The 60,921-nt window shown below is 36.6% G+C and overlaps 4 protein-coding genes and 1 long non-coding RNA gene across 7 annotated transcripts; 4 read left to right on the forward strand and 1 right to left on the reverse strand.

The window, feature by feature from the left end:
* The first annotated feature begins 11,532 nt into the window (after positions 1-11,532).
* On the forward strand, positions 11,533-12,516 carry LOC139198139 (uncharacterized mitochondrial protein AtMg00810-like). Its single transcript, XM_070826403.1, has one exon. It carries the CDS (start codon positions 11,533-11,535, stop codon positions 12,514-12,516), a length of 984 nt encoding a protein of 327 aa, XP_070682504.1.
* A 2,419-nt stretch (positions 12,517-14,935) lies between these two features.
* LOC103421315 (MADS-box transcription factor 23-like) lies at positions 14,936-34,299 on the forward strand. 3 transcript variants are annotated; one of them, XM_070825995.1, is made up of 9 exons: positions 14,936-15,071; positions 15,357-15,554; positions 26,275-26,353; positions 30,894-30,955; positions 33,293-33,392; positions 33,477-33,518; positions 33,601-33,684; positions 33,809-33,963; positions 34,059-34,299. In XM_070825995.1, the coding sequence occupies exons 2-9, from the start codon at positions 15,373-15,375 to the stop codon at positions 34,072-34,074; spliced, it is 720 nt and encodes a 239-aa protein (XP_070682096.1). In that variant the 5' UTR covers positions 14,936-15,071; positions 15,357-15,372; the 3' UTR covers positions 34,075-34,299. The 3 variants fall into 3 exon arrangements, with proteins under 3 accessions (XP_070682096.1, XP_008357560.3, XP_070682097.1); XM_008359338.4 differs by having other exon boundaries at positions 14,945-15,071; positions 15,366-15,554; XM_070825996.1 differs by lacking the exons at positions 14,936-15,071; positions 15,357-15,554 and adding an exon at positions 24,378-24,677.
* Positions 25,804-44,456, reverse strand: LOC114826619 (uncharacterized). The gene is made up of 5 exons (XR_011583331.1): positions 43,945-44,456; positions 43,687-43,753; positions 34,551-34,610; positions 26,147-28,571; positions 25,804-26,053 (listed from the first exon to the last, which is right to left on the reverse strand). It is a non-coding gene; the product is annotated as an uncharacterized lncRNA (long non-coding RNA).
* A 3,467-nt stretch (positions 44,457-47,923) lies between these two features.
* LOC139198140 (uncharacterized) lies at positions 47,924-48,678 on the forward strand. The gene is made up of 2 exons (XM_070826404.1): positions 47,924-47,962; positions 48,316-48,678. Exons 1-2 carry the CDS (start codon positions 47,924-47,926, stop codon positions 48,676-48,678), a joined length of 402 nt encoding a protein of 133 aa, XP_070682505.1.
* A 5,008-nt stretch (positions 48,679-53,686) lies between these two features.
* On the forward strand, positions 53,687-56,287 carry LOC103441698 (pentatricopeptide repeat-containing protein At1g09900-like). The gene is made up of 2 exons (XM_029107261.2): positions 53,687-53,962; positions 54,193-56,287. The coding sequence occupies exon 2, from the start codon at positions 54,461-54,463 to the stop codon at positions 55,976-55,978; it is 1,518 nt and encodes a 505-aa protein (XP_028963094.2). The 5' UTR covers positions 53,687-53,962; positions 54,193-54,460; the 3' UTR covers positions 55,979-56,287.
* The last annotated feature ends 4,634 nt before the right edge of the window (positions 56,288-60,921 follow it).

Below are 60,921 nucleotides of genomic sequence, written 5' to 3' on the forward strand. Positions count from 1 at the left end.
GCAAACTTTTCAAAAAATTTAAACCTAAAATGAATGGGTATGATCCTACTAGTGAAACAAATGTTAATGGTAAATTAAATTGTTGTAATTCTACTTTAATAGATTCATTATTAATGCAATGTGTTAAATAAACTGGTCTCTCATCAAACTGTGTTATTCTTACTAGTTTTGCTAATTTTTTTCTATATTTTTCTAGAACTAACTCTTCTCTTATTACACTCTTTGTACTTCATGTATCAATCATAGGTGTTGTTTGTATTTTGTGTTCTTTTGCTATTTGTATTTCACAATTTATGGTAATTAAAGAACTATTTTTTGGCTCTTCCTTACTATAAACAATATTTCCTAATATTTCAGTACTTTCTTGTAATTCGGCTGAATTAATTTCTAATAACCTATTACTACAACACTTTTCACACAATATTGAATATGTATTATAACATTTATTTGCAACTAACTTACTACACTTACGACATTTTTCTAGCCAACCTAAATTTATATATTTATACTCTTTTTCATGTTGTTCTTCTATGAATGCATACATATTCTCTTCTAAATGACTATTTGAACTACTTGAATCTTCTGAGTCTGAATTTATTATATTTATACTTTCTATACTATAAATACTCTCATTATCACTTAAATCATCTAAACTATATATTGACTGAATATCTTCATCTTCTTCTAACTTAAACAACTCCATCAAATGTACTTTTTTCTTTCGGTTGTTCTCTTAATTTTCGACATTTAGGTCTAATGTGTTCAACTTCTTCACATAAATAGCATTTACAATTACTCTTATCTTTTGGTGCTTTATATTTTCTAATCCAATGTCTACCACTTCTTTTCCTAAATTGTTTTGGAATATATTTTCTCTTCAAATATGTTCTTGAATTTCTTATGCTGAAATTCTTATGTTATTTGTAGGGTTTATATGACTTATATTTCTTTTTATATATTTTCTTATGCTTATTTTTCTTATGAAAACCATATTGTTGTGGTAAATCTATATTTTACAACTTATGTAAAATTGTTTCCTAATATGTCTCTTAACTTTTATTTGGCTACACTCTTATCTAAGTATATCATATACATGTTGAATTCTAGGTCATATTACAATATCGTTTTTTTTATGCTTTAGCCATTCATTCCAAATCTTTTCTCTAATTTGTCCTTTTATTTTTGTCATATAAGTATCTATTAAATTAATATCACAAATTCTACATGTTCTTCCTAAATATTTAAAGAAATATGTTGTATACTCAGCTTTATATTGTAAATCACAAATTTATAATTGTTCTAAATTTCTAATTGCTCTTATTTGTTCTTGTTCACTTCTTCCATCTAGCCTATTATGTTCTAAAAATTCTTATTTAATCAAAGTAACAAAACCATCAATATTAAAATATGTTTTAGCTACCTGATGCTGTTTTGGATTTTGAACTTTCCATAACTAAAAATAACATATTTTGTGAGTTACTAAAATCTAACATTAATGCTGCATGTACGCAACTTTTTTCCCATTTCTCAATTGTTCTCTCTCAATCTTGTGGATCTACATTATCTAAGTTTAATAATGAGACTTTTAAAGAAAAGCTCCTGGTACTGTTCACTTTAACGAAAAACCATATTTTTAAATTAAAAAGTCAATCCTGGTACTATTCACTTTACCCTTTATTTTGTCCTTATCATTAAAACTCAAAAATTTTAAGCCGTTTTCATTAGTTTTCCTTTTAATATATTACCTGCTATATTAATTTGTTCTAACCCTCTCAAATATAGAATCCTATTTTTTCTAGGTGGTTTCATCATACTTTCTTCTATGTAATCTACTACTGCTTGTTCATTATATTATTCATTTGTTGGTCTAAAAAATTGTTGATCAGTTCTACCTGTGCATCTTGGATTTTCTACTCCTGATGTACTATTTTGTTTTGCTGAATTACATTCTACTTTCAATTCTAATAAATTATTATATTCTTTTGATCCTAAAATATTCTCTACTCCTATTTTTAAGATTAATATTTTTTTCATCTCTTCACCTGAAATTCTATATAGTCCTAAATCATGTCTTATATTTTTCTAAATATTGTTCTTCATCTAAATGATCAATATCTTCTATAAGCTTATCTACAATATGATCAAAATTTTGCTCAACTAAATTAATATCTAAATTATCAAGAGTCATATGAATACTCTCATTTTCAATCTCACTCTCATCCTCTTCTATATTTTCTAGTTGCTTGTAATCACTAAACATAATTGTTGCTTTACCTATACTAGTTTCATATATTTGTACTATATCTAGTTATCTATTTCTTATTACTTGTAAATTAGGTAATATCCACTAAGTTCCTTCTAAAAAGTTATTATCTACGAGTGTTGCTTCTATCATATTTACATGTTTACTACCAAATATTTGAACTAAATTTTGAAAGTATAAATTAAACTTATGATTATATTTATCAGACACGATATACATTAAGCTAATACACAAATTATTATACTCTCCTTTCATATTATAATTTTTTGTTCTTATGCTTACTTTAATATATTTACTAAATTCGTTTATTGTTATAACATAATTTGGAATACATCATATGACTGCTAAGTTTGAACTTAAGTCTACTTCGGCTGTTGCTATTACTGCTTGTTGGTGATTATCCCATCTTTCATCATACATGTATACTAAAACTTTTGTGCCTACTTATGCTATGGTTAATCTTGCTATTCCAATTAATATTGTTCCTATGTGAATCTGACTGAAATGTGATTTTCTCAAATGGATAACTGTTTATTTACTTTTATTTTCAAATAAACCTAATTGGTACAAATCATATTTATTTTTCTGTGTTTTCTCAAATCTTTTTCTAATAAATTCTTGTGCTTCCTCTTCATTTGGGTAAATATCTTCAACTCTAACTATTTCTTTTCCTTTTCTCCTAAAGATTTTCATTTTTTGTTATCAAAAGGATTTATTTTAGGTCTTCTAATATGATTATTTGTACTTAAAGTCAAATTTTCTAATTTTTCTAACAAAGATGGTGGAAGTAATGAAGATGTGCTATGTAAAACTTGGTTTATTTCTGCTACTTGTTCTTCAACTTGATCTAATTTTTTAGCTAAATTTAAAACTAATTGGATAATTAAATTATTTTGTCTAATGAGAATATTACTACTACCTACTGGTGTTGAAAAATTTATTAAATCGACTGGCTCTTTATCTAACTTACTAATTTTTTTAATGCTTGAATATATTTTCTATTAGTTCTAGAATCGGTCATTAAACTAATAATCTATCTATTTTCTGATGCAACTTATCTACTTGTTCACTCAAATCTTTTTCCACTAATTGAACTTTTCAAATTTCCAATTTTAACTGCTCAAATATTTCTAATTATCTAAGTTCTACTTGCTTGGGCTTACTATCTATGAGAGCAATAAGCTATTTTATCTCTCTTTTGCTAGGAAACCTCTGAATATTTTTATTATTATCTTCTAATTGAGATGTAATATAATCCAAATTTTGTCTAATTGTTTTTATTAAATTTTTCTGAAAATGCTCTAACAACTGGTTTAACAAATGATTATGCTTATTATTTTCTAATTTTATATTTTCTACTTGACTAATAATAAGATCTACAATAATATTGGCTTGTGGATTTTCTTCGCTACGCAAAATATGATTATGCTTTCTCAATGGAAAATAACAAACTAAACTATTTTGGTCTAAGGTTATTTTCTTTATGTGGTTCGCTAATTTCTAAATTAAGATAATCTATCATAAACTATAGTCTACCTTTATCTAAGGTTACAGCTAAATGGTTTCTTAGAAACTCTCTTTCTTCTCTCAAGGTCTCTAAAGTTTGAGTTGTTGCTCTTTTTGCTTCTAAAACTCTATACTGCAATTTTGTGTTATTATATTTACAAATAAATGAAGGGTGTTCAAGATAACCAAGATAAAACTTCTGCTTCTTCAAAGTCCTGCTAATTTTTTTGGATATATATGCTAATCTTTTTTTTATACTAGTTATAGTTGGGTGTCTAGGACAATAAATACTTGGTGGTTGTGGTTGACAAGGTCTACAAGGACAATAATATCTGTTATTCATACAAAATAAAAGAGTATGATATCAGTTGTGCTAATGACTTCCGTTCTCAAGGTATTTTACTATTATAATTATACTATTAAAATGCTAAACTTAGCTCTGATACCAAATTCGGTAAGTAAGCCCAGTTAAATAGTCGGATGGCCATTATAACTAGACATAAAACCTTGCACATGGAACTCGACATGTTTCAGCATGACGACCACTGACAATGCAGGTATAAGGCATTAACGGCAAAACTCAGAGGTACCCTGGTCAATGTCCAGTTATTTGTATGGCAAGCATTCAACTATAACAAAGTGCTCAAACAAAGTATGATCGTTAGTTTAGCATGTTAATAATATAATTACAATAGTATTTCCCTATTTTGGACTAGAAGTCTAATTAAACAAACACACTAAAGAAAGAAAGAAAACTTACTTAAGACTTGGGGATTTCTTGAATCTGTACACTTGAACTTTATTGATATATAAAATGTTTACAAAGAGAAGTGTTTACAAGGAAGTGTTTACAAAGGATGCTAGGAAGGCTTCGGATGCTTGAGTGTATGAAGATTGAAGTATGGTGTGAGTATGGTGTGAGTATGATGTCTCTTTACAATGAATGGAACTCCTCTTATATAGACTGAATGAGGATACTATGGTAAAAATAAATAAAAATCTTTACAAATGAATGGTGTGAACATCTCATTGGTATTTGTCGTTTGTCACTTTGCTTCTACTTTTGCTGAAATTGTCAGCACTGTTTCTAAAACATAGTCTTGACTTATTTGTCTTCTTTTGCTTTGTTTTGATAAATGCATGTGAACTTGCTTGTCTTCTTTTGCTTTGTCTTGATAAATGCATGTGAACTCTACTAGATGTTGGAGGTTGGAACATCTTTTGCATTTTTCTGTTTGAAGGCTTTCAAGGGCAACCTTGGCATTTTTGAAATTATTTGTCCTTATGGTTAAATGAAAGTTTTCTAGGGTGTTTTGGATAGTTTTCCATTAGTTGTGTGGAGTCATTATGTACCATGTCAGCAAACTAACAAAAAATTTGACAAATTTGGACGGCATAGACCACATTGATGTCCGGTAGTTAAATTCAAGAATGACGACAATGATTTGGGTCAATCGTAAGGACTAATCAATCATATATTGCATACATTTATACCATTCATTTCTAGTCTCTTTGAGATGTTTTTTAGTTAAACTGGTTGTGTTTTACTCTACTTTATGTTAGTTTGTAGTTGCATGTATTCTATGATCCATTTGAAGGCAAAAGAAGCAAAATATGACACTTTTGGAGTTTTCCCTACTGAGCATGGAAAGATGAAACTTGTTACTGTTTTGAAGTCCAAATAAGGTTTATAAAGGATCCAACATGAATCTGCCCTGTTAGAAGATCAGAGTAGGATGTAAGAGGAATTAGGATTTCTAGCCTAATTCGGAGATGTCAAATAAGTAAAACATGTTCAAAATCTTAGCTTAATTGATGAGATCTATTTACAATCTGCATGTTGTAGCCACTTCTAGCACATAAATACTTAACTTTTAGCCCACTTTATACACCCATTTTATTTGGATGAAATTCATACCTGTAGGCCATTCATCTCTCACCTTTCATTCATCTAAAATAAATAAATAAATAAAATATCCGTAGCCATTCCATACACTTCCACCATCTACCAAAGATTCCTCTCTTGAAGAAGTTTAACACCATAATTGCTTCAAGCTTATACGTGCTGTTCTTGGAGAAGTACACAAAAATTGAATCAAGGTTTTGTCTCTTGAATTTTATTTCACTCATGTTGTGTATCCTTGTTATAATTTTTATTATCATGATGCGTAACTAGATTCATATCTAGGGATTTTGATTTAGCTTTGCAAAACTAATCCATGTTGTTAAGATAAAGTATTCAATTCTCCAATATGCTTCTTGTTTTATTCAGTGATTTTAATGCTTATTTTGTATGTTTAAATTTTGTATCACCATTAGGGCTGCATACAAATTGTATAACCAAGGTTTTAGTACATGTACATGTTGGAATTTATTAGGTTTATTTAGGAAATTAATTAGAGATTTGATTTGATTTTGTAGTAGGGTATTTTTGGCATTTACGCATTAGGGTTTCTTAGGTTTATTGCTCTATAAATAGAGCTTGTAATTTAGTTTGAGAGTAAGTGAGTCACAATGTAGTCTCTAGGGTTTTTTGTAGCCGTCTCGGCATTCTCAGTTTGTTCAATAAAATTCTTATTATTTTATAGTCTTATTTGTTCCGCACTCTGATATTCAACTGTACATCATGCTTAATCTTTGTTGACATGTGAATAAATGAAGAGAATGTTATGCAAACATCTAGCTATATATTTCCTTTGGTTATTGAAGTTTTTTTTGTATATTATTGACTCTTAATTTATATTGAAGTTGTACATCCCAATTAGGTTTCAGATTAGGAGAATTTAATCATAAACACGCATCATATAACTAGTCATACATATTTAAAACGAACTCTAGAGGCAGGTTGGTAGTTGAATATAGCTTAATTTAATAAACATGAAATTAGCTTTGTAACAACGAACTCGAGATCCCTAGTTCATCCCCATTTCCTCTAAATCAGTATATCATTTACTATTACATTCTCCTTGCATTTTTAAGATACTTTCATGTACAACACAGAATTCAAGTTAAATTTTTTATTTTCGTTGTCAGTTAGGGTTACTATAAATCTAGTGATTTGTAAAGGTCTCATTAGTCCTTGTGGTTTGACTGACACCCTTACTTGTATTAGTATACTACCCACATATTTACACTTGGAAGGAAAACAACAGAGACCATTTGTGATCAGAATCGATATATACATGCAACTATTATTAGCACTCAAAACATGTTATCTCGCAGTCCTTTGTAAAAAATACAAATGTAAAATAAACATGGATGAGTACATACTGATATTTTTATAGTGTCAACAGTCCCTTTTATATATATACATATATATATATATATATATGTATATATATATATATATATTTGTATATGTTCCACCAAATTAAAAATAATTTCGGAAGTCAAAAGACATATTAGTTGCTCGAAAGTTATCGAGTTAGAAATTTGGTTTGTTTTTATGTTGCACTTAATAATTTTGGTATTTTACGTGTTAGTGTTTTTTAGTGAGAGAAGGATTATGATTCATTTCCTATTTTTTACTAAGACTCAAAGATTACTTTCATGTTCGAAGGAGGGCCATCTTTTGCAAGTTCATCAAGAAGTAATGCAAGGTTTTGTCTCGCGAGTATTATCTTTTCAATTGGTTGGGTGTGATTATGTGGCTATATTTTGTATTGATTTACGTTGTGTCTGAAATCGTGAAATTGTATTCCGTACCAACGATTCTCCTTTCTGTAATTGATTAATGAATGTTTCTTACCTTATAAAAGAAAAGAAAAAATTACCTTCATGTTTGTTTATTAATTTCATGTTTGTTTCAAAATTAGGTCTTTAAAATGATTAAATATAAGAAATAAGTTTTTGGCAAGATGTAATTCTTTTGCTAAGTAGTTTCAAAATTATGTCTCTAAAATACATCTCTTTATTTCTCTCAAATTATTTCTGTCAATTCTTTTTTACATTGTTGTTGGAGAGTTGACCTTTTGTAATTAGTTTAGTTACCTATTTGAGTCCTTGTAATCAGATTGTAAATAGATTATTTGATGTTTCTTTCCTTGTAAATCACTCTTGTACATTATATATTTTCCTCCTTGGTGAGAAGAATGATATTAGTAAATTAAACCCCAAAATAAGCCTTAATTAGCATGGTATCAGAGCAGAGATCCTAGGATTTCTGCTCTGCTCGTTCCCTCAAGCAAACTCGGCCCTCCCATGGAGAACCTACCACCACTCCACGATGGAAACAACCTCATCCTAACCGATTCTACTCCTACACTAAACACTACTACCCTAACCGACCCCACCATGAATCCTACCCTACCTATACCGCAAGTTGTTACATGGATTGTCTATCATGATCCATCTACTGCTTCAATTGGCATCAAACTCAATGGTGCCAATTATGGAGTTTGGTCTCATATTGTTGAGATGTTTGTTGCTGGAAAAGACAAGTTGAGCTACTTGTTTGGGAGTAATCCCCAACCACCTATCGACGATCCGGCCTTCACCAAATGGCATATGAAGAACACTATTATGAAGGGTTGGCTCATCAACTTTATGGAACCTAATTTGATTGGGTACTTTCTTCGACTATTGACGGCAAAGGAAGTGTAGGACACAGTTGCTCGCACGTATTATGACAGCTTCGATATATCTCAAGTCTACGATCTTACCTGCATGGCCTCTCGCATGAGGCAAGATGGACGGCCGGTGGAGACATACTATAGTGATCTTCAATCTTTGTGGCAGGAGATTGATTATCGTCAACCTAATATAATGAAGTGCGGTACTGATATTGAAACTTTTAATAAAATTGTTCAAACGGATCGTGTGTACACTTTGCTTGCAGGATTGGATGAGATGTTTGATAAAATTCGTAGTGATATTCTATGAAATGAGCCCCTTCATTCCGTTGAACAAACTTTTGCCTATGTTCACCGAGAAGGAATGCGACAAGCTGTTTTGAATATCGAATGACAGTTGCCAAGTGGGGCAGCCATGGTGGCTCGGCCTACCACACGAGCCGTAGCTCCACCTCGTCCTCACGTCCCCGATAAGTCACTTGCGCCGAGCCCAGGACTGCAACCCTAGGCTACTGCCCCAAGCCTAGCACATGGCTCACTATTTGCTGTTAGGATGGCCTCACGGCCCACCATGGGTCCCCATCCTCCTCGTCCTAAACCACACGTCCCGGCTGGTGGTTATACTTAGTACGGTAGTGAGAAGCATGGCCATGATAATTGCTTCCAATTGCATGGCTATCCTGACTGGTGGGAACCATTGAAGCTTCAGAAACAACGGGAACAAGACAAGCAAGCCAAGCTTGGGCAAGCCAATCTCGCCACCTTCATGTCCTAATTATCTTTGATATCTCAAGATGATCCTCCTCCGGTTTTGAGTTCTTCCGACATGTCTCTGGAGTCCTTAGGTAACTGTGGTTATGTTTTTAATATGAATAGTAATGTTACTCCATCCGTATGGATCATTAACTTCGGTGCCACAGACCATATGACTTATGATCCCACTGATTTAGCTTGTGATATTGTTCCACTTCGACATAATATTACTAATGCTAATGGAGTCACCTCATCGGTAACTGGCGCTGGCATCGTGCGCCTTACACCCACTCTCTCTTTGCCTCATACATTACTTGTATCTTCACTAAAGCATAAATTGATGTCTCATGGCCAAGCTACTGAACAATTGAATTGTTGTATGCTAATGTATCCAAAGTTTTGTCTTATACAGGATATTCTCACGAATGAGATAATTGGTCGTGGTACTAAGATGGGGGATCTCTATTTTGTGGATGATGTCGGTATAGGACGGGTCAATCTCGCCCAAGGAGCCGTTGATCATAAGATGCGTCAGATATGGTTATGGCATCACTGTTTGGGTCATCCATTTTTCAGTTATTTGCAGCATATGTTTCCATATTTATTTGTTAGTTGTTCAGTTTTAGACTTTAAATGTGACACTTGCATACTCGCCAAGAGTCACCGTGTTTCTTATCCACTGAATTCTAATAAAAGTGTTATTCCTTTTGGTCTTGTTTATTCGGATGTTTGGGGACCATCTCCGATTACTACTTCATCTGGTATTCGATGGTTTGTAACGTTCATAGATGATTGCACACGGATGACATGGTTATATCTTCTTAAGCATAAAATGATGTTTTTTCGACTTTTAAGACCTTCCACGCCATGGTTCAGACACAGTTTTCTACTAAAATACGGATTTTGCGTTCTGATAATGGTGGTGAATATGTTAATAATGATTTTTCCCATTATTTAACTAATCACGGAATTCTTCACGAAACTACCTGTCCTAGACTCCTCAACAGAACGGGGTGGCTAAGCGCAAAAATCGTCATCTCTTAGAAACGGCTCGCTCACTCTTAATTGGGATGTTGCTCTTCAGACCACCACTTATCTTATCAACCGTCATCCATCCAAAGTCCTAGATTTTCTTACTCCCTTACAAGTCCTTGCTACTTTCGTGCATATACCGTCGGTTTTGGTATTTCCACCTCGGGTGTTTGGATGTGTTGCATTTGTTCATCTTCATAAAAATCAACAGACGAAACTTGAACCGTGTGCTCTCCGTTGTATTTTTATGGGGTATGGACTCCATCAGAAAGGGTACCGTTGTTACCACCCTCCTTCCCGTCGAATGTATGTTACTATGGATGTCACTTTTTTCAAGTCTGAGATGTATTACCCTTCGGATTCTTCCAATCCTCCTCCTTAGGGGAGACATGACATAACGAGAAGGATTAGACCATGAGTGATATTGTTGATCTTCCACTGCCACTAGCCGAGCCTATAACAGATGTGCTGCCAGCCCAGCCAACAACAGCCGTAGTGCTGCCCACATAATCAACAACAGGCACGGTAATGCCGTCTTCACCCATGGCATCAGTGCTGCCACTTGTCAACTTTGAGACTTCTACTGATACTACTCCCCCCTCGTCTCCAAATATAGTACCACCAGATGACCATACTCCTGAGAATATTCTTGAGGTAAGCTCTACTATCCCTGTTGATGATACCATTGTTCCGAATTATCAATTACCTTTCAGGCACAACCGAGGAAAGCCACCCAATCGATATTCACTGGACACAACGAAAGGCTCTAAATACCCCATTGCCAACTATATGTCATCACATAAGTTATCAGAACTCGGCAAAGCTTTTGTACAACAGATATCTAATGATAGCACACTAAGTTCATTGAAGGAGGCACTATCTGACAATCGATGACCAAGGCAATGGAGGAAGAAATGGCTGCACTCCAGAAAAAATCAAACGTGGGATTTAGTTCCACTTCTCCAAAGAAAGAAGAGAGTTGGGTGTCGATAGGTGTACATCATCGAGTACAAAGCTGATAGGTCTGTTGAACGATACAAAGCACGATTGATGGCCAAGGGATACACTCAGACGTATGGTGTTAATTATATAGAGACATTTGCCCCGGTAGCAAAGATTAATACAGTAAGAGTATTACTTTCATTGGTGGCCAACTTAGATTGGCCATTACAACAATTTAATGTGAAAAATGCTTTCTTACATGGTAATCTTAAAGAAGAAGTGTATATGGATATTCCACCTGGTTATGCAGTGGCTTTACAACCCGGAGTAGTGTGCAAGTTGAACAAAGCATTGTATGGATTGAAACAATCATCTCAAGCATGGTTTGGTAGGTTCCGAACAACTATGAGGAAATATGGGTTCAGGCAGAGCAATTCCGATAGTACACTTTTCTTGAAACGTTGAATGGAGAAATTGATGGCACTTATCATCTATGTGGACGATATGATTATTACGGGTGACGACAAAAAGGAAATCTCAAGGCTCAAAGATTACCTAGCAACTGAGTTCAAGATGAAAGATCTTGGTGGTTTGAAATATTTCTTAGGGATAGAAGTAGCTCGATCTAAACAGGGTATATTTCTGTCTCAAAGAAAATATGTTATAAACTTATTACCTGAAACCGGAATGCTTGATTGTAAACCGGCTGACACCCCTATAGTCCAAAATCACAATCTTGCCATGCACCCTGATCAAGTTCCCACTAACAGAGATCGTTATCAAGGGTTAGTTGGGAGGTTAATTTATTTATCTCACACCAGGCTTGATATTGCATATGCGGTAAGTGTTGTTAGTCAATTTATGCATTCTCCGAGTGAGGCACATATGGGTGCGGTTGAACGCATCCTACGATACCTAAAGTCCTCACCGGGTAGAGGCATCATGTTTTCCAAGAATGATCATTGCCAAATAGAAGGTTACACCGATGCAGATTGGGCAGGCAACGTTACTGATCGTCGGTCCACATCTGGTTACTTTACATTTGTGGGAGGAAACTTAGTGACTTGGCGGAGTAAGAAACAGAAAGTGGTTGCTTTATCAAGTGCAGAGGTAGAATACAGGGGTATGGCAAAAGGAGTATGTGAACTATTATGGCTTCGGAGGTTACTTGGTGAACTCGGGTATCCTTCGAATTCAACCTCGGATTTATTTTGTGATAATAAAGCAGCTATCAATATCTCACATAACCCAATTCAACATGATCACATAAAACACATGGAAGTTGACAGACACTTCATTAAGGAGAAGTTGGATGAGAATATTATTCAATTCCCGTTTGTAAAGTCAGAGGATCAATTGGCGAATATCTTAACTAAAGTTGTTGCAAGTCAAGCGTTCTACAACTCTCTTGTCAAGTTGGGCATGAACGACATTTATGCACCAACTTGAGGGGGAGTGTTGGAGAGTTGACCTTTTGTAATTAGTTTAGTTACCTATTTGAGTCCTTGTAATCAGATTGTAATTAGGTTATTTGATATTTCTTTCCTTGTAAATCACTCTTGTACATTATATATTTTCCTCATTGATGAGAAGAATGATATCAATAAATTAAACCCCAAAATAAGCCCTAATTAGCAATTGTTTGATTTAGTCATTGAAATATATAAGAATTAGAGTTTCTAATAAAATTCCCATTGTTTTCTCGCTCTTCGATTTGTTAATATAAATTAAAAGAAAAGTGGTTGAGAATATTGTGGAAGCACGACGTAAATGTGAGTATAATTTAGTATATGTTTAAACTATTGTTAGTCATGGTTGTATAATTGTATATATTAACGATGAATAACAGATCAAGCATTTGCCTAAGCAACATTAGCATTGTACTCTAGTAAAGTTGCCTTATTTTTTAAACTTTATTCTGGACCCAATTAGGCAAGTATGCCAATATTTATTATGTGCTAAAAGAACCACTTGTGTTAGTTTATTTTTAAAAATGCCAAAATTGGTTTAGACGTCACTTTACCCACCATACCTCTTTATGGAAAGCTCCCATGTAACCAAATATCTCATAATTTAGAGGCATATATATCTGATACAAATCCTCATTTCGTGTTCACGGACAGCGAAAGCATAAAAAAACATTATACTCCAAGGTTTTTTTTTATTAGCACTTCACATATTAGTGAATACACTCACATATTATAGGAGAAACCCCAAAATTCCTATTTGACATAATTAACCTTAACTTTAAAGTAGGGTTTAACTGGAGAGTGGGGTGTATGTAAAGAGTATGGGGTGTGAGGGTAGTACTGAAAAGTATGAGGGGTGTATTAAAATAAATTTTAATTTCAAAAGTAAATGTGGGGTTTATTAAGTATGTGAGTGCAGTCAATAAAATGTAGAGTGTGAATAAAACAACCCTATATTTTATTTGGGCATGAATTCTTGCTCCTTAATATTGTCTTTGGATGAGAAAATTCAAGATTACTAAGGAATGCAAAAATAACGGAATTTTATTTTCTGGAATTTGTTTGGTTAACCTAAAAAAACAATAAAATTTGAATACGGAATTTAATGTGCATATAGAGTCATTAGTATATAAATCAGAAATAATAGTTACAAAATGTGCTAGTAGTGGTGATGGTGACGGCATTGATGATGGTGGGTTCTGACGGCGGTGGGTGATGGCGGCAACCATAATGGTATATATGTGGTGGTGGCGGCAACCGTGATGGGGATAATGGTGATGGCAGTGGCGGTGGCAGGTGGTAGTGACATGTGGTGGTAATGCACTTCTATTTACGTGTAATTTAAACTTGGAATTTGAAGGGGCGAAAACGCACTTCTATTTGTTGAAGGAAATGTGCGGCTGCTCCTTCTCTTGAGAGGTCTTGCTTCTTGGAAAGTTCCCGAAGGAAGAGAGCAATCCTTGTACTAATTAAATATGTCAATGGATTGATGGAAAACCTCTCGTTTATCCCACTCGGGGTTATCCACCCTTCTTATTCTCACCCTACCCGTAGTGAATTTTGGTTGGTGTGAGCATGAAAACACCGATTCAAGGTTGTCCTTATCATTTCTAGCTGAGGGAAAGATAGAGGGATGGTTCCAAATTCCCAAAAAAAAAAAAAAATTAATTTGTATGTTTATGAATTCAAATAAGGAAATTGGTGAATGTCAATTTGTAAATTTTAACTTTTGTTCAAATTTTAAGTTTATTTCTCTTATCCAAACATAGTGAGAGATGGTGAAGTTTGCCATGAGTTTGATTTAATTTATTACTATACAAATCTCAAAACTCAAATTCATTTAACGTTAATCAATTAGTTGGTGATCACCGCCACTTAAGAATTGAGAAAAGTGTATAGGTAATGCTAGGGAAGCTAAATTTGTAAACAAAATTTACAAACTAAATGATGTGTCATTAATATGAATGAACACATTTATCAAATTTTAAGTAATAATTCAATCATCAACTTATGATGTCATTTAGTTTACACAATTTTATTTATAAATTTAGTTTCCTTAGCATTATCCAAAACATATTTACATAGATTTGGAATTGCCTGCCGAATATGACATTGACATGCATGACATGTGTAAGTTTGGCGGGCACTCCCAAAGGGGACACAACGGCCATTCCAAAACTCTGCTAGGGCAACTTTGTCTGCTGCATTTTTCTATTCGTCCAACGTCTCCCGAGTAATTTGAAAAAAGAAAAAAATTCCCAAAAAAGGGTATGCGTATTCCTAGACACACGCGTCAAAGATCTATACGATGGGTGGCTTTAAGGTCTCCTTGCAGCTGATTGCTCCACGTGTCAAGAACAAGAAAACCACTAGTGGTTTTATAGGCGAAAAGATGCGGTTTCGTTGTCCTCAGGCACACTTTCCTTATATAGCCTTCTGCTGATGTTAATCATCAGTACAGCCAGAGCTATTTTGGGCGAAGCCTCGATTTGTCTCCATTACTTAAAAAGCTATAGCTTCTTCTTTGAGAACCGAGTAAGTTTTAAGTCCATTTTTTTCTCTTTTATTTCCTTTAATTTTCTTTGTTTTTTCTCTAAATTTTAATTCCTCAGTTCCTTCCTTTCTTCTATTTCAATATCGTTTCATAAATCCACCATTTTGATTTCAAACCTGTCCGATCTTGAACTGATTGAAATGAATGAACTTCTTCATATAACTTTAGCTGATATAAATTGTTCTCACTAATCTTTCGTGCATATACATGTAATTTATCGGGGCAGTTGATTAAATTTGAAGTAGTGAATTAATTGATTAACCCAGATTTGGTAGGTGATCGATGGGAAGGGGTAAGATTGTGATAAGGAGGATCGACAATTCGACCAGCAGGCAAGTGACGTTTTCAAAGCGGAGGAACGGGCTGTTGAAGAAGGCGAAGGAGCTGGCGATCTTGTGCGATGCTGAGGTCGGAGTCATGATCTTCTCCAGCACCGGCAAGCTCTATGATTTTGCAAGCACCAGGTCTTCCTAATTCTATCAACTTTAGTTTAACAATATTTAAGCTTAATTGCATCTGTTATTCATTGTATCTGATGATATGGCATTTATTCGTAGCTTGAGATCCATGTGCAATTGAAGTTAATATGGTTGATAAATTAGCCTGAAAACATGCATGTCTTGTGGTGCTTCATTGTTCACAAATGTCCGACAGATTTTGATTCGGAATCACATAAATTATAACATGCAAGGACTACACATTAGTATATTAGAACTATTAATTCCTTGTTCGTAAATTGAGTAGTGTGTTTTTAATTTTAAATTCCTTTTAAAATTTCAAACCCATACAACAAAACCTCATAAGAATTAACATATATCGTATAATCACTTCCTCCTTTTGTGTACCATAATGGTATCTCTTTTCATTTACTAACAAAAATTAGATATGAGTTCTAATTAAGGGAGTACATAGTTAATCCAAGACACCGCTTAGTCTTAGAGCAAACAAAGATTACACCCTGTTCGACGGGCGAAGCTACCTTATATCAGGGAGAGATATTCTCTTTTGAATGAAGGTGAACTAATACATTCTTTATAAAAAAAAGGTAAATTAGTTCTAATCACAAACTTATAAAACCACACGATAATAGCTCCGGTCTCCTTTTTATGGCAAGTTTAAAACGACCAAAGGCTTAGATGAAAGTGCATGATCTATCACGAGAATATAGATTGAACAATTATTTGCTGGTTTGCAAAAGTTTGTTACGGTATGATGTATAGAATTTGTTTTCTTCCTAAAAATAACACCAATTAACTATTTATGCCATTTCAAATTATATGGGGCACACATTTCATAATTAATTTGAGTTATTTTGTGATAGGATTGGTAGAGGATCCTCCCTTGTATGTTTGCTCTTTTATTGTTTCAACACACATTTCATAATTAATTTGAGTTATTTTGTGATAGGATTGGTAGAGGATCCTCCCTTGTATGTTTACTTCATATTTCAAAAATAAATAATGTTTCTCTTTAAAATGATCAAACAATCATCGATTTCTTTATGAATGACCAAACAATTTCATGTTTTTGTAGGATAAGAAATTGATATTATTGAATCTGACGTGGCTTAATATTTAATTTATATCAAATCCTTTCTTCTGGAGGAATTGTCCAGGAGAACGAAGCCATTAGTCTAGTGACCTTTTCACAAAAATTTTAGTTTCTCCAGTTATATCACAATTACGCTATGCATGGTGCTGCATGCAATTGGTTGGACGGATTCATTCGGACGCATTTTTCACTTGTTTCTTTTTCCCTTGGTCGGACTTTTTATTTTTTATCACTTACATATATCATCGGGGAAGGGGAGGATGAGAGCTTAAAATCTTTTTCAATATTTCAAAGAGAAGTATATATACTGTTAGATAAAGAGCTAGTTCAGTGGTAAGAGTTATTAGATTGAGTCTAGTGACCCTGCGGAAATAGAAGTTTGTCATTTGTGGTTCATGATAATGTCTTTGTCTTTAATAAGGAACTAGTGCAAAGGTCGTTCTTACCCTCGAACCCTACAAACCAGCGGAGACAAAATACTTGAGTGCTAAGATCCATAAATAAGTTTAAGCAAATGCAATTGCACGTGGCGAAGTCAGGATTTTCAAATAATGGTGTTATAATATCCACCAAAAAAAGTTCCGTTCGACCATTTCATCGAGCACCTAGTAGGCACCTGTTAATTCTTGCCAACGTATGCTGAGAGCTTATACCAACATAAGTCGACAACTACTATTATTTGTAGAGGCTTGTCGAGGTTGGATGCAGGATATTGTGGAGTAACGTTGAAGACTGTCAAAACTTGTCAACTAAGGTATTTCATTAAGCACATGGTGCTCACAATATAGTCACACACAGTAAGAGAGAAAAGGGAGACAAATATGATAGAAGAAAATAGAGAAGTAGGAGAAGAAGCTTGTAATTTAGTCTCTTTAGCTGTTTATAGGGGTCAAATACAATACACAAATAAATATACATGGGGTTTTGAAGTTTTCGGGGTTAAGGACAACTAAGTACCCCATACTGACTCAAGCACTATTGCATGTATATGTTGTTTATGAAAGGAGGTGACAAAGAATCTAAAGAAGATCATCAGAGTCCTGCACATTATTTTCTGTTATTATTGATACAACACCATGACATAATGTGTTCTTGGATTTTGGGTTAGAATTTCCTAGGAGTGATGGGAAAACAGAGACCTACAAATCATGATGAAGTTTGGACAAAACGCTCGAGAAGTACATTATTTATAAAAATATGTAGAGTTCTCGACATATTTGGATCCGTATATATCCGTAGGAGTCCTTGAGTGAAACAAATTTCTGATAATAACAAACTCATGGCATGTTTTCTACTCATCGCATCTTTGCTTACTTTTATGAAGTTATGAATCCGGTAAGAGAAAGAAATATGAAGACTTTTTAGCAAAAATGGTTATTGAGATTTGCATAACTCTTTCTTTTGATTCTTGACAATGAAAATCGTTATAAGTGATCATTGAGTTTGTCCACAGTAAATTGTTTTAGTTATTTCGTAAAAAATCTATCAATATCCCGTTAAGTGAAGGGGTTGGTTTGACAAAAATACCCTTTAAAATGCGGCCATGTGGTTGTTCACGTGACACTTTAACAAGGATATTGACAGATTACGGAAATACAAAAATGATTTATGCTGAATAAACTTAGGGATCACTTATATTGATTTTCATTGTCAAGTACCAAAATGAGAAGTTATGTCAATCTTAGATACCATTTTGGTTTAAAAGCCAAATATGTATGGGATCAATAGCTGATATGATTTCCTAATTTTAAGGTACTAAAATTACATATAGGGTTTTTATCACAAACGGTCCCTGACATTGATCAAACACATCATTTTGGTCCCTAACATTGAAAATCAATAGAAATGGTCATTGAGATTGATCAAACACATCACAAATGGTCCTTTCGTTAAAAACTCTTTGGGCAATTTTCAAAACTTCGTAACTCAATCGTTTCTTAACCAAATTCGACCCATAATATATCAAAATGAAGATAGGAAAGTTTAGAACAAGATTATACCTATTTGGAAGCTCAATGGTTGCCGGAGATGGCTGGAAAATAGCCTCAAATGTGACTGGTCCGCGGAAAAACTGAAAAACTCTCCGGAAACTGGGTAAACTTTAAACGTTCATAACTTCTTCAATACTCAACGAAATTGAGTAATTCAAAAATGAAAATCATAATTCTCAACGAAACAAAGAAAATGGTACCTTTATTGACTGCTAATTCACCGTGGTTTGGCCGGAAAACGGCTCAAAATTGGATAACCATTTTCGAGTTAGCCAATTTCAAGCCGTTTTCCAGCCAAACTACGGCGATTTAGCCATCAAGAAGGATACCATTCTCTTTGTCTAGTCAAGTTATGATTTTTGTTTTTGAATCACTCGATTTTGTTGATTATTGAAGAAGTTATGAATGTTTAAAGTTTACCCAGTTTCCGGCGAGTTTTCCAATTTTTTTGCGGACCAGTCACATTTGAGGCTATTTTCTGGCCATCTTCGGCAACCATTGGGCTTCCAAATAAGTATAATCTTGTTTTACACTTTCCCATCTTCATTTTGATATATTATGGGTCGAATTTGGTTAAGAAACGATTGGTTACGAAGCTTTGAAAATTGCCCAAAGAGTTTTTAACGGAAGGACCATTTGTGATGTGTTTGATCAATCTCAATGACCATTTCTATTGATTTTCAATGTCAGGGACCAAAATGATGTGTTTGATCAATGTCAGGGACCATTTGTGATAAAAACCCTTACATATATTAAAGTGAAACCCACCCTTTATTCACATTCCATATACGTTAGTAAACACAAGCAAAGTTAAAAATTAGAATGATTTGAACACTCATGTTTTTATCAAAATCGGAATGATTCAAACTTATTCATGGTAAGTAAACATGTCATCAAATGTAAGCATGGCCATTATTTTAATCTAGTTCCACACCTAAACCGATAGGCGACCATAGTAACCCTAATAGTTCAATCTGGTTCAGTTTTTCACTTAAAATGGTGGCAACAACTAAACCAAATCACACCGTTCAAAAGTCAATTTAGTTGGTCAGCCCATCAAGTTTGGAAGATGAGAGGTGGCGAAACTTCAGGTTGTGGAGCTAGAATTGTGACTCGGGATGAGCCAAAAGTCTCACCCTAAAATGCTTTTCTGATCTAAGAAAAATAAGGATGTGTCGTGGCCTAACTACTGACCACCATCATTTGGGTTTGGTATGATGTCATTCCTGTCTTCCTTTTCCTCAACTCAACCTCTTTGCCCAGACTTAGATTAAAAGTCCCTTTAAGCGGAAGAATGCAGAGATGGGGATGAGAATAGAAACAAAACAAAAAAAAAACCCAAATATAATAGTATTAAAAGACTTCAAGGAATAAAATTTAAAAAATTTAAAAAAAAACAGCCTCTCGCCAACTGACTCTCTCTCTCTCTTTTTTGATCACTTGAGTCCTTCAAAACTCACATCGACGCTGATTAACTGCATAAGAGCCACTGGCCTTAAATCAAACCCAATGAAGGAATAAGGCAAAAATTTATGGTTGGGGCTCTAATACCCTAAAAAATTTTGGAAATTAGACAAAAAACTCCCTTTTTTTGTGTGAAAAAAATGTCAAGGTAGGCCTGGCCCATTTTGGTCTCTTCATGGCTCAACCATTATGAAACTACATACATACAAGTGGTGGCCAGGATCCAAACATACAAATATCTTCGATATTAGCATATTTGACTGAGACCTTGAGTGGCCTAAAGCAATGAGGTTTTGTCGAGATTAAGGTAGCGAGGCTTCGTCAAGGACGTTGATGTGTAGAAAGGCTTCGCAAAGGGTGTGACAATGAGGTTGCACTGAATTGAGCATCAAACAATGGTGTTAAGGGAAGATAGAGAAAGACATATGAGTAGAAAGATGAGGATGAGAAGAGTGCAACAAGAGAGGAGGTTAAGGAGTGATAAAGAAGAGAAAAGACGAGAAGAGAAAATGGCGATTGATAGTTTTCTAATAGGAGGATAAGGGTTTTGATTTCTTTGGGTTCTCGAAACGATAAGTGTATTCAACCTCCAGTAAGAACCAACTACGTGTAAAAAATAAAGACTATAAAACCCCTCTCGTTCGATTCAGTTCATACATATTTTAAGACAAAAATTGTGGACTGAATTTCTATCTTAGAAGGTGATGTGGAGTATGATTGGAATTGATTTTTAAAAATCCTTCTTAAATTCTAGTTAGAAGCTCATTTAAGAAGCCTATTAGAGATGCTCTTATCACATTAGTTCAATCCATATATAATGTGCATCTACATTAGCAGGAAGGATCCATTATAGGTGTATGCATTTTTGTTTGAATTCTTTGACAACAACAAAATTATATCTCACTAAGTGGATTCGCTGTATAATCCTAGAGCATCACTGCGCTCAGTTTTGCGCCAAATCTTCCGTTAGCTCCTAGTACTTCATGTCTTTTCTTAAAATCTTTTTACAAGTCTTCTTAGGTCTTTCTCTACCCCTTTTGCCCTGACCCTCAATCTCATAATCACATTTTCTAACTGGATTATCTGTAGGTCTTCCTTTCACATGTCCAAACCACCTTAACCGATTTTCTTTCATATTATCTTCAATTGTGACCATCCCTACTTTACCTCGAATATCCTTGTTCTTAATCCTGTCATTTCTCGTGTGCCCACACATCCAATGAAGCATTCTCATCTCCACTACACATTTTTTTGCACGTGTTAATGCTTGACCGCCCAACATTCCATTCCAGAAAGCATTGTTGGCCTTATTGTCGTCCTATAAAATTTTCTTTAAGCTTGACATACGAGGGTCGCACAACACACCTGATGTTCTCTTCCACTGCATACATCCAACTTGTATTTTATGGTTGAGATCATCATCCAATTCTCTGTTCTTTTGCATAATAGATCAAAGATAATGAAATCGTTCACTCTTTGGTACTGCCTGATCTCTAATCCCCACTATATCTCATTTGGATCTCTATTCTCATTGAACTTCACTCCATATACTCTATCGTTGACCTACTCAGGCAAATATCTATAGATTCCAACATTTCCCACTAGAGGTTAAGCTTCCCATGTACTCCCCCTCCCTCTCTCCCTGCCCCCGCGTTTCATCTCTCAGCACTATATCATCTACGAAAAGCATACATCAAGGGATATCATATTGAATATGTCCCATTAACTCATCCATTAGCAATGCAAAATGGTAAGGACTTGAAGCTGAACCATGGTGTAACCCTATGATTATGGGAAAATTTTCATTTTGTCCTTCATGAGTTCTTATTCCAGTCCTTGCTTTATCATAATATCATTTATTGCTTGGATATATGCTACTCATACCCCTTTCTTCTCTAGAATCCTCCAAAGAATTTCTCTTGGGACCCTATCATACGACTTTATTCAAATCTATAAAGACCAAATCCTTTTTCATATCTCTATATCGTTCCATTGATCTCCATTAAAGATAGATTGCCTCTATAGTCAAGCGCCCTGGCATGAACCCGAATTGATTGTTTGGGACTCATGTCTCTTGCCTCAGTTTATAGTCACTCTCTCCCAAAGCTTCATTGTATGACTCGTCAACTTAATACCTTTATAGTACATGTAATTTTATATATCACCCTTATTCTTGTAAATAGGCAACAGAGTGTTTTTTGCCACTTATATGACATATTTTTCGTTTTCAAAATCTTATTGAAAAAGTTTGTGAGTCATGTTATACATGTCTCTCCCGAGACCTTTCACACTTCAATCGGTATACCATTGGGACCCACTGCATTTCTATGCTTCTTCTTTCTTAAAGCTACAACCACTTCCTCTTTTTACACTCTTCCAAGATGCTCAACTCACCAAAAGAAGTATTCATTTCATTGAAAAGATTATGAAAATAAGCTCTTTATTTGTTTTTAACTACGTTCTCCGTAGCTAAAACATTTCCATTCTCATTCTTGATGCACCTTACTCGGTTTAAGTCTCTTGTCTTCCTTTCCCTTGCCCTAGCTAGTTTATAGATGTCCAACTCTCATTTTTTTGGTATCTAATCGCTTATACATATCATCTAAAGCCACTAGCTTCATTTCTCTCATGACTTTCTTCGCCTCCTTTTTCGCTATTTTATACCTCACATTTTCATATGTTTTATCCTTGTATAAAGTTTTACAACATTCCTTCTTAGCCTTTACTTTTTCATGTACCTTCTTCTTCCTCCATCAAGATTCCTTTTAATGTAGAGCAAAACCCTTTGACTCTCTTAATACCTCTTTTGCAACTTTTCGGATATAGCTAGCCATGGAATCCCACATTTGGCTAGCATTCCCCTGTATCACACATATTGGGCGAGTATTTTCTTTGAAAGTGACTTGTTTTTCTCCCTTTAGACTCCCTCATCCAGTTCTTTAACACTTCAAGGTCTTGTTCTTTATTTTATCTCTTTTGGTTAGTCAGGCTTTCTCCGAATTTAACTTTGCAATCCTTACAAGTTATACAATCCCTCTTCCTCATTAAATCTATTTGTGTTTTTTCTGACCCATGCTTGTAGCTGATCACATGCTCCTCACTTCTTAAGGAAGATATTGGCTAGAAAGTATGCCATTGTAAAATCCAAAATGGTTTCCTCTTCTTCGTTTCTCTTCCTACAACCATGGCCACCATGCAAACCTCTATAGTTGCATGTATCCTTGCCCATATGTCCGTTTAATTCTCCTCCTATGAGCAACTTCTTCGTCTGAGATACTCCTTGAACCAATTCTCCAAGATTTTCCCAAAATTTCTCCTTCAGATTCCTATCTAACCTAACTTGAGGTGCATACGCACTAATCACAATGGTGAGTTTGTACTATCACAAACTTTAATGCTATAATTCTATCATCAACCCTCTTGACATCTACAACATCTTTTGTCAAAGTATTATCCATGATGATGCCAACACAGTTTCTCAATTTGTTTGTGCTCGAATACCAAAGCTTAAAACCTGAGTTTTCAATCCGAGACCAACCCACTTAGTTCATTGGAGGCACATAATACTTATCATTTTCCTCAACATAACTTGCACTATTCTACATTCCTAAATGCAATATACTCTCTTGAAGTCTACCTTCATGTCATACCTTCTTTGACATCACTTGTCCAGTAAGGTCAAAATACGTCTCCTGAGTAAAGTTGATGTCAGTAGATACTTCCAAACAACTTTGAGTAGAATCGTTCAAAAAGATGTTTTTACCGCACCCTTGCTCGTTAACACTACATCCGGTTGGCGACAAAGATACAACCCTTGCTTACTTATGAATGTGCCCGAGCCACAACTGCGTCACTTCCCGATGACGAGCTAGCTTTAGCGTATTTTCATTTAAGATTTATTATCATAGGGATGATACTGTTTACTACCTAACACCTTCCCCCTCCTCCTTTATCCGGGCTTGAAACCGGCAACATAAGATAAACTTACACAGGCGGAGTTAACAAATTGCACTTTGAGAGTACTTTTGCTTTGACAAGGAGTAATAAATTGTGTCTTGGTGTACATTGGGTGCCTTGACAAAGAATACTTTGAATAAATCTCAGGCGCTGTGACAAGTATTACCAAATTGTGACATGAGTACTTTGAGTGCTTTAACGAGGAATAATAAACTAGGTCTCATTTGGTCTTTAAGATTAATTTATAAATCTTCACGGTATATTGAAGGTAAATGTGACCGATTTATTAAAGAATTAGAAAAGGATTGGACATGTGGAATGAACAAGTTTACTCCACTTGCACTTGAGCTTGAAGCCTCTTTTTAATCCTAAAGATTCTAAAAGTAAAGCTTTAGAAACCCTAAATTATTTCAGAATCTCAAGCCACAATTATATTATCAGCGATATGGTGGCCAGACTCAAAGCTCGCCTGTGTAGGAGACAAGAATTTAGTCAGCAGGGGTCTGAGGACTCATAGAACACCTTATTAATCTTAATTCAACTGCCCTTTCAAGCAAGAGTTGTCTTAGATCAATGAATGAGAAGGAAGAGAGTGAATACGACACAAGAAATGAAGCCATCCAGGTTTGTCTATTCTAATCTTGACATTTTGAAGGGCATGCGAATGGATAAGTTCACTTAATGTGTAATATATCTTTTATCTTCAAGTCGAACACAATTTGTTAATTTTTTCCTTCAATATACGTTGAGTATGGCGAGTTTACCATCCCAATCCAATCCTCTAAATCAAACGAAGCCTTATATCCTAAATGTTAGTACAGTATTTTTTTGTTTTCCTTATGGTTTTGTTTTTGTCCTTAAAATCTTCTTAGCTGTAGTGTGCTGTAAACTCCATTGAATTTGTAATTCACGTAATCGATGCATCTTTATTGTCTATATGGATCAAAATGTGGCCTCAAATCTGGAACTCATCATGTAGCCTGGTCAGCATCAAGCTCTCTATAATCTACTCATCCGTCAGGCTATTAGATGCACAATTGTTCAGTTAAAGAAAAGAAAAATGACTTCAATTTTTTATTTGGTTGATCCTTTGCATGAACAATTCTCCAAAATAACATTAAAACTGAAGCTAGTCTGTTGGTACATGTGTGTGCTCACATGGACAACTGACACTAGCAACATGTTACACATGTATTGGTTAATTAATGCCAAAATACGTGATATGTATTAGGTTAATTCATGCCAAAATATGTGACTATCTGGAAGAACACTACATGTAGTTGACACATTAGAAGCAAAACACTTTAACCTGTTTATACTTAACTACTATTTTGTAGAAACAGCAGCACGTAGAGAAGCGAAGTAGTTGAAAACTGATGAGCTCCTATGGAATCAAACTAGAAACTGCAGAATATGAATTCCAACAACAGTGCTAGTGTAGACAATAATTACCAGTTGCCACTAAATCTGGTCCTAGGATTTTATAAATAGCGGAAGTATTCCGTAGATATGTTGTTCAATCCTACAGAAGGTACTTCTCACAAGCAACAACCCTTGCACCGCAACAGTACAAAGTGTGGACATATTCCTGTTCCCAGTGCAGATTTTTAACTTAACTGACATTGACGAACTATATGCTCTTGTAGAACATAGTTCAGAAACTAAGGAAAGCTCTTGTATATCTGTAAAATATGCAGTTCAATTCAATCTTGTCTGTATGTACGAGTAATTCTTGTTCTTGATATGCAAATGACTGTAACGTGCTAGTATGAAATTATATAGCAGCACACTTACAAGAAATGAGAATGAAGCGTTGTTTAAAATTTGCTAAAACTAGTTCTCGTGTTACATCTTCAGTCGCCATGAAATGACTTGTGTCGTCAACTGTCTCAACTATAGAATTAACTAGATTTAGAGTTTAGAAGGTCTGAAAAACAAGTTAGGAAAAGATACAGAAACTTATCTCTAGTTCCCTGCTTCAACAATGTCTGGTAGCAGATCTGAAAACCACATCTTTATCAGTAACAGCAGCTTACAAGAAAAAAGAAGCTTGCATGGAAGTCTATTAAAAAGTTTATGGTCTAAAATGTTACCATGATATGTCAATTTTCTTTCGTTCCATGTTCATATACAGATTCTTGAAATCATATTCCAAATTCTTTTTGTGCTAAGCTCACAAAAAGCGAAGAGTATATCTGATATAAATGTATCTTCTTACCAGCATGAAATCAGTAATTGAACGATACAACAAAGCTAAAGAGGAGCACCATCAATTTGGGAATCCAGCTTCTGAGATTAAGGTATCCTTCAGTTCCCTATCCTGCAAGCTTTTCCTAGAGAATATACTTCAAAAAATTTAACATGTGAGTTTCTTTTAACATACGGCCCTGAAATAACAAACAGATCATTCATCAAATTGTACAGCAAGATATGTATGCACTCACACATATCTTTTGTAATAAATCTATTGACTAAATTTTAAAAATATGTGAGAATAAAGTAGAAATTAAACTCTATAACAGTAAGAAATCTCAAAACTTTACAAAGAAGAGGGTGTTAGGAGAAACTAGAAAGTTAAGACTGCTGTTTGATTCATCATAACAGAACATATGCAGAATGCATCAGATTGTCATTGCTAAGTAATTTAATGAAGTACAGCAGCAACCCCAATGATTTGTAGTACAGCCAAAGGGTACCGGCAATGATGGTTGCTCACTGACGGCTGCTTTTCAGGAAAACTCATTTAAAAATGACTCGCACCTGTAACTTATACTAGACTTTTCTACAATCGAAAAAAACACAAATGAAAGCAAACAACGATACAACTATGCTCCATATACAACCTGAATTCGTGGATGTATGTTTAGAAGATAGAAGTTGGAACAAATACTCTGAAATAAAGTCTTCATATAATGGTTCAAGTGATCCCATTGGTGGCATTGAATGCACCAATTTAGTAAGTTTCACCATCAACATAATTCTTGTCGAATCTTCATATCAGCTCTCCAACCTAGGGATACAAACATCTGCTCGTAAATTGTATATGCGGTTGAAAGAGATTTGCACCCTCACCCATCCTAAGAAATTATAAACGCTCTAAAAACACATGGTTGGCATAGTATAATTTTTATTTTATGGAAAACAAATATTTTCGCAGCAAAGATAAATAAACTACAAAAAAGAGGACAAGGTATGAATTACACCGATCTAAAGAACAAAATAGAAACCAATGAGAACAAAAGAAGAGAAACGACTAATTTATAAAAGCTTTCCAATCAGAATTAGATAGCATAAGAGGACCAACCCTTACAATCCGAGGAAACTGAAGCCTGCCAGGATGTCCAGAGTCGACTAGTTAAAGTATTGGTAACACCATTCCTTTTATTTGTTAGGACACTACAGAAGGCTTCGTTGCATATTATACCTTGATATATAACAGCATATCATCCAAAATGTCAATCTCCCAGAAGTAAATTTCCAATCAGAAGTCCCGAACACAATAAAAGTGCTGCTACTAAATTAATAACATGGTAAAAAAGATGAGAAAACGGAAATGTAAATTGATTGGGAGCCAGATGAGTATAAACACTGTTTCTGGATCCTTTGAAACAAATACCCAGATTCTACTTCTTTGCTATCACGAGAAATAACATACAGGAAGCGTAACATACAGGGAGCATACAGCTTCAAGCTACTTACTCCTTCCAAATTGTCAATCCAATTTCACCTTCTTCATTTGCATAAGAAGTCGTGATTAAGGGTTGGTCACAGAAGGACAACTGTGATAACAGAGGACTTCCTTGCACAACTAGTTGCCAATTCAATGTGCATGTCTGTTTCGTGAGCCCATAAGTCAAAATCATGGATTTGAAGAACTCCAATGACATGGGTCTTCGTCTATAGATAGAGATCAATCAAGAACAGGAATGTTTTTCTTCACTCTTTTCAAAGAAACATTTGAGGTGGCAGGAAGACTATGAACGAAACAGATTGCCAAAATCAATTCAGAATTCAATGTTGTTTCATCAGCCAAAGCCGTGAGGCTCTTCATTTGCAATTGCAGAGGAAAATGGGCAGTCAAGAAACCAACTGATGCATCATAAGGACAGAGTTCCAACAGCAGCACAGCTTTCGAAATAATTCCATTAAAAGATAGTTCGTTCTTCTTGACAGATCATAGATAGTTCATTCTTCTTGGCAGATCATAGCAACAAAGTTGCAATGTGGTGGAAGCTCAGGCATTATTTCCAAATAGAATCTTGGAACCAAGGAGCAAAGACTGAATAGCTAACCTCCCAAGTTTAGTAACAATGGGGCATGAGGTTATTGCCATGACAAAGCACCAAATATGTCTGCTCCCATATGTGTGAAGTTGCTCAGTAATAAGAAATCTGTTCACGATCTCCAGGGCATCTCTTCTTACTTTGAGGTGTTTCAATTCAAGAATGGAGCTCTGAAAGAGAGTCTGAATGCAATTATTGGTAAGGCTCATCTCAGAGGGAGTAATAACCTCGCTCCCTACAAAAATTTCTCTTTAAATCAGTGCACATAGGGTTAGCGAAATCAATGAAATAAATTAAGGCAAAAAACATTAAGGTCGTGCTGGCTCCCTTTTTTTCCTTGATCATATAAATCGAGTTCGACTTCCATACAAAGGCATTATACGTGCATGCATGTGCCAAAATTCTAATCCATCAATAACTCATATTCATGGATTGTTCTTGTCAACAGAAACATCCGTGAAATAAAAACTTTCATTCTACTAATTATAAAAACTAAGTGGTTATTAAAACTCAGTTCAAGAACAAACCAATCATTTCTATGCATAGCACATATGAGAGAAATTTCAATGCAAACTACCCACAAATAAGCCATCCATATAACCAAAATAAGCTTTGTCAGAGTCTACAAATCAGACGCCTTTTTGTCTCATCTAAAAGTACACTCTAACTCAATGAACAATGCAACACATGATGGAACATTGAAATTCAACCTTTTTCGTAAAAAATTGTGCCATAAGCCCAAAACAACTGGAATGAAGAAAATTCTCAGTAAAAAAAAGGTTAGCTGATACTGTACATACTGTCAAATCTGAATATTGAATAACACTGCAAAACTTGGATAAAAGTTTGATTTTTTTATTTTTATAGATGAAACCCCCTCAAAATGTCTTCAATATGAACTCCAACCTCAAGTTTAAGTCTTGGCTATAGCTTCTCTGCCTTGTATCTACGAATGGGTACAACTCTTAAAACATTACGTTCATGATGTACACTTAAATGTTGAGGGAAGTCTGCATCATAAACATTCATCCACCATGGAAACCTTTCCTTGGGTGGAAAACCATCACCAAGCTCTCTTTTGCAAAATTTTAGTTCATCTTTTCTTTCTACCAATTCCTTGAGCTTGGCATTTGGCTCGTCAGAGTGTCTCCTTTACTGAATCGGCCAACTTTCCTCCTTTGCATTAATGTTCCCAACTTGCCAAATTGGCTCCTAGTTTTGTATTAGAATAGGCACCACAATGAGTAAGGCCATCAGTATATGCTAGAACTCTGGAGGTCCGCTCAAACTAATTTTATGTGAAAGGAATTATTGACTTTGGTTCAAACCTATAATACAGTTTATTCTTCCCTTCTACCAAACATTACCACAAAGTATTTCTTCAACTTCTTGGTCATTTTTGCAACCCTAAAGAAACCACAGCCTTACCTTCAGAGGATGACCCTTACCGAATGCAGCACCTTGGCTCTCTCGTCTCTCCACTAACCCACCCAACTCAAAGCATACCCACTAAACACCTAAGACCTCACAAATACTACTCCAATACCCAAGGGCCCAAAAACTTTAAGATTTGAGACTTTGTCCCTGTTCCCGGTTTAGGGTTCAGAGGGAAAGACCATCACCAAAAGAGTCACCTTGGCTCTCTTGTCTATCTAATAACCGACTCAAAGCATACCCACTAAATACCCAAGACCTCACAAATACTCCTCCAGCACCCAAGGGCCAAAATACATACGGTTTGAGACTTTTCAGTCCCTGTTCTCAGTTTAGGGTTCAGAGGGAAAGACCATCACCAAATAAGCCACCTTGAGAGACTCCACTAGCCGACTCAAAGCATAGACCTCACAAATACTCCACGAACACCCAAGGGCCAAAAAATTTATAGGTTTCATAGTTTCCATCACTGTTCTCGGTTTAAAGTTCAAAGGGAAAGATCCTCACCAAACAAACCCTCATGTCTATCCACTAACCGACTCAAAGCATACCCACTAAATACCTTAGACCTCATCAATATTACTCCAACACCCAAGGGAAAAAATATTTAAGGTGTGAAAGTCCACATGCCTTCATTTCTCAATATCATTGTCCAGCGCCACTTAATACATGTAAACATTACAATGGGTATTTATCTCTATATCATGCAAAGAGTGAAAAGAGAAGGGGGAAAAAGAAGATATAACTGACTTAGAAAAGAAAATAAAAGAAAAATGTTACGAGTCAATGGATGGACATAATTATCCATCCAATAGTCTCGAACAAGAAAAATGATAGTGCAAATCTGAAATGGTTACTTCACCTAACTGCACAATTTAAGGTCCATATAGGAGTTACATTTTAAGTAGCTTTAGCTATTTGTTGCATTCAAAAGATGTTATGAGTAAGGAGATTATCATAGGTTAATATAAGCTTCATACTTTTCCTTGCACGTTTAAATGTTATACAAATGAGAGTATTGCTCTCACATATAGTGCTTTAATTGTATTGAAATTTCCAGTTTCGACTTTAAATTTGTTCATTCTATAGTTATGTCTAAAGATGGTACATTTTTACTTCCTAGTTATGGCAAAGGGAAGCAGCAATGTTGAGGCAACAACTTCAAAACTTGCAAGAAAACCATAGGTATAATGATTCTCCTTTCTATCATGAATACTTTGTAGAATATCATAACCAAGAAACACTATCATTAGCAAAAGACGATGAGAAATAAAAAATTATAATTTCACAATACAATTTGGGTATTTCGTGTCATTTAGACTAGACTACAAGGCCTTGCCCCTTACACACGAGAAGTTAACACAAAGTGTCTAAACACCATTTTCACCAAAAAAATACATTTTACTAAAGTTGTATAAAAAGAGAATTCGATACTTTTAAAGGCAGCACAATTGGCACTCATGCACTCCAACTTTGTGTGTACAGGAAACACAAAAATTTACAAATGTCCATTTTGAGGTTTAAAGTGCACAGTAGCATTATCCATTCATAAAGGTGTACTATCTTACTACGTCTATCACCAATTGTATATGTAAAATTAAGACATTAATGTTCAGAGGCTTCAGAAGGTGCTATACCAGGAATTTACTTGCTGTTTGAATAATTCAAAGAGCCTGAGTGCACTTTAATCAAAATCATAAGGCAAAATTTTCCTACATAAAGATTTCTTTGTTTTGCATCTTTTGGGCAAAGCTTGAACTTTAGCTTCACCAGAAACTCTTTTAAATTTCAACTAAAATTCAACAGAAGGAAAACAGATTAGCAGATAATGCACTTCTATAGTGCAAAAGTGTGGTTTAGTGGTCTGAAGAGCTACACCAAACGGAGACTCAGGGTAGCTAGGTCAAATTGGAAATGAAGAACATGAATGTAAGAGAAACAAACTGAACTCAATGGAAGCCCTACTGAAGGTTTCAAATTCTTCGACAATATGAGTACAGCCTGATTTTCTTAATAAGACTGTAGCGGTGCCTTACTGACTTTATTTTAAACACAGTCTTCATTTCTTATAAACACCAAAGAATAAACAGCAGCTAGGGTTTGTACTCTTGCCTAAGTGATCTTAGGTTCAATTTGTAGTTTTGGATTCTTTTGCTATTGAAGTCTTATTTAAGAAAACATGCAGAAAGTAAAAGTGCTAGGGTGAAGGCTTGAACCTACTCCCCACAGGAAAACAAGAAAATCTCTAAACGCCGGTGCTTTGTCCATAATTTGTTATTCTACTGTAAGCTATGATAAATATTATACAAGTATATGAGAAAAATAAAATCATGGGCTGTCCAAGACCAGGGCCTGTGCAGTGGCACTGCTTAGATACCCTCAGGCCAGGCCCTGCATATGATTTGTAGAACAAACAATTATACAAGCTATTTTGTTACTTAAGGGACTAGTAAAAGAGCTCAAAGAGAAAAAGAATGATCTTATGTCGTTATAGATATAGAATATATAGAATATTTAACAAGACTTGTAAAGGAGAAAATTATTGGTCCAGTTCTTAATTTATAATGATCTTTATAAGGGTTTGGATCTAGCTCTCAACCTTTCCTGCAGTGGTTAATAAAAAATTTTACAGGAACTTTTCACATGGTGTACTTTGATATGCACACTTCTCATGCTAATTAAATTAAAACATGAAACGGCAATGGGTGAACAAATTGATTGCTAGCTAAAACAAACAACTATGGAAGCTACTTTTTAAAATTATGTCTAGTTGTTTATATAGGGTGCAGAATGATAAAAGAATATAATAAGATTATAAAACAAAAATTTATAATAACTATCTGTGTTTATTTTGATTGTTGAAGTTTTTTTTCAGTTTTTCTTTAGCCAATTGTTGTTAAGTTTATGATATTGAAGGACATCTTATGCTGCATGCTTGATTATGCTAAATCGAAAACTGTCGGCGAAATAAATTTTTGCCTTCCCAAATTATTTTTGTATGACATATATTTCTGCTATTCCAATTGTATCACAACTAAGTGCTTTCCTTGAAATACAAAATCATTTCATGCATAAAGCCAGAGATATTGCATATAATGTCAAAAATAAATTAAAAGATCCTAAAAATGTTCATAGCGCTAATTCCAACTTAATAAAGCACTCTGGTGGAGTCTTTTCTTATCGGTGAATGCACTGCATTGAACCGATTGGCATGTTGCATGATGTTATACCAGATGTTATACAATCAGGGCGTGACAACTCTTCATAACAAGTTATTGAATTTTCCCTAAGGAGTGACATTGTTTATACTCATACAAGATAGAGGACAACACAGGTAGAGGACAATACAGTGCTTAAACAATGGGATTAGGTATAGGTGAAAATGAAGACATAATCTAGGATAAAGATGTATGGCATCAAACAGAATTGCTATGCATCTCATAAATCCGCCTGACCACTGGGTTTAAGATGTCCAAAGTCCATTTTAGGGCCTAAACAATGCTTCTCTCTCAATGACTACAGGCAAATGATGGGAGAAGAGCTTTCTGGTCTGAGTGTGAAAGATTTACAGAATCTGGAGAACCAATTGGAAACAAGTCTTCGGGCTGTCCGAATGAAAAAGGTACGAACAGTCGCTCAATTTCTGAAAATCATCTATTTACATAATGTTTCCCATAGGGCTAATTCACAATTTTTACTTTTGTAGGACCAACTTTTAATGGATGAAATAGAAGAACTAAACCGAAAGGTTAAAACCTTGCAAAACTTTGGTACTACTTTTCAGCCTTTTCCTCTTGATTACTTAAGTAGCTAATTTAAAGTCTGTGCAGGGGAACCTCATTCACCAAGAAAATGTCCATCTGTTTAAGAAAGTAAACCTAATTCGTGAAGAAAATGCGGAGTTATCTAAGAAGGTACTGGTTTTGATAACTTAATAAACTTTAACCATCCACGAAAGAGAAATAAAATCTATAATCCAACCTACAACAAATTGCAACATTTTTCACAACGCCTCAACAGAAAAGTTTCACATCCCAGGTTAATGAAACAATGGACGTAAATGAAGCCAACCGAAGTCTCATTCTGACAAATGGTCAAGGTATTGAAGAGGACTCACATGGACCTGTCCGTCTCCAGCTTAGCCAGCCACAGCAGCAATACTACGAGCCAGTAGCAAGGGCTACAAATCTGGGGTATACCTCCTTCCTAAAACTACAGTGTCTATTATGATAATCACTTTTAAGTTTTCATTTTTTTGATCAAACTATTTCCGTGACGACTACGGCAGACTACAACTACGCTAGCCAAGAAGATGCATCAGACTGGGATGATGTTACTTGATTTCTCAAGAACAAGGCTGTTGGATAAAATTTATGTTATATTACACTAATGTGGTTAAAGACCTGCAAAACAATCAGCAAAAGGACCTTGATTTGAAAACAATGTTTTGATGTGTGTGTGACAATCAAAGAAACCAGCTACATATGTAAAGATGAGATTCATATATAATAAAGAATAATTGACTTGCACTTCAGGTGCACCGTAGCGTTTAGAAATCTCTAAGTCTCTATGCATCTGAGGAACAAACATGCTCTGAAACATATTGCAATGTTTATATGCATGTCGTCAATTTTTGTACAACAAAACATGTGAATAAAAGTACTTGCTTTGACAAAAGATGAAAATATAAAGAGAAAGAAGCAAAACTTTTCAACTTACTGCATTCAGGTTTGGTCCACTGAAGTATTGTATTTCACAAAATGGTGTATGAGGTGTTTACCTTCATGTTCACGCAGTTTGATATTTCACCGACAGCATCTGTAATGATTTGACATCCTGACTGCAATATAATGTTCACCATGGAAGTAATAGGTAGTTAAGCACACTAAGCGAAATCAAGCCATTGATAGTTTTGTTTATGGTAAACCATATATAAATTCAATAAAACAACCAACTATAATAAAATAAATTCAAAATTTAAGTTATCAGTGGGAAAAAAAAAGAACATGCATGGTCGAATCAAAGTAAAACTCTTTAATGCTGGTTATGAATCTTATGATCAAATGTGGATCTTGGACAAACTTTGGTTGAAACAAACATAAAACATGTGAATACAATGTTTCATTTATCAGATACAAGTGCAATTCAGAGCAATCCACAAAAAATAAGGGTCCGGGACTATTAAACAGTAAATCTTGTATCAAGTTAGCACTAGTAGACTGTACATGCTTAGCTTCAAGTCCCATGCCACTCTATGGTATTAGTTAAACAACATAATTCTAATTAAGATTACCATAATCAGATCCCTTGTTTCCAAGTTCACAGATTGATGCACCAAATATACAAACAACAGAAATGAATAAAGTTCCAAGAGATCTATGGACTGCAATGCATATCCCATATTGGAATTCTAAAAGATGAGAGGTTTCCTTTTCGACAGGGAAGATCACATAATCATGCCACATTGAGATTCTTGTGGAAAACAGGGACAAATAATTATTCATGAGATTAGATACATCAGCAACTAAGGCCTATGTAACATAGCTTGCGAGGAAAGGGTAAGAAACATGTTCAATTAAAAATCTGGGTCTTCAAATAAAGTTATGAATCACCAAATCTTGTCAGACCAATGGATTAGAAAGAGAAGGGAAAAGTATGATAGCTGTTTGAGCATTTTCAACTCAATCTTAATGGCTAATTGGTTATTTCATAATACAACAAAAGTAAATAAATAACGTATAAAACTGGAGCCAACAATATCTGGCAATATGTTTTATTTACCGTATATTTTAATGGTTATTTCAAGAGAAGCAAAAACGGACATCTAAGAATACAACTAGTATAATTTCATGCTGCTTCCTGAAACAATATAGTACTTTAAAGAACAAAAGATATTCAACGATAAGACAAACATTAGCCGGAAAAAGACAATGCATTCAACAAAATTGAAGCATATGTTGTATTTGGCAAGAGTCAATAAGACTTTGAAAGGTAAGGGTCAGCCCGGTAACATTTTGTAAAATGACTTTTGAAGAACTGTTTGTAAAACGAAAACAACAAATAGAATTTTGCATTTTTACGATTTGAAAATGCATGTAGTAGTTTAATCCGATAATGAAAACATTTAAAACGGGTATGGTACCAATATCTATAATGTCACCAAAAATATATATATATATACACACACCAATGTATTAAAAGGCGAAAGCGTAAGCGAGGCGTTCCATGGATAGCCCCGCCTAAGCGTGAGGCGTGAGGCAAAGCCTCATGGTGCCTAAAATTTTATTATATATTACATATATAATTATATTTTAAAGATATAACACTTTGTAAAACAAATATAATTATAACTAAATCAAATATAATATCATCTTCTTCATTACTAAGTCTAGTTGTACTTAGAAACTATGTCATAAAGTCTTAAAATGTTGTAATTATTTATTTTATTGTAAGTAATTATAGAGAACTTTAAGAGAAATAAGGGTGAGTGGCCACAATTATAGGGAATTTCAAGGAAAATAAAGGCTGAATGTCACAATTATAGGGAAGTCCAAAAGGAAATAAAGGTTTAGTGGAGAAATTATAGGGAATTTAAATGAAATAAAGGCTGAGTGGAGAAACTATAGGGAATTTAAAAGGTAATAAAGGCTTAGTGGGGCAATTATTATAGAAAATTTAAAGCAAAATAAATGAAGAGTTAGAGTTTGCCATTTGGAGAGAGAAACTCTCTTTCTTCTTCGTTTAAACTAGAACAACCTCCTTCATTTTAGAAACAAACATGAATTTTGAAGGGAAAAAACACCCAAGTTGAACGCCTGGGTCCGCCTAGGCGTGGCCCAACGCCGCCCTACGCCCACCCTCACAAAATAGAGGCGAAAATCTAGTCGCCCAGCCTTCAAGGCCGCCTAGGCTAGCCCTGAGGCGAGTTTTTTATAACACTAACACACACACACACACATTCATGTTTGGTTGTAATGGTGGCAATGGTGGTAGAGATGGTGGTTGAGATAAGAGTGGTGTTGGTAGCAATGGTGCTTGCAGTGGTGGTAGTAGTGAGGGTAATGATAGTGATGATGTCAATGGTTGTGGGAGGTGGTGGTGGTGGTGTTGAGCATAATGGTGGAGGAGGATATGGTGGTAGCGGCAATGGTGATGGGAGGTTGTGGTGTCAAAGATAATGATGATAATGGTGAGACGATGATGAATGTTGTGGTGGTGGTATGGCGATGGCGATTATAATGGTGGTATACATGATTTTATTTTTTATTTAAAATTCCAACTTTATTTTATAATGTATTTTTCAGGATAATGTTATTCACATGCCCATTTTTACCGTTTACATCCCCTTGTTAATTTTGTCATTGATCTTCTTTAATTCATTTGAAATGACGGCCAGAAATTGACAAGGGTGTGAGAAGTAAAAATAAGTGTGGATACCACCCTATTTTTTATTTATTATGAAAACTGGTTTTTTTTTATTACAGAGGAAATATCAATTATAGTTCTACAAACGGTGGAGAATATTGTCGTTTGTGTTTATCATTTTCTGAATTTGTTTTCACAAAACAATCTGCCAAACACATTTTTCTCCTGTTTTTGTATTTGCAAAACGAAAAACTGTTTTGCAAAACGTTAATGAACGAACCCTAAAATCTTCCATAGAATAATTAGTTGTTCCAACTCCTAACCCCTGCAGAAAGAACAAGAATGAAATTGACTTATAGATTTCAAAAATCTTTCAAATTTTCGGAAAGCAAGAAAAAAGTGCAAAACTAGGAACTGCTAACTCAAATTGGCTTTTGGATTTCAAAAATCTGGTCCAAAAAACTTTTCATCGTGTGATCCACTTCTTCGCAGAAAATACGAAGGCCTAAAGGATAGGAGATTATTATAATCCCTAATCATATATTGGCAATGTGGTGAGTGTTAGGATTTTTGCTCGTCAAAGTTAAGTGTTTTATTTTGTTTAGGATTGTATTAGGGAAAGTAAGTTCTTCTCCTAAAAGGATTAGGAAAGAATCAAAGTTTCCTTGTACAATTAGACTCGGAATTTTAGAAGGAAAGTGTACTTTCCTATTCCATATAGAATAGGAAACTTAATCATAAAATAGGCATGTAAACCAAAATAGGGTGTGTAAGGCTAGGAAAGAGAGAGAAAAGCCAGAGATAGCAGAGGGAGATAAAGGGTGATTAATTGTAAGGTTTTGCAAAAGTTCTCTAGCTCTGACCTAGGCAAAAATTATGCTGAATCAGTATAAATCTTGTGTGTTTATAGTTATTCTCTATTTTGCTAAGTTTAATCATCTATTGCCGGGTACATCAAAAAAAAAATATCCAGAGGGAGTCAAAATTATACCAATTGGTGTCGAGAGATTGGTTCTAGGTGTTTTGCAATGTCAAAAGGCAAGGGGACCATGAACCTAAGGCTTGCACTAAAACCTTTTGATGGCAAAAATGACTTCATGGACTGGCAAACGACGATGAATAATGTATTGATACAGTAGGAGTTGGATGATGCATTCATTGGTGAGAAGCCCACGACCATCACAACAAAGGCATGGACCAAGATTCTTAAGAAGGCCAAGAGCTCCATCAAGATCCATCGCATGAGATCAGTCCCAAATCACAGAAAAGATGATTGTTAGGGAAGCATGGGACAAGTTGGAGAACATTTATATGGGCAAAACCATGTCCAACAAACTATTTCTCAAAGATGAGCTATTTAAGCTTTGACTGGAAGAAGGAGGTGATATTAAAGATTACATATGCAGGTTCCAGAATTGCATAGCCAATCTTTAGAAGGTCGAAGAAACTTGCAAAGATGACGATATGGCTATTATCTTGTTGAGGTCTCTACCTTCATCTTTCAAGCACTTTCGAACACCTCTAATATTTGGAAAGGAGTCCTTGAAGCTTGAAGACAAGCCCTTCAGCCATACGCTAAACTAGATGATATGTATAACTGAAAGCTCTCAAGACCTTTATGTCAAAGTCAAGGAGAAAGGGTGGGAAAAGACAGAGAGAGCAGCAACAGGGGTATGTCAAAATCCAAGAAAAAAAAGGAAAAAAGGAAGGTTGCTATGAATGTGGTTATGCCGATCAATGGAAAAAGAACGGCAAAATTTGGAAAGAGAAGAAAATTAAGATGGAAAGAAGCTAAAGTACAGCTAGTACAGTTACCAAAGAAGTGAGTGATGGGGAGCGTCTTTCAGTAACATCAAGCTCCAAAGCTTTCACAAGTTGAATTTTGGATATCGGATGCACATTCCATTTGTGTGCAGTAAGAGAATGGCTTGATACCTACAAGGAGGTCAGCAGCGGAGAAGTTTTATTGGGAACGATTCACCATGTCCTATAAAGGGAATCGGCCTGTTAGAATCAGGATGTTTGATGGTGTGTGGGCTTTGGGGAATGTCAGATATATCCCTAGACTGAAAAGAAAAAAAAAATGATTTCCTTGAGTACTTTAGACAAGGCCGGTTATGGGTACCATTATGAAGCAAGAAGACTCAAGGTGAGTAAAGGATGTTTTGGCTTTTAATTAATTTTTAAAATTCATAGGGAATCCAATTCTTTATTAACCTCGGCATGGATGACTTCCTACTAAATATTCATAATTTATAACCCTAATTTGAATAGAAAGATTATGGCTCAGATTTGCCAATTGATAGAGAAGCTTGTCTCATCCCAAGCCCAATGTGGATCATTAGGACTAATGCAAGGTAACTTACATTATAAAATGTTGTACAATCTAATTGGGACAATGATAGCTAGAGGAGCAGTTGTTTCCACAAAGTAGAGTACAGAAGACAAGTTTGAACTCTAACATACAGGCTAGGGCACATAAGTGAGAAGAGGTTGCAAGAATTGCACCAAAAAGTATTGCTAGAAGGCGTGTCACATTGCAAGCTAGACTTTTTTGAATTATGCATTCTTGAAAGGCAAACGAATGTATCATTCCCAACTAGCAATACAGATAATCGAAGCAAGTAGCAACTCAAACTATATTCATTCAGATGTTTGAAGCCATGCACCACCTAAATTCAAAGGTAGAGCCAGTATTTTGTTACTTTCATGGATGGTTTTTCTAGAAAGTTTGGGTTTATTTCATGAAGCAAAAATCCGAGGTTTTTGCAAAGTTCAAGGCATGGAAGACAGAAATTGAGAATCAAACTGGAAGAAAGATCAAGTATCTCAGAATTGACAACAGAGGTGAGCATACAAGCAAGGAGTTTTCCGATTACTGTAAGCAGGAAGTCATCACAAGGCACTTCACAGTAAAAAAAAATTCCAACAAAACGGAGTTGTTGAGGGGATGAACAAAACTGTCATGGAAAGACAGAAGCATGCGATTTCATACAGGATTACCTGATCGTTTTTGGGCAAAGTGCAAAAGAGGCGTGGTCTGAGAAGCCAGTTAACAGAGTGCAGAAAAGGTGTGATCTGAGATTGTTAGGATTTTGGCTCGTCAAAGTTAGTATCCTATTTTGTTTACGATTGTATTAGGGAACGTAAGGGTGCATCGGTTCTTCTCTTAAAGGGACTAGGAAAGAATCAAAGTTTCCTTGTACAATTAGATAAGAAATCTTAGAAGTCTAATTGGAATAGGTAAGAAAGTGTACTTTCCTATTCCATATAGAATAGGAAACTTAATCAGAAAATAGGCATGTAAACCATACCCTGTACATATAAATAAGAGGCGGCAAGGCTAGGAAAAGGAGAGCAAAGCCAGAGGCAGTCGAAAGGGATAAGGGGCAATTAGTTCTAGGGCTTTGCAAAAGTACTGTAACTCTTTTATTAATCAAATAAGTTGTTTCTCTACTTAGGAAAATCACAACTGAAAGTAGGCAATAGTCCAACCAAACTAGTATAAAATCTTGTGTGTTTCTAGTTATTCTCTAATTTGCTAAGTTTAGTCTATTGCTGGATACATAGAGCAAGATCCAGACAATGAGACTTGGGAAACGTAAATAAGGCATAGAAATTCAAATATCAACTCGAACTACTACAAATCTATACTATTAAGAAAACCCTCCTTGTCAACTTTTTTCTCCTTTTTTTCCTATTTTGCCATCACTTTTGATACACATTATTGACAAAGGGAGGGCAAAATAGTAATCTAGTATCTTTTGGCAAAATGACAATCATGTCCCTATTTTTCCTATTTTACCCTCACTTTTGATACACAATATTTGCATAGGAAGGACAAAACAGTAATTATGTAATATGAAAAAAAAATATGCACTTATTAAGAGAAATTGTTCACACACACACACACAAAGTGTGTGCTCTCTGATAGTTATTCATGGAGGAAAGCTTTTATTGCAATACTCTAAATCCTACAGCAGCCATGCATGCGTTGAGGAGGTCTAAGTTACTCAAGAAAAGCAGCTTGAGCAATCACTTTTTTAGAAGGCCTTAGATCGTGAGCCATACAGTTATGAGGAAAGTACCTTCTACCAAAGGTGACATAATTAATAAGCAGGTAAGCCATTGCATTAATTTACTATGCTAGGTGGCATAAAAAAAGCAACTAAGAAGCCCATAATAAGGTCCTTCAAAAAGCAAAGCATGCATGTTTATATAGTCCACTGGAACAAACTCACAACTCAATGGGATAATTTTTTTTATAGCAATTAGAACTCAACTTGAAGAGTTAAGATAGCTAACAGAAGAAAGGACAAAATTACCGGTAACTGGAAGAGGTCACTCTGCTTGCCGAGGGGGAAACACTCTTATTTTAAGTTCTTTCAAAGATTGTTCTTTTCGGACCTATTCTCTATCTCGTAGTGGAAGTGCTCCCCCCTATTCCTTTACTCTAACAAGTAAGCAAATCAGATAGGTTCGTCCATGTATATTTGTTACGGGTATGCTTCCCATCTCAGTGAGGAGAAACAGCCCTAAACTGAGAGAGCAAGACGGCAGGGGGGCAGGGGGGCAGGGGGAATACCTTGAATCCTACATCATGGATGACATGGGAAAGTATATGATACTTAAGCAAGATCCATAAATCCAAATGTCAACTTGTGGTTAACTATTGGAAACAAAAGATCATCAGAGTTGATCTACATAAACATAGGCTAACCTGAACATGAATGCTCAACTAACAACTTAATAATCCTACTATTGCACAACCCAAGCATTCAATATCACTTCCCAACAAACACTTGAAGGATGAGCCAACAATGTATACTAAGCAATACTATTAAGTATTTTATAACTTATGAGAATAGTTTGAGTCTATCATGCTCAACTCCAATCAATTTTATACATTCATCTGCACAAACTACCAGTCTATCATGCTCCTCTACATATGGTGGTGATAACCACCCACCAGACAAAGTCTAATTGAACTTAAGAAAACTTTGTGAATCCACAATTTTTACAATGAAAACACATCAAGAGAAAAAAGAGCAAATCAAAACATAATTATAAAAATTTCAAATCACTGATAATCATCAGTCTTCTCTCATGTGAAACAGTGAAAGTTATCATATATACTCAGTAATTGTTCCCTCGCAAGATCTAAATATTCTATATTTTTATTCTCCAGGACTTTTTACAAATATGAGATTGAGATCAACCACTGCTAAGTAAGGCAAAGTTTCGAATTATTCACAGTATCAACTCACAATATTCAATCACCCTAAAAAACGCCATCATTTTGGGCATTAGCACCATGAACAACTAACTATAACATCAACATTTTTATCACCACCTTAACTCTTAAGGACACTAACATAACCACTGCAACTACAAGACTAAGTTCCACCAATGAACAAATGTACTACTAAAAATCATCATGCCACCACCTCTTGGTTATACAATCCGCCATGAAACAAGCATTCATCCAACATGCCATAATCAATGCCACAAGCACTACTACTATAACCTGCCAGGCCATACACAGGTACCTAGCTAGTTTATCTGAACATTGAAATAACTATCTGAAAAACGTTATTAAGCAAATATGAAAACCTAGATGCCTCCTCAAGGCTAAAAGGGGCATATTTTTTAGACGTATTCTAATAACTTCCATTAATGGATGCACATTTAGTATGTACATTCATAATGTTCTAAAGTTATCATATAATATAGATCAAGAATGTAAGTTCATAACACAATGACAACTGTTAATAACGGATGTACATTACATAATGTATTTTAAAGCTATGATTGAACATTGTACATTCCTTACGCAGACCAGAAACTCGATGAACTGCATCAGACAAACACACTTAACAATTGGAAGATAAAACAATAACATAACCGAACAAATCTTGAATCTTTGTCAAAAAAACAAGCGGGTATACAATTGGTTCGAGGGTTAACCCATAAAGCATCGGTACTAATATACTACAAGCTACTTTGCTACTTGTACAAGATTGCATACACTAACACCTACTTAGCGGCATATCATGAAATAAAGAGGTATTGTGGAGCCGATATGGTCCAATAAATGAATCCTCAAATCAAATTGACAATATCCTCGATTTGTCTACTATATACCCTATAAATCATAGATAACACTAGGACAAGAACTGATGGAACATAGCCAGCCTATTAGTAGTTAGAAACTAAAACCGAAACGTGTAACACATGACATGAATTTAACATAATTATGAGGAAGAGAAATGCTAAGAAGACTCTTCAAAAGTGAGACTTTCCATGAAAAACTTTCTGTCACCTCATTTTTTTAGCACAGTATTATAAAATACTGTCGCGAAATTAACATTTCTGTAAGGAGAGAGAGTTCATGAAAATAATATAAAAAAACAGGCGCATCGAACAAGGTAAAACTTAAATTAAAGTTAAAGGTGATCAAGGCAGTGACACCAACCAAGTTAAAAGCAATTTGTGGCGAACAGAGCACAATTTACAGGCAACAGGAAAAAGAAAAAGTAGTAATCTTGTACCTGAATTGCGTAGTGAAGGCGTCTGTCTCCAAAACAAAATAAATTTCCTCTACAATAATATTATTTTCTGAAAATTCCAAAGAACAAAAATATAAGTAGAGATCACAAACAAGTGCCAGTGAACATATATTTTTCTCAAATTTTGCAATATATAATTATATATATATATAAATAAAAAATAAAAAGAAGCTCAGCTCAATACTGAATTCACGGTAAGATAAAAATTATCTGAAAGTGAAAGATAAGTATGACACTTACGACGTAGGGCTTACGATAAGGACTCTACTATTACGCGATTCTTTCTCAGTTTCATTTAAGCTTGTAATTTTCTGGAATTTTCTCGTAGTTTTCTAGGCAGCCAAACAGACGGTTCGCGGTCGAAGGCGGACGGATATTCGTCAAGAAACAGCGAAATTACAGGTCGGAAGAGGTGGAGGAAATGGAATAAAGCAGAAGAAGGAGAATGCAGGCAGAGAAACGCGGTGATTAAGGAAGATCGCGAGGTCGGTGGAATCAGGAGAATCGGACGGAGAAAAGGGGACAAACAGAGGAGGAGGAGGAGGAGGAGGAGATCTCTGCTTCAATGGAGGAGACAGTAGTGAGCGGATGCCTAACGAGGAAAAAGAAGGTGCGAGACGAGGGAGTTGAGAGAGATGAAAAATATCTGCGAAGAAGACGAATTAAAAAAGAGAGGGGAAATGATGTGGGGGAGACTTTGGAGGACAGAGAGAGAGAGCTGGTGGGGGCTATGGAGGTCCATGATGCCCCCACTCGATCTTACACGTAATCTCTTTTTTTCCTCTCTTTCATTTGCTGATTCTCTAATAAAATATTATTAGATAAATCTAGGGTTTTGGATTCTCCCAATAGCTTTCACCAGAACAAGCAGCTATATTCCATCGGCTCATCATGTGTTGTATTTCTTTTTCTTTTTCTTTTTGTTAGAAGAGGATTAGATGGTGCCATTTAGTATTATTATTTAGAGGTATTCATTTTTATTTTGTAGATGAAAAGTTTTAGATTCGATTATCATCATATACGAATTTGAACGGTATTATTATTGCTAGTTCATTGTGAAGTTTAGCCGCATATTCCCCCACCCCTTAGTGTAGCTAACATTGTTTGTTAAAAAAAAAAAAAAAAACTAGCTGGTGATTTCGCCACTGTAGTCCACCTCCTTTTTGGAGGTTGTGAATACTCACAGAGGCATTTCAGCCTTCCCCTAGCCACCATGGAGTGATTTACCAGCGTCAGGAAAAGAACCCAGGACATGTCGTGTTGAATATGAACCTGGAATTCGTTCTCAACCACTGGGCCACCAGTGGTGGTTATCAAGTGTAGCATTTGAAGAGCAATTTATATAAAATGGAATTAATAGCCGCGTAGTATTTTCATTATGAGAAGAGAAGTGTATTATGGATAAGGACTCTACGGAGCGCAAAAGTTAAAAGTATTTTCCGACCACTTGAGCCAGTTGGCAAACCTAACCAATTTTGTGGCACGAAGCTCCAAGGACAAGTCTGTCGGACATGAACTCCCAGTCATGTGTTGGGCATCGACGGGTGAAGAAGTTTATGAATAGACTTAAAGCATGTCAAGCCTAGCGCTCAGTATAGTGCTTTCCAACCACTTTTGAATGAGTAGTGTGCGCAGTATGTGGCATTCGAGAAATTGTGCAAGTAGCTTTCACAGAATGCACTTCCTCTCCACATGTCAAGTGAATAATGGAGGAATAGCTTATAGATCATGTCTACTGCTTGGCTCATTAAATGATAGGACAGTGAGAGAATTGAGAGCTAGACCTTTTGGGGCTCACTCAAGGCCTAAAGAGGTCAAGGAACCCTTATAAGCGGTCAGACCACGAGAAGAAAATTACATTATTCCATTGTTGAGCTCTCTTGTAATCCAAGTCAAATGTAAATTTGACCACTACAGTGGTCGTAGCCCATTTTTAACAATGAACCACTCAAATCTTTTTGTTTGTAGTCTAGCTCTACATCTCGAGGCCACCAAGGGTTGGTCAATCTGGTTTTTGTTGACCTCCCAATTTTAAGCGTTAACAATTGACCTGTATAAAAACAAGTGGAAGAATTTGGTAAAGCTTTATGAATCGTCTATCTATTCGTTATTGTTAATTGATTAAACATTAATTTTAATTGACGTTTTGCAAAGATGATCTTAACATAATAATTTATAATATGACTGATTCTGATCATAAGCTCGAATTCTATTAAAGTTTTTCACATTAGGCAGGAAAAAGTGAGTGTGATACCACTTTATTGAACTCATATACGAATCACATTTCTACCTTTGGCTAAAACATTCGAGTGTAATACCCATTACGATTTAAGGTTCAATGTATTTTTGTCATGAATTCAAGATATTATACTCATAAATATGATACGAATATATTGAACGCACGCTAATACAACATGAATGTTATAAATATCAAACTTAAACGGTTTGATTTTTATATAGATATTACACACTAGCACAAGTTAGTGCAGAAGGCTAGCCGACAACATAAAACTTTGAGTAGAAACTCATTGAGCTGCGAACTTTCAAACCGCTCGGTCATCCAATAAAACGAGAGAAGAAAAAGCAGGGAAGTAAGAAACAGCTGGGTCGATGGTGTTGGGATAGCAAATAGCACCTGCCAGATTACCTACAACCAGACCAAACTAAGATTTAAGGACATGCCTGCGTGGGCGTATCGCAACCAGACACGTACCCACGCTCTAGAACTCGGATTTAGGAACATGCCTGCGTGGGCATATCGCAACCAGACACGTACCCGCGCTCTAGAACGCTCGATTGGTAAAGTGTTTCACAATCTAATCATGGTTCTGCATTATTATATTCGTGTTTCGAAGCATCCGGAAGCGAAAATTGTAAATAATACGTATCAAAGGTACGAACGAGAGCGGCCCCACCCACTTGTTGTGGACACGTGTCCGTGTACTAGAATTTCGTCCAGTCCTATGTCTGTTATTCTCCTAGTAAAATGTTGTGAAAAAGACAAGGGTATCTGAGCTGTGCTGTTGGGCTTATCATGTGTTTTTACTTTTCTTGTTTGTTAGTTGAAATACCAAGTACCTACACGTTGGAAGAAAGCTGACTACATATTCTGAATTTAGTAAGCCTGAATCTTGTTTACACATGAGCAAGACATAATAAAATAAGAGTGATGATACTCATAACTCTTTTTCACAATTTTGCTGTCGGATCAAGAATTGAAAAAGATTCAGATACAAATTAACATGGAATTTGTGAAGGTAGAAATAAGTAATGTAGATAGCTTTCTTTTGAAATTAAATTGATACATCGTGGTTTTACTTTTTGACTCTCAGATCGAATGGATTAAAAAAAATAAAATAATATAAATTAACAAGATGTGTATGGGAGTAAAAATTGAGTATGTAGATAGCGTTGAAAAATATTAGCGTTTATTTAATTATTTGGGATTCGTTTGTGAGCATAAGATTTATTTAGACCTAACCTATCCGAGTTTGGGTTTTTAGGTTTTTTTTATTTAAATTTTTTATAAGTATAGTTTTTAGTTTAGTATGATGAACAAGTTAGTGGCAATGTAGTCCTTTCGAGTTTTGTAGCCGTCCCATATAATTTGTAGTGTTCTCTTTTGTTTGGTTAATTGAGTGATATATTTGTTTTGAACTCTACTTCTTCATTCTTTTATTATGAGTACTCTGAATTACATCGCTCTTAACTAAAAATTGTGTAAAACTTTAAGAACAATCTACATAGTATGAATTTATATTGTAACATTTTGACTTAATAGAAAATCATGTGTACAATTTTCTGTACATAGCTTTGAACTGTGATTCGAAATGTTACAACAAGTTAATCCACTACATAAAGCTTAAGAGTAATAACAAAAGAAAAATCTAAACGGTCTAATTCGAACTTGATTAAGAAAATATAGATATAAGTACATCTTGAAATGCATGCTCATGCAAAGTGTACTTATCAGTGTTAAATGTTAATGGAAAACAAATTATAAGAAACAATACTGCTTTCTAACTCTAATTTTGATGACTCCAATTTCGATGCCCGCAACGGAAGACCGATAGCTGGAAATTTACAATGCTTAGTACATGAATTCTTTGCTCATATATTTATGTTTCTTGAGATCTTATATCACCCCACTTTCAAAACTTACAAATCATTGCTGGCCAGTAAATGGGCTTTCATGAGCCTCTAAAATGTCATTTGTACCATGACAATGCTCCAGCTGGTGCTATTCATCATCATCTTGGTAAGTTATTGTCTCGCTAACTGGTGTTAATTGAGCTTATTTGCTCCTTAGTCTATGGGGTATTAACAGCCATTTCTAGCTATTATTTCCTTTAAAAAAATCGTATGGTGGAAGATCTTGAATTTGAAACTTTCTACACCCACTATTTTGTTAGACAAATAGGAAAGTAGTTAGACTTAAATTGTAATTGTACTCCTAACTTGGAGGAGGAATCCTTGCTACTCAAGGAATGTATTTGTATATATACCCTTTCACGTATCAATAAAAATTATTATTCAGCCATATATTATTTTTCTACATGGTATCAGAGCAGGTTCAAAACTCTAGCTCTTTTTTTTTCTTTTTTTTCTCAGCAACCATTCCTGCCGTTCCTTATGCCCGACCCTTCTTCCTCCGATGGCCCCTTTTACATTCATCATTCAGACCACCCCAACCTTGTTCTTGTCTCCAAAAAATTAAATGGTGATAATTACATCTCCTGGGCCCATGGCATGCAGATTTCCTTGAGTGCCAAGAACAAGCTTGGTTTCATCATTGGCGATGTTCAGGAACCTTCTTACTCCGACGAACCTGATGCTCACGCGGCTTGGCGTCATTGCAATGACATGATTCTTTCTTGGCTTCTCCATTCCTTGGAACCTAATCTTCAAGAATATGTTCTCTTTACCACAACTGCTAAGGATGTGTGGGACGACCTTCATGAACGGTTTTCTTAGAGCAACACTCCTCATATCTTCCAACTCACCCGTGAGCTTGCTACGATTTCTCAAGGATCTTCTTCTGTCTCTGCTTATTTCACTCGCCTCAAAGTTATTTGGGATGAGCTTGCCTCTTATAGTGATGGTTGCACGTGCTCTTGTGGCACTAAGTCTAAACGGCAACACCTTATGCAGTTCTTCATGGGTCTTCACGACTCTTTCTCTGCTGTTCGTGACCAAATCCTCTTGATGAATCCTTTGCCTACTGTTCGACAAGCCTGTTCTTCTGTTTCTCAGGCCGAGAAACAACGCTCATTGGGCTCTGTCCATCCCACCAACTCTCCTACTGCCATGGCTGTCCGCAGTTCTTCCCACACCTCATCAGACATGCCCTCGCTCCATTGTACCTATTGCGACTACGATTTCCATACTCGTGAGACCTGTCATAAGCTGCATGGCTATCCCGTTAGCCACCATCTTCATGGGCAACCCTGGCGACCATCACGCCGCGCATCCACCTTTGGCGGCTCCTCTCGCAACCATCATGCTGCTTCTTCTGCTCACAACGCCCCGGCACCTTCCCGCCCTTCCAGCAGCCCCCGGATCTCCTCCGGCAGCAACTTCAGCGCCTTCACACCACGTTTTTCACCATCTGCCCATCAGGTGCACAGCTCTCCTAGCCTTCACGACCTGCAGTTAGCCATGCCTAATTTGTTCGCTGATCAATACACTCGTCTCCTCGCTGCCCTTGACAATTTCGCAGCCCTGTCGTCTTCTCCTTAAGTTCATGCTGTCTCTAGTGATGACTTCGCCAAAGGTTTGTTGCCTGTTGACCCATGTCATGGTCACTGGATCCTTGACAGTGGCGTCACTGACCATATTACTTCCTCATCTTCCAATTTGGTTCATCCTTCTGCTTCACTTTTGCCCCATGTCTCCTTACCTAGTGATGCCACGGCTCCCATTACTTTAACTGGAAATCTTCGCTTAAATTCATTGATTATTTTGAATGATGTTTTATGTGTTCCAAATTTTAAAGTGGACCTTTTATCAGTTGGTAAGCTTACAGATGGTTTATCTTGTTCCGTGAATTTTTTCCCGTCTTGGTGTATTTTGCAGGACTTGGTTTCGAAAGTGACGATTGGTGTGGGTAAGCGACGTGGCGACCTTTACTACCTCGTGGCCCTTGCCTCTCTTTCCACCCACCAACCTCTATGCAACATCATCACCATACCTCCCTCTCTCTGGCATAGGTGCCTCAGCCATCCCTCTTCTGCTCGTTTACAAGTTTTAGCCTCTAGTTTTCTCAAATGTTCTTTCGATTCTAGTCATGTTTGTGATGTTTGTCCTTTGTCAAAACAAACTCGTCAACCTTTTGGCTTAAGTTCAATTTCAACAACTTTTCCTTTTTCCTTAATTCATTGTGATATTTAGGGTCCAAATCGTCAGTCTTCTCTTACTGGTGCTCATTATTTTTTTACTATTGTGAATGATTTCTCTCGTTTTACCTGGGTCTTCCTGCTGAAGCATAAATCTGATACTCAACAAATTATCAAACATTTTTTTGCTTATGTTCTCACCCAATTTAACACCACCATTAAAAGCATACGTACCGACAATGGTGGGGAATTTTATTTTCTTTGTCATTTTTTCTTTGAACATGGGGTTGTTTTTCAAACTTCTTGCGTTTACACGCCCCAGCAAAATGGCGTTGTTGAACGCAAACACAGGCACCTCCTTGAAACTGCTCGGGCCCTTTAGTTTCAATCATACCTTCCCCCCAAGTTTTGGGGCGAATGTGTACTCACTGCCGCCTATACCATCAACCGTCTTCCCACCCGTCTTCTCCACAACAAAACACATTTTGAAGTCATCCACCATAAACCTCCGCTCTATGATCACTTCCGTGTTTTCGGTTGTTTAGCCTATGCCACCTCAGTTCTTCCGACCCCTAAGTTCTCTCCTAGGGCTCACCATTGTATCTTCATTGGTTACCCTGCTGGTCAAAAGGCTTATAAACTCTATGACCTTGACACACATCGCACATTCACTAGTCGGGATGTCATCTTCCATGAGAACTCTTTTCGTTTTGTCTCCCCTCCCACTACACCTGTCACGGACCCCCATCCCCACATATATCCCTACCCATCCCCCCCTTAATGGATGTCCCTTTTCCTACCTCCCCGGACCCTACATCACCGCCCTCTCCCTCTTTCCTTATTATTTCCCCGCCTTCTGACAACATTACCAGCACCACACCGCCTAATCCTATTCCCCCACCCCGGCCCCACCAACTCCTCCACCCATACCCCACCTACCCCCCGTGCCCTTTTTTGCACCCTCTCCACCTCCTCGCATGTCTTCCCGTTCCCATGCACCCCCACCTTATTTAAAGGACTATGTTTGCTCGCAGGTGATTCTGCCCCCACACCCGTCCTCGTCTTCGCCACCAAGTTCTGCCCATGGTATGTGATATCCCTTTTGTAATTATATTTCTTACCATCGTTTATCTCCACATCATCTTTCATACATCTACTTTGTGAGTCGGGGTGTCGAACCCTCTTCTTTTGCAGAGGCTACCCATGATCCTAACTGGCGTCATGCTATGAGCGAGGAACTGGATGCCCTTCATGCCAACCGTACTTGAACCATGACTACCCTGCCTTCTAGCAAGGTTCCTATTGATTGTAAATGGGTGTACAAACTTAAGCACCATTCCGATGGTTCTATTGAGCATTACAAAGCTCGTTTGGTTGCCAAAGGTTTCACACAGTCCGAAGGTATAGATTATCATGACACATTTTCTCCTACTGCTAAAATGATCACGGTGCACTATCTTCTTGCCGTTGCTGCTAGTCAATCTTGGTCTCGTCACCAACTCGACGTCAATAATGCTTTCTTGCATGGTGATTTAGACGAGGAAATCTATATGTCTCCTCCTCCTGGTCTTCGGCGACAGGGGGAGAATCTTGTGTGTCACCTCCACAAGTCCCTTTATGGTCTCAAGCAGGCTTCTCATCAATGGTTTGCCAAGTTCACTAGTGCCATTCTTTCTGCTGGGTTTCAACAATCCAAAGCTGACTATTCATTGTTTACGAAAAAGTCAGTTACTTTTTTTACAGCCTTGCTCATTTATGTGGATGATATTGTGATAACAGGCAATGATATGGGTGCCATTGATTCTCTGAAACGTTTTCTCCATAATCACTTTTGGATTAAGGATCTTGGTAATTTAAAGTACTTTCTGGGTATCGAGGTTTCTCGGTCCAAACGTGGTATTTATGTTTCTCAGTGTAAATATGCATTATAAATTCTCAAAGATTATGGCTTCCTGGGAGCACAACCCATTGCTTTTCCTATGGACGATACATAACTATCTGACAAAGGGGAACTTCTTAAGGATCCTGAAGAGTATCTGCGTCTAGTAGGGCAACTAATTTATCTTACAATAACTCGGCCAGATATCACCTACCCTGTACATGTTCTAAGTCGGTTTTATGCATAAGCCGCGTATTCCTCATATGGATGTTGCACTTCGAGTTGTTCGTTATTTGAAGTCTACCCCGGGTCAAGGCTTATTATTTCGTTCTGATAATCAAGTCAAGTTGACTGCTTTTTGTGATTCTGACTGGGCAGGTTGTCCTATTACTCGTCGGTCGACTACTGGCTACTGTGTTTTCTTGGGAAATTCTTTAATTTCATGGCGAACAAAGCGACAGAAAACTATGTCACTTTCTTCTGATGAGGCGGAATATCGAGCTATGTTTGGTGCTTGTTGTGAGATAATTTGGTTGCGCTTTCTATTGAAGGATTTGAACATTCCCTTAACTGGTCCATTTGATCTATTTTGTGACAATCAAGCAGCATTGCATATAGCTACCAACCCTGTTTTTCATGAGCGTACTCGCCACATTAAGATGGATTGTCATTTTATACGTGATAAGATTATTGATGGCACTATAACTACCAAGTATATTGGGACGGCAAATCAGCTGGCAGACCTATTTACAAAGCCTCTTGGGAAGGAGAAATTTTCAACCATGTTACGCAAGTTAGGCGTTCTTGACATCCACTCTCCAACTTGAGAAGGAGTGTTAGACAAATAGGAAAGTAGTTGGACTTAAATTGTAATTGTACTCCTAACTTGTAGGAGGAATCCTTGCTACTCAAGGAATGTATTTGTATATATACCCTTTCACGTATCAATAAAAATTATTATTTAGCCATATATTATTTTTCTACATATTTCACGCGCAATAATATGGGGGCGTTGTTGTTTAGAAATACACAAACAAGACATTTGCTTCCACATTCTATAATACATGAGAAACCTACGTACAATACTAGAGCCCAACTACTCCAGATAGTGAGGCAAATTAATAGTTTTATCGTAATACAATCAAATGACTTGTTTATAATAAATAAAATACGCATTATAAGTTATAACTTAACGAACCACTACATCACACCACTTTCTCATAGTCACCCCAAATAATTTCTTCTGACCATGAGATTTAGCCGCCACACAACTAGTACCCTAAGGATGGGGATTCTTTCCCCTCCCTTTTCCCCATCCCCTCCCTCCCCTCCTCTCATAGTTTTATTTTCTCCTTTCTCTCTCTCTACAAAGTATAAAAAGAAAAACAAGATGAAATTTTGAGCGTTCAAATAGGAGGGGAGGGAAGAGGAGGAAAATGGAGAGAATCTTAGTCCGTACCCTAATCTAGCTTTAGAACACAACATTGAGTCTAACGTGAATTACTACTATTTTAGAGAATTTTTATTAGCATTTCAAAAATTTAATTGTGCACTTCAAGCTTTCTATAAGGAAAATATTTTTATAAAAAATGCACAATTAGATTTTTAAATTGCTAATAACAGTTCCGTTATTTTTTTTTTACGGTAATCGTCTTATCTAGTTTTGTAGGGACGTTATTTTCAAAACATAAGTGACAAAAATGTACAAAGGAAACAGAAAGATCACAACCTTAAGTTTGGTCCAAATAAACTTGGCCCATTGAAAAAAATTAGCAGCAAGGCCGCACAGGCCTGCGCTGCAATCAACCCACCCCCTCATTGCCTCCCAGTTTCAAAGTGCCATCTACGACGCCGAGGCCCTCCTCGTTCAGATACCTCGCGTTTTTTCAGACACAGAAGAAAACGACATAAAACGGATAAAGCACGGCGGCACATTGTCACCCACCACCGCTTCTTCACTCTTTCTTCTTTCAACCTTCTGCCGCATCTCTTATGTAATACTTCTCCTTCCATTTGAAAACGAAAGAAGCTCGCTCTGCTTTGGGTAAGCTCTCTCTCTAGCTTCATCTTTTCTTCTCTAAGTTCATTTCTGTTTGTCACAAAAAACCCAACCCAACTCTGCAAATTTATTTTTCTATCTTTTTTCTTTGCTGTATTTCCGTTTAAGCATGGCGTTTTGAGTATTGGGTTGCGGTTTTATACATAATTAGGTGAAGTTATGGATTTGATGGTACCTGTGAAGCAAACCCCTGATGGGTTTTGCTCATTTCACAGAGTTGGTAGGGAGAGGACAAGAAAGACTGGTAGTTTTGGAGCTACTGTTTGTGGTAAGGTTGGTCCCACCAAACCCAGTTCTGGGAGGCTCTTTGTGGGCTGCAGAGCTCTGTTTCTTGTTCTCTCTGATAACATTCAGTGTAGAATACAGGACGGTTACCAGAAACATAGGCGAAAGCGTGTACTTGCTGTGTCGAAAGTCGAAACGTTTAGTTCCAATGGTAGGCTGCAGAATGTTGAGTATACCCCACATGGGGGTTTGAATGGAATGGACTCTTCCAATGGTTTCGAAGAATTTGAGAGTAACAATCATCTCCGCAGGTTGGTTAGAAATGGGGAATTAGAAGAGGGATTTAAGTTTCTAGAGAACATGCTTTATCGCGGTGATATGCCGGATATTATTGCGTGTACGAGTTTAATCCGGGGGTTTTGTAAGAGTGGAAAGACAAAGAAGGCGACTCGGATTATGAACATTCTAGAAGACTCTGGGGCTGTCCTTGATGTTATAACTTACAATGTCTTGATCAGTGGCTACTGCAAGGCTGGTGAGATTGATAATGCTTTGAGGGTTTTGGACCGGATGAGTGTTTCTCCAGATGTTGTTACGTATAATACAATTTTGCGTACTTTGTGTGATAGTGGGAAATTGAAGCAAGCAATGGAAGTTCTTGATCGACAGATGCAAAGGCAATGCTATCCAGATGTGATTACATATACCATACTGATCGAAGCAACTTGTAAGGAAAGTGGGGTTGAGCAGGCGATGAAGCTTTTGGATGAGATGAGGAGCAAAGGATGCAAGCCTGATGTGGTCACTTATAATGTTCTTATAAATGGAATTTGCAAGGAAGGACGGTTGGATGAAGCAATCAAATTCTTGAACGACATGCCATCATCTGATTGCCAACCAAATGTCATTACCCACAATATTATTTTGCGTAGCATGTGCAGCACCGGGAGGTGGATGGATGCTGAGAAACTATTAGCTGAAATGGTTCACAGAGGCTGTTCTCCCAGTGTTGTTACTTTCAATATTTTGATTAACTTCTTGTGCCGGAAGGGTTTATTGGGTAGAGCAATTGACATTTTGGAGAAGATGCCAAAGCACGGTTGTACACCAAATTCCTTGAGTTACAACCCACTGCTTCATGGCTTTTGCAAGGAAAAGAAGATGGATAGGGCAATTGAGTATTTGGATACAATGGTTTCTCGGGGCTGTTATCCCGACATTGTAACCTACAATACTTTGCTCACAGCTTTGTGCAAAGATGCAAAGGTTGATATCGCAGTTGAGATACTTAATCAACTAAGTAGCAAGGGTTGCTCTCCTGTTCTAATCACATACAATACAGTGATTGATGGGCTCTCAAAGGTGGGGAAAACAGAACGTGCCTTGGAACTTTTGCATGAGATGCGCAAAAAGGGTTTAAAGCCCGATGTAATTACTTATTCTTCTCATGTGGGAGGGCTTAGCAGAGAAGGAAAGGTTGATGAGGCAATTAAGTTTGTCCATGATTTGGAAGATGTGGGCGTCAAGCCGAATGCTATCACTTTTAACTCCATCATGTTGGGGCTTTGCAAGGCTAAGCAAACTTGTCGCGCAATTGATTTCCTCGCTTATATGGTATCTAGAGGATGCAAACCTACTGAAGCAACATACACAATTCTCATTGAAGGCATAGCTTATGAAGGGTTGGCAAAAGAGGCTCTGGAGTTATTGAATGAATTGTGCTATAAAGGGGTTGTGAAGAAAAGCTCTGCTGAACAGGTGGCCGTCAAGATGTAGACGTACGCAGTTCAACTTTTACTCTCGGATGGTAGGTCATTGTTTAAGTATGCCATTGAATTCCGTCGACCTCATTTCCCATGATAATGATTTCCATGGTGTCCAAAGTATGTTTTCTTTAATTCACTCGTTTTCTTTGTCTTGAGGAGCGAAATCCAAAATCGATTTTGTTAGATATCCATGTAATCTTCTCGTCATTTTATTTGATCTGTTTCTTGTGCTGCCGATGAATCCATGGTTATCTGTTGAAGTGTCGATTAGTTTCCACTCTCTAAAATATTTATGATAGTTCCCTTTAATGCCGCAAAAGATTCACTAAAGAGTTGCTGTTAAAAATTGCATCATTGCTCCATAATTTTGTAATTTTTTTTGTTATATTCTCTTTCTGTTGTTAAAATTATTGTTCGCGATTGTCTTGGCTTGAGATATTCTATATTGAACTACGCTTCCGAGTAGCTTGTACCGTGTCCGATTTACTTCACACATCAAAGTTGAAAGGCGTCTGAGTAGCTCATACGGACTAAGTTTAAACGTAGTAGTTAAGGGCACATTATGTGGACCGGACAATGTAGGATTTCGTATTTCGGACTGGTTAGGCTAGGATTGGATTGGATAGGTTGGCTTTTTGTCTATTGTTTGGTGTGGTTTAACTCCACTGGATTTGGATTGGATTGAAATGTGAAATAGCTTAAGCTTAAACAGAGAAGTCGAGACCACAACGATGACAGACGGTTGTCTGCAACCCACCCAATCACCAACCCACGATGCCGCCCACCCACGACGATCAACCCTGAGGACGTTTGCGACCTACGACCTCCTCCTGCACTCAGATCGACACACAAATCACAACCCGCCAACCCACCATCTGCTCACACTTCTAGAAAGGAAGTGTACGATTTCCACACGCCATCAGAAATGAGATTCTGAAAAAAGAAGCACGACGGTGCTACAACGACGACCTCACAACAATACTTGGGATGACCCCGCGACGACGCTTGGGACGACGCAGCAGCGCTGCTCCAACAACCAACAACCATGCGACGATGGAAAGAGACGATGACAGAGAGCAGAGGAAGATGTTGACAGAAAGGAGGAGGCACCTCGCCTTATCCGCGACAGATTAGATTTGTAACCCGTGTGTGGGGTTTGGTTACATAATCCAACTATCTTGAATTCGTAACCGATCCTGTCAAAATTCCATTTAGCACCACAAACAACAGACTCAGACTCCTAAGGGTCTGTAAACTAGGCTGCGGTTATCTTGTCGTTGACATCTACCCGAGTTGGTGTGGTTCCTCCTTGCATTTATCTTAGGGAATAATATATGGTGCATCTTCATAGACATCCACCTGAACTTGGTGGCTTCCATCTGCACTACGCCGTGTTCTCATAGGGAGTCGTTATGCATCTTCACTCACATCTGCCTGAACTAGGTGGTTTATGTCTGCACTAGGCCATGTTATCACAGAGGATAATGCATGATCATTACGAGGGTTCTGATCTCCCCGTGCAACATCGCAGATGCATGACGTGCGCTAATGTCATCAATGCTTGTGCATGCCAACACTGACATCTATGAGAGAATCTCTGGAATATTAGGAGTCAATACTTGAAAGTTGAAACCGTTATTGGCAAAAGCACCAAGTCATGGAGAATATTCCATCTACCGGAGACAAAAACGAAGGTGTATTTTCTTGCTGGGGACGTCTAAAGTTGAAGCTTCCATGGATAAGACGATATACAACCGCAAGGCAGAGAAGTGTTGGAAATCCCCGTGGCGGTTTCCGGTACGATCCTTTGAGCTATGCACAGAACTTCGACGATGGTTGGAACCAGATGAATGATGAGGACTTTGCTAAACGCGGTTTCTTAGCCAGATATGCTGCCCCTTCATTCAAATCACATGGAGATCATAGGTAACAAACTTTGTGTTATACTACACTATACAAAAGTACAAGACAATATTGGGATTGCACATGAGCTTTTCCATTTCCTCAAGCTCAGAAAAACAAAATGCAAGTTTGAACTTGGGATCAAGCTTGACATGCATAAAGCCCACGACCGGGTGGAGTGGGAGGCGGTTATGGAAAAAATGGCGTTTAACTCTAAGTGGCGGAGGCTTGTTATGGGTTGTGTCAACTCAGTAAATTTCGCTGTCATCCTTAATGGGCAGCCCAAGAAAAAGTTCGCTCCATCTCAAGGCCTTTGCCAAAGGGATCCATTATCTCCGTACTTATTCCTCCTTGTTAGTGAGGTTTTGTCTTGGATGATTCAAAGTGAGGTTTTGTCTCGGATGATTCAAACGGCTATTGAAAGGAGGCAATTGGATGGTGTGAAGATGAACCCTCTCGGCCCTGTTATCTCGCATATTTTCTTTGTTGATGACGCTTTGATTTTTCTAAAAGTAGATAGAAAGAATTGTAGTAATTTGGTCTAATTACTAGGAGCATATTGCTCTGCCTCTGGATAGAAAGTCTATTTGCACAAATCAAGTGTGCTTTTTGGTGCAAATATCCCACAGCAGTTTCCGAGGAGTTAGGGGATTCTCAGAATTCCTATGGGGACTGATCCTAGCACCTATCCGGGTGTCCCTGTTATTTGGGGCCGGTCAAAACGGCGCAAGCTTGCTTATGTGAAGGGAATAATGATGGGGAAAATTAAGGTTGGAAGCAAAGCACTCTATCGCAAGCGGGGAAGGAGGTTACGATTAAAGCTGTTGCACAAGCTATCTTTGTCTATCTGATAATTTTTACACAGGTATTGCTAGCCATTTCAAATGCGGCTGGTGCTTTTTTTGAGGCGGCTAGCACATCTGGGGATCTCCAGACCCCAGACTTTGGTGGTGTTGTTTAGGTGGTCCGTTAGTCCTCCCCAACTTCTCCGTTTATTAAAATCAATGTTAATGCGAGCTGGAATGCTTCAATTGGATCGGGCCTTGTGGGGATGGTGATGCATGATGACGAGGGCAAGTTTGTGGCTATAGCAAGGCACGTAATCAAGGCGCGAAGTGTTGCTGAGGCCGAGGCTCTGGCTCTCTGCCAGTTGGGCATTTCTTTGGGCCACAATTTGGTTATTATTGAATCAGACTCTCTCAAATCTATTTCTTACTTAAGGGATTCGTTGGAGAATGGCAGTTGGGAGGCCTATCTTACTTTGGTGAAAGTCAAACGCTTAGGGGATTCCTTCCATGACTGTCACTGGTCTTGGATCCCAAGATTAGCCAATATGGTGGCAGACTCGTTAACGCGGCAAAATTTTCAGAGATGTGCGATGTATCTTGGGTCAACCAACCTCCATCTTCGTTGGTTCATGTTTTTAACAATGATAGTTTACCTTCTCCACCTTAATTTTGTAACGACAATGTAGGGAGCGATGCTTTAACATTTGTTGCAGAGTCTTTTCTCCTTGTACCTCCTTGCACTGCTTAGATTGTTTTATGCCTATATATTTGTTTGCCTCATTATAGGCTTTCCGTGTAATCTTGACATCTTTGCCCTTGTAATGAATTCCCCAGTTTTCAAAAAAAAAAAAGAGTAAAGGCAATAGCTGATTAGGTGTGGTTCGATATGGGATCCCAAACAAAAAATGGAATCCCAAATCCCAAACCAAAAAATTTCGGGATGGGAATTTGAAGACTAATCCCGAACCGAAATTTCGGTATTCTCAATTTTTGGGATTCCTAAAATATTTTTGATATTTTGGGATGGTTCGGTATTCTCAAATTTCATAAAAATTGAAATACCAATAATACATACCAAGTCAAATTAACATGCAACTAAAGTAAAATAAGTTAAGTAACAAACCCAAAAGCAGAAAAAAAAGGTTACAAACCTAATATATTCGAAAACAAATAATACAATTTTTTGACGTGTTGAAGAGATAGACACATTTGGTTGAGAAGCAACAGTGCAGGGTAAGTGCGTGTGGGACGTCCGTACCGGCAATTGTGGTGATAAAGATCTATGGTTACTACCTTTAGACCAAATGACAGAGTTAAAATTTTAGAAATCTAAGAGTTGGATGACAACGTTGAACAAATGGAGTAAAAGGTTATGGATACTACCTGTAGACCACACCAATTGTATTGCTACTAGTAGTTTGCAACAATTCAAATGTCTTTTTTTTAGTACTTGAATTCAACATCCAACTTCAACATGCATGCAACCAAAATAAAATAAGTTAAGTGACAAAACCAAAAACAAAAAAATAAGTTGCAAACTATAGTCCCAAAATAAAATAAGTTCCAAACCAAAAGCAAAAAGAAAAGCTTAAATATATATAATATTTATTTTTGGTTCAGTATGGGATTACCGAAACATTGAGAAGACAATACCGATTTCTCGTACCAAAATTTCAGAATCGGTTCGGTATGCCATCCCGAAAATTTCAGAAATTTTGGTTTGGGATTTTTTTTGACACACCCTGATCCTAGAATCAAGGCGTGCTGGCCGTCACGTGAGTGTGACGTAACCAAAAGTGTGGTGCGGAAACAAAGGATATGAGAAATACGAAGGAATAAAAACCAACTACTAGCAGTAATATCCAACTAGCATACTAGAGAGAGTTTAAGTGTGCAGTACACAATTTCAGAGCATAAAAGAAACTAGGTGCAGTCAAGTAGGACAATAATTAAGTTACAACACCCGCATGTGAGTCCTACATGCATGAAGTTTGTCAGAACGCCGAAGAAAACCTCGTGAGCCACCAACTGCTAACTAGAACCTGGAGGGGCGCAAAAACAAAATTGAGTGGGTCAGTAAAACCAAAGTTTTCCAAAGCATTTCATTTAAAACATCTCTAACCCCTCACTGTAAAACCTGTATACTTTCCCAGAAAATAACATAATAGTATATAAAACCTCATACGTCACAAATCACCAATCTATCACAAATCTAGGAACATGCCATGCCATAAATGTCAATAACAAAACATGGATGCATCAA

This window comes from Malus domestica, chromosome 08 (genome assembly GCF_042453785.1).
Source record: "Malus domestica chromosome 08, GDT2T_hap1".
Taxonomy (NCBI): Eukaryota; Viridiplantae; Streptophyta; class Magnoliopsida; order Rosales; family Rosaceae; genus Malus; species Malus domestica.

Excerpts from the sequence above, each read along its gene's own strand:
- LOC103441698 (XM_029107261.2), top strand. The coding sequence starts at position 54,461 with ATGGACTCTTCCAATGGTTTCGAAGAATTTGAGAGTAACAATCATCTC.
- LOC103421315 (XM_070825995.1), top strand. The coding sequence starts at position 15,373 with ATGGGAAGGGGTAAGATTGTGATAAGGAGGATCGACAATTCGACCAGC. Across the intron at positions 15,555-26,274 it reads TATGATTTTGCAAGCACCAG|CATGAAATCAGTAATTGAAC; the intron begins GTCTTCCTAATT and ends TCTTCTTACCAG. Across the intron at positions 30,956-33,292 it reads AACTTGCAAGAAAACCATAG|GCAAATGATGGGAGAAGAGC; the intron begins GTATAATGATTC and ends CAATGACTACAG.
- LOC139198139 (XM_070826403.1), top strand. The coding sequence starts at position 11,533 with ATGGAGAAATTGATGGCACTTATCATCTATGTGGACGATATGATTATT.
- LOC139198140 (XM_070826404.1), top strand. The coding sequence starts at position 47,924 with ATGACAATGCTCCAGCTGGTGCTATTCATCATCATCTTG. Across the intron at positions 47,963-48,315 it reads TGCTATTCATCATCATCTTG|CAACCATTCCTGCCGTTCCT; the intron begins GTAAGTTATTGT and ends TTTTTTTCTCAG.